Source organism: Micromys minutus (genome assembly GCF_963924665.1).
Source record: "Micromys minutus genome assembly, chromosome: 3".
NCBI lineage: Eukaryota > Metazoa > Chordata > Mammalia > Rodentia > Muridae > Micromys > Micromys minutus.
The window spans coordinates 67,674,183-67,746,271 of NC_137972.1; the positions used below are offsets into that span (position 1 = coordinate 67,674,183).

General features: G+C 44.2%; 1 protein-coding gene across 1 annotated transcript; it reads left to right on the forward strand.

The window, feature by feature from the left end:
• Positions 1 to 7,544: 7,544 nt before the first annotated feature.
• CHSY1 (chondroitin sulfate synthase 1) lies at positions 7,545 to 58,898 on the forward strand (the record flags this gene model as incomplete). The annotated part of the gene is made up of 3 exons (XM_080913931.1): positions 7,545 to 7,861; positions 21,578 to 22,073; positions 57,280 to 58,898. 3 exons carry the CDS (start codon positions 7,545 to 7,547, stop codon positions 58,867 to 58,869), a joined length of 2,403 nt encoding a protein of 800 aa, XP_080770057.1. The 3' UTR covers positions 58,870 to 58,898.
• Positions 58,899 to 72,089: the final 13,191 nt, after the last annotated feature.

The following is a 72,089-nucleotide window of genomic DNA, read 5'->3' on the forward strand; positions in this document are numbered from 1 at the left end:
TGTCATGAAATAAATGTAACAGAAGGGGGCGCTGTTGCTCCAAATTCCCTCGCTGTTTAGGGTCATACTTTTTTTTTTTTTTTAAATGAACAATGTACTAACTAAGCGCATTAGGGAAGCCTTTTTCTTCTACCTGTTTAAGGGTAAAAAGATAAATCTCTAGTACTATGTACAGCCTAAGAACAGAGTGAAGGGAGGTGCTGAGTGTGAACCGAGTAGAGAGATTCTGAATGGAGGTTGAGCAGCCTTCACCCAAATGCCCACATGCAAGAGATTCTGATTTCAGAGTGGTTTTTGTTGTTGTTGTTGTTGTCGTTGAACTTTCGCTTGTGTATAATGGGAAATATTTGACTCGAGACTAAATTCACTTATATTTCATGGACACTTCATTTACTTAGTCCAAAAGCAATTCTAGGCACTCTTAAATAATTTCTCAACAGGACGAAGCATCATGCTATGGAGTCTTTCATTTGTGGCATCTGTCAGCAGTTAGAGTTGCAGATTTTGGAACTTTAGGGATTGAGATTTTCCCGACCAGGGATGCCCGCTCTGAATATAGGTCCTTTAATAATTTATGGAGATTCTCAGTACAGTTTCCCTAGTACTGGGAACTGCTGTATGTCGGATTCTTTCCGACCATGATCTATTAAGGAAACTACAAAGCAAAAATGCAATTTACTGTTTGCAGTTTCAACTTTAGCAGACTGTTGAGAGGCGAGAAACCAACCAGACATGCAAAAGCGTTTTCGGCAATCCCCGCTTCCAGTCCAAGCTCTAGCTGGCTGTGGCTGGTCAGGGCCCTCAATGACTTCGTTCCTCTGGGTCTCAGTTTCCACTCACGAACGATAGAGACTTGAATAGACTGGAAGGTAGAAGCCATTGTCTTCACGAGCTGCACTGTCAATATTTGAAGGCATTAACTTTGCTGATGTACGTAGAGTATCGTTTTGTGGTTGTGAAATCCCCACATAATTAAAAGCCAGACCAAGATGAAAAGCAGCTCCCGGGAAATGTCACTCACGAACGCCCTTCCTTTCAGACCACTCGCTCATCCCCTCCCCGCCCCCACCCTCATCAAATCTCATTTGCGTACATCCTTCCAGTCTGACCGCTCGCTTGCCCGCCCCCTCGGGTCTTCACTTTTATTTCTTGCATTTTGTAATAAAGACGCTAAGGAAATGCTTTCTGTTCCTGCTGTGTGCGTCTCATGTCGGATTCTTTCCGACTTAGACTGGAGAGAGTCCTTTACTCTGCGTTACAGCTGTAGGACACAGATGGTCCCAATTTAAGAAAACTTGAGTTTTGGTGAGCAAGCCAGAGGGGTCAAGGACACCACAAGAAGACCTAGAGTCAACCAACCAGGGTCCATAGGGCCTCACAGAGACTAAACCACCAACCAAAGAGGCTGGTGGAGGCTGGACCTAGACCCATTACCTACTTGTAGCAAATATGCTACTTAGTCTTCACGTGGGTCCCCTAACAATCGGAGTGGAGGCGGGGCTATCTCTGACTCTATTGCCTGCCATTGGATCCCCTTCCCTGCCGGGACTGCCTGGTTGGTTGGGCTTCAGTGGGAGAGGAGGTGCCTAGTCCTGCTGGGACTGGATATCCTAGGGTGGGATGGGGTGGTACTGGGGTGGGGGCTTCACCTTCTCTGCAGAAGAGAAAGGGCAATGGGGAGGGAATTTGTAATGGTGGGAATGGGAGGAGAGAAGGGAGGGGGCTGTGATGAGGATTAAAAAGTGATAGATAAACACATTATTGGGGGAGAAAAACAAAGTGTGGCTTCTGTTTTTTTTTTTTTTTTCTCTAGCATAGGGCAAAAGTAAAATGCGTTCAGTAGAAACTGCACTTTGAATTTTGTTCTTTCCCTAGGCTGGTGATCTGTGAGTCTGTGATTCAGTCTTCTCTCCTGATGCTAGACTGCACCCCCACCCCATCAGCCACATAATTCCTAGGGGAGACAATCCGCTTTTGATGGGTTCTGTACTGAGGTGTCTTAGTACTTTAGGTGTATCCCACAACTTTCCCACTTAGAACAGTCCCAACTTACAATGGGATATCAGACTATAACCCCATCAAACAGAGCTGCAACTGCCTTTCATTCATAGTCTCATAAGTGGATATTTGGGTTGGCCCGCTCACCCTCAGATACCATGGAGCCGGGAATAACCTGTCCAAGTGGCACTTTGTCCTGGTGTGGATGAGGGAGAATTCTTGGACATGAGATTGCTACATCTAAAGCTAACTCAGAGGCCATGCTAGTGTGAGGCCCAGTTAGGATCCCCAGAAACCACATAAAAATGGAGCAAATGTGGCAGCTGCGTGTAATCCCAGAAAAGACAGAGAAAGAGGATCCTTGTGGCAAGTGGGCTCCACGAGTTGTATTCGAGAGCTCTGCTTCTGTTGAGAAACTCTGCCATGATAAATAAAGTGGGGAATAACCAAAGAAAACACCCAACATCAACGTTAGCCTATACGAAAGCCTGCCCATGGGCCCCCTCAAAGGGGTACACATACCTACTCACACCGCAGGCAAAAGAAGTAAATAAATCCCATAGCCATTATTGACAATGAAAAACTCGGCCTCAAAATGAGTTATGTGGTTTGCTTTTCCCCAGCAAAATGTGTCTTGCCCTCTTCCTGACACTTCTCAGAAAGGCCTTCATTGTCAACAGTCAGCACCTATCAGGTAAGCGATAAGGCAAGATGACCCAGCACTGTTGACAGGGTGTGGAACGTGGGCGGATCATTTAGCAGCAAGGTTGCACTGTAAACGTTTTTTCCTTATCTTCAAAATTACACTTTAGCTGTTTGTAGATCCAAATGTCTTCTGCCTCAATTAGTAGCTTAAGCGTTCTTCTGCAGCTCGCCAGACCTCCGCTAAAACAAAGGGGGTTTGAGCTACACTTCCGGAGTGGCGCCGTGAATCACCCGAACCTGAACCTTCACGTGGCCATGCTCCGGGTCAGCTCACCAAGCACTGGCTCGATTCACCAGCTGACAAGCACGCCACTCAGCGGTGGGATGCAGAAGGGAGGGGTGTCCTCCTGTGGGTGGGACCACTGCTCAAACTGTGCAGTTGTGGAAACTTTGGCCTCGCTTTAAAGATTACGGGCATTTAACCGATGTTTAGTTATACGTCTTTGCTAAAGGAGGATCAAGCCTTTTGACTAGATCAAACCTTGTGAAGGCATCTCCTAAAAACCACTGAGGCTGTCTCCCGGGTGTCTGTGCAGTACCGTTCACTGGTTATTCTGCTTCTTCTGGCTGCCTGCCAGTCCTGTGGTGAGTCTCTCAGCTATCTGTCTCTGAGTTACACGTGCACGCGTGCTTGTGTGAGAAACACCATGTCTCGCAAAGACTGCATCTAGAGCTCATAAGTAGACCAAGGATCCATGAGGCACCTGTAATGGCTAATCTTGGTTGTCAACTTGACTAAGTCTGGAACCACTGGAAACCAAGAATCAGGGAGAACCTATGGGCGATTTTTTTTTCTTTCTTGTTTGGATAGTTAGAGATGGGAAAGACCCGCGCTAAATTTGGACCTCACCTTCTGCTAGCAGCCCACACAAATGAAGAAAAGTTTTGCTTTGGCCCTCACTCTTCTTATGAAGCTCACCTACCCTGCTGATAAGGCGTTCCTTTCCTGATACTAGAGCCTACTACTCTAAGACTCCAGCAGAGACCAGAGAGTAGCTGAGACACCCAGCTTCTTGAACAGAACAACTACCAGATTCCTGGACCTTGGGAGACAGCCATTGTTGTACTGGCTGGACTGCAGCCCGTAGCCAACGCTCATAACCCCCTCCTAACATATGTGGAGTCCATTCCTTCCTCTCTTCCTCTAGAGAACCCTGGCTAATGAAGCTCTAAGGGTATTCTAGACAACAGATGTTGTCAGACAGCTGTAACATAATTGACAATTGATTGTCATTTCCTGCCTCAGACAGGAAATGCTCCAAATAGAGGGAAATATTGAGAAAAAATTGGGGGGTATTGGAAATTGAACCCGAGGCCATGTGTGTGATAGACAAACATTTGGCTATACTTGAAACCCTCCCTTTCCTTTTTCCTTTCTTTTCCTTCCCTTCTCTTCCCTTCCCTTCCCTTCCCTTATTTAAGTTTGAAACAGAATCTCAGTAACTTTCCCAGGCCTTGGTAGGACAGTCACTCCTGGTTAGAAAAATGACTAAGGTAACAAGAACCTTGCTTTCGAGTTTAATAGAAACGTTAGTAATGAAGCCAAGTCCCACTGGACTATTCAGGGTTAAGAGGTTATATCAACCTGCCCGTTAGTTGTTTACTGCAGGCAGCAGACAGAACCTTCTGAAAGAACAAAAAGAAGCATTTCTGAACTTAAAAATAATTTTTTTTTTTAAAAAAAAAGATGACTACTTTTCCCAAGGACCTCTGTTTGATGCTTGAGTCCAGGTGCTGTGTCTTTAAAGAAGCCTGCGCAGGGAACTCTGTCGGTTATTAGAGGCAGGCTGCCAACCAACAACTGAGGTATTTACCAAAGGCTTCCAAGAAATTGTAGCAAATCATACACGATGTTAAGCCTGTTTCAGAGGCCATCGAACGTGTTAGCAGCGGAAAAAAGTGTCGCGTGAGCGAGCAAAGCTGCAATTTGTGAGAACATGGAACGAAGGCAGGGACTGGTCTTAATTACGTCATAAAGAATTGCAAACGTGCAAACAGACAAGTAGGTGACCTGCCGCTGCTGAATTCGTTTTGAAGCACCAGCCTAGAACTGCTACCACAGAGCCCTTTGGGTGCTGCAGAGGAAACACCCACACAGAAACAAGGGACTGTCAGAGCTCTGGGCTTGGCCAAGTAGCACTCAAGCGTAGAACTCACAACCCATTCCAGGCTGTGCATGCATCCAGTTCAGGTGGGATGTGTGTAATCAAACATCTCTACAAGAAGGGGCTAGCAAGATGGCTTAGCGGGTAAAGGTGCTTGCCCCAAGCCTGACTTAAGTTCACTTGTCAGGCTCCACACAGTGGAAAGAGAGGACCAACCCCTGAAAGTTGTCCTCTGGCCGCCTCGTGTGTATCAGCGCGAACATGGACACGCACAGACACACGCTGAACAAATGTAAGAGCTTTAACTCTCCGAGGAGCAACTCTAGCTCATAGCTTCTCCATCCGCCAGTTGTTGACTTGGTACCTGAGGGACTTCTAGGAAGCAGGGGACTAGGAACAAGATGTTCAACATTCTCAGCATATTCCCGACACACACTCTTGTCTTTTCATTGGACGTAGGTTTAGAAAATATAGACACGTCTGAAGCAGGCTCGAAGATACTGAAAGCATTGACTATGCCACCAAGTTGAACGTCTGTGTCTTGCCAGACTTGTGCTTTATGTAAATCAGTGTGAATTGTGGGGGCAGCTGCTGAATTTGGGGGCTCTGGTGATGTCTTGGTGTTTGTGGTTATGGCCTTACTGGAACCTTTCTCCATGGTTTCTCAGCCTGTAATTCAAGGTGAGGTGTTCTGTGTTTCCCAGAGACCACTGCTGGAATCCAGTCTTCACTGCACAATGAATACTTTATTCTTAGATGTGGAGTCAGGGGAAGGAGGTGATGAACTAGTTTTGAAATAAAATCACAAGTGTCAACGAAAGTGGTGCTATCCAAAGTATAAACAAGAGTGACCACCGTTCAGTGGGAGAGAGGAACTGTGCCTCACACAGCTTTGTGGCTCAAACTGGAGTATTCCAGTTGTTTTATTAATCATGAAAAAGAGATACAAGAATATCAGCCTCCTCCCCCGCCTCTTGTTCCTCCTCCTCCTCCCCCTCCCCCTCCTCCTCCTCCTTTTGAACTTCTCAGGCTCTGGGACCATACTTCAGAGGGTAGAGTACTGGCCTAGTGTATAGAGAGCCAGTGGTTGACCCCCAGCACCCTTTAAACAGGCATGGTACCACATAGACCTAGAATTCAGGCCACGCTAGCTCCATAAGCAAGAGGTTCTGGAGTTCAAAGTAACCTGCAGCCTCAGCACCTAGGCTTCATCAGACAAAGGACCTCTCAGGCCCAGGTGGCTACTTCTGCTGTTATAACCCTAACACATTGGTGTTATGGCCTTACTGGAACCTTTCTCTATGGTTTCTCAGCATAAATTTCTCAGCAATTTTATTTCTCAGAAATAAAATTGGTATTTACAAACATTTGTTGTGTAGGCACCCTAGTTGAAGGGCTTTTCCAAGCAAATATTGGGGAAACCTGGTGTCCAACTTAAACATCCATTCAGCAAGCCTAGCCTACTTGGAGACCTCCAAGCAAGTGAGAGGTCAATCCTATTTCACAAAACTAGGTGTACGGCTCCCGAGGAACCCTGTCCCCCCCTACCTCCTCAGCATGTACACAATGCACACCCGTTTTATAAATCTACTCTTGAAAATACTGACAGACTTAGGTGAGGGGTACTAACCAGCTCCCTGCTCACTGGGACTAAATACAGATATTTATCATCTAGTGGTAATTCCTCCACCCATCTCTTAAAAACTAATATGCTGGGCTTGGGTGGCGCTCACCTTTAAGCCCAGAGTTTGAGAAGCAGAGGGTGAGACCTGAGAGTCACCGAGTTCGAGGCCAGCCCTGGCTACTTAGCGAATTCACGCTCCGCTCCCATCCCGCAAAGCCCCAAGGTGAACTGTGGCTGTGTGGCTCCAGCTCCGCCCGCAGCCTACAAAGCTGCTGTGTGGACCCGGCTGCCCTGGCCACCGAGTCCTGAGCTCGGCCGGGGGAGGGTAGGGCGTGGCGGGTCTAGGCACATCTGGGGAGCCGGTCAACTCAGTCCACGTGCGATGCGGGGCCGCGGGCTAGCAGCGCTGGCGACGGGGGCGTGGCCGCGGGTACCGGGCGACAGGGGCTGGAGTCCCGCCCTCCGGGCTCCCCTCCGTGCTATAACCCCCACCCCTTCTGCCCGGCCGCAGACTGCGGGGCGGGTGCTTTTTTTTTTTTTTTTTTTTTTTTTTGTTTTTTTTTTTTTTGGTTAAACTTTGGCCACGTGAACTGCCCCCCATTCACTTTTGCGCCAATCACGAGGCGCGGACGGATCCCGAGAGGGGCCACGGCGCGCCGCCGGCGGGCCGCTTTTTAACGCGCGGTGCGTGACGTGAGGGGGCTCCTTTGCAATGGCGCGCTAAGCCGGAGGATGTGCAGCTGCAGAGGCGGCGCAGGGCACAGAGAGGGCGGGCGCAGCGCGAGCCGAGCCGAGCCAGCCGGGGGACGCGAGCCGTGGGAGCCGCTGTCGCCTCGCGCCGGAGTCGCCGGCCGCACGCGCGGGGCATGGTCCCCTCTTAAAGGCGCAGGCCGCGGCTGTGCGGGCGGGCGCGTGGAACAAAGCGCCGGCGCGGGGCCTGCGGGCGGCTCGGGAGCCGCGATGGGCGCGGCGGGCCCGCGGCGGCCGCGGCGCTGCCCGGGCCGGGCCTGGCGGCGCTAGGGCGGGCTGGCCTCCGCGGGCGGGGGCGGCGGGCTGAGGGCGCGCGGAGCCTGCGGCGGGGACAGCGGCCCGGCGGGCGGAGGGGCGCGGGCATGGCCGCGCGCGGCCGGCGCGCCTGGCTCAGCATGCTGCTCGGGCTCGTGCTGGGCTTCGTGCTGGCCTCGCGGCTCGTCCTGCCCCGCGCCTCGGAGCTGAAGCGAGTGGGCCCGCGGAGGCGCCCCAGTCCGGAGGGATGCCGGCCAGGGCAGGCGGCTTCGCAGCCCGACGGGGCACGGGGTGATGTGCGCGGGGCGCAGCTCTGGCCGCAGGACTCGGCCTCGGAGGGCGTCCCGCGCGACAGGAACTTTCTCTTCGTGGGAGTCATGACCGCCCAGAAATACCTGCAGACCCGCGCCGTGGCCGTCTACAGGTGAGTCCCCTTTTCGTGGATACCGTCGCCTGCATCCGGCATCCTGGAGGGCGGGTGGAGACTGGTTCCCCGGAGGCTCCTAGCGGGTAGCTGCCAGCGGCTCAGCGCCAAGGCAGCAGGGGTTAGATGAGGATGGTGAGCATCTCTCAAGGGCAAGGCTTTGGGATTAGATGAGTACGCTGGCCTCAGTGTGTGCCTCTCAAACCGATCTCCAGGGAGACACGTAAGCTTTCTGTGTTCAAGACTTCTTTGTTAAAAGGAAAGGGTCTCCCCCACAATGAGGTGGGGAAAATTCAGTGTTGTACCTGCGATAGTGCAGGCAGAGGTATAATTTTGGGTCTCTAAAATAGGCACTTTGTCATTTCGAAGGGAGAGAGCCTACCTGAATTAACCTGGCTAGGGTTCCTCTGTACAGTCCTTAGGATTTTCACCGTCACTCCTGTTAGTGAGAGTGACCACTCCGCTTTTGAGCGCTCTGGTTTGTTAAGTAGAAAAAAGACCCTCAAGGGAAAACAGTTGGTGTGGTAGATTCAGTCAGGGGAAGACTGCAGTCTGGTGTCCCCCCAGCTCAGTCTCAGAGGTGTATTCATGGAAGGAAGTAACTGGGCCCTAGTAGGCTAGCTGAGTCGGAGAAGTGGCAGCGATCTTGTTCAGGATTAACAAAGGGATTAGCCAAAGCTGCCTTTAGAAAGGAGGTGGCTTTGGAAAGGAGGGCATGGCTAGAACTGTATTTGCACCGGAGTGAATCTGAAATACAAGAGGGGTAGACCCAAGTGAAGGAAGGGGCTCGGTGGACATGTGTGTGTGTGTGTGTGTGTGTGTGTGTGTGGAGTACAGAAACCTTTACTGTACGGGTGAAGTTTGGCATTCTTCCAGGCACAGAGTCGGTGGCAGGGATGGTTTCAGAGCACGGATGTTCTGGGGCTGAGGTTTTTTTTTTTTTTTTTTTCTTTTTTCTTTTTTCTTTTTTTTTGAGCAGGACTACACTTGTTGCTGTTTGTTTTAAATTTATAACCAGTGCTTTTATAACTTTGGCTTTTAGATCAGGTTTCTGGTCTTAACTTTTCAGGTAGCAGATGGTATAAGAAAAGAAGCATAGTTGGATTTCTCTTTTCTTTAATTGAGGGATTGAGAAAAAAGGCGAAAAATCAACGATCCCCTTGACCACCATCCCTGCTGCTAATGCCAAGAGGCTGCATCCCACCAAGGACAGTTCTGCGTGGCCAGAGGCCACAGGGGGTGGCTGTATGCGTGGACTAATGGAGTAGTTTGAGAACCAGTAGGCCAGAGTTTTCTCTCTGATGTTCTGTGACTTAATATCTTGGTCAAAAATTGAGGACCAGATGTGGTTGCACAGGTCTGTAATCCCAACACGTAGGAGGCAGAGCAGGTGGATCTCTGAGTTCCAAGCCAGCCTGGTCTACATAGAGTTCCAGGCCAGATCTGACTAACACTGAGACCCTTCTCAAAAATAAAGTGAAACAAAAAACCAAAACACCTACAAACAAAACAAGAAAGGACCCCTCCCTCCAGGTGTCTCGGTAGGTAAAGGTGATTGCTGCAAAACCTGACAACCTGAGTTTGGTCCTCAGAAAGATTCCACTTGGTAGGAGAGGGTCATGAGGTACATTTGCACCGCTACACAATGGACAGTAGGTACATGCAAATAAAATAAATGCCTTTTCAGCAATAAGATTAAATTGAGGAAGAGACCACTGAATTGTGTTGTGGTGACAGATCACATGAAGTAGTTGTCCCTCCACGTACATGTTCATAGAATCCACACACGGCAGTAGGGATCTCCGTGCCAGCCATACCAAGAGTGTACACTAGTTTTACAGTTGGCTGTGTTTCCCAAAGCCCTTTTTGTCAGGTTAAGTGTGTGGCATCCTTTTTGACCTCTTTGATGTTAGGATTTTCTCATTGTATTCTTTTAGGCAGTGGGGACTTACTCCTTATCTGTGATCTGAAGAAAGCAGAGCACTGGAGAGCTGCTCCCTGCTAGGCAGGGTTCCTGCCTCTCAGCCTGTCAGCCCTGCAGTTAGATTGGCTAGCCTTAGGGAAAATTCAGGGAAGGCCTGAATTGGGAGAGGGAGGTTAGGAGGTTGTAAGTTACAGTGTACTGGGTTTGTATAAAAGCACACTGTAGTTTACAGTGTACTGGGTTTGTATAAAAGCACACTGTAGCTGTCTTCAGACACATCAGAAGAGGGCATTGGATCCCATTACAGATGGTTGTGAGACACCATGTGGTTGCTGGGATTTGAACTCAGGACCTCTGGAAGAGCAGTCAATGCTCTTAACCGCTGAGTCATCTCTCCAGGCCTGTAGTTAGATTCTCGAATATTGTAGCATAAGAAGTGGAGCCTGAGTTTGTGTGCCACATGCTTGGCTCATTCTTCATCATATGAAAAACTCCCAGCAATCAAGAAGTAGAGGCAGGCAGGTTAGAAGTTCAAGACCCCTCCACCCTGCCCCTAGGCTACATGAGACTTAGTCTTTAAAGAAACAAACACCTCCTTTAGTTTGTTGTCCTCATTATCTTCCTCCTCCTCCAGTTTAATAAAACGATTGTTCGGCTTACAGATGAAGGAGATGCCAACACTTTCATAACGGCATTGTGATATAAGATTGATACTGTCAGAATTTATATTTTGGGACTAGTAACTAGCAACCTTTTCCTTCCGGGGACTGCAATCCAGGAGGGAGCTAAGAGGCCCTTGAAAAATCTAGGAAGGTATTATTGTCTGGACTAAAGTTACCATGGTGTGATGCTTTAACGGTAGAACAACTCCATTTGTATATGCTCTTGCTTTGTAGACCTGCTGTACACTTGAAGTGAGGCTGGCCCCATCAAGAGACAGCTGAGCAGTGGTAGCTATAGGAGGCACAAAACAGTTTTAAAAGTAGGCAGAATGAAACTCAGAACTGTACAGATAGAGACCAGCTGGAGCCAACTTTTGTAGGCCCCGTGTAGCCACCTAGCTGTTAAGCTCACAGGAGTGATCCTGGCCTTTCAAACATTTAGGTGCACTTTCAGCCCTTTCTAAAACAGGTAACCTGCATGGCCGTTGTGGATCCAAAACCTGAGTCTGAGGGCTCAGCAAGTCAAATGCTTGTTCTGCTAGTTGTAGTAAAAGGGACAGGCTCTAAAAAGGGTTTGGGCTAGTGATGGGAGAAAATAGAACAGGGGCTGGGCAGGGTGGTGTCCTGTCTGTATGAGCTTGCGATGAAGGCTGTAGAGAAAGGCATTTGTAACCCCGGGGTCAAACAGTGACTGGCTGTGTGACTGTCACTGATAGACATATTGACAAAGGGAAAGCTGGATGCTGGGAGACAGAAGCCAGCTTGGAAAGGAACCCCAAGAAGGCCCTAAAAGAAGAAGCTAGGTCTGACTGTTCAGACTCATGGACTTATCTTCTCAATGGGTGGAAAGACCACTTGAGGCTTTGAGCAGAAAGGAAAATGGGTGGCTGAGATGCTGTAATATAGAAAATAATTCATGGAGGCAAAGCTGTGTATTTTTACTTCAAACTATCATGATTCACATGCGGTAATTAGTGCTAATTATCACCGGGTTGACTGGGTGTCTGAGTTACTAACTGTAGTTCATATTTTCTTGATTTTTCCCCCTTAGTTTTTAAAAATATATAGAAGCTAAATAGTCAAATAATTTAACTTGTCTTTTCCATTATTATTAATTTATTTTAATGGGTGTCTGCCTGCATGTATATCTGTATACTAATGTGTGTGCCGGTACCTAAAGGGGCCAGAGGAGGGCCTCAGATTCTCTGAGACTAGAGTTAGAGATAGTTGTGGGTGCTGGGAATCAAATCCAGGTCTTTGAGAAGAGCAGCTAGTGAGGTTGTGGTCCAGGTTGATCTTGAATTCTTAATTATCCTCCTGCCTCTCACCCTCCTGAGTGCTGGTATTGCAAACAGAAGTCTACTTCCTGTGCCTGACTTTAGATTTCCCTCCTTGAAGTATTGTCTTCAAATGGTACTGTCCTGAGAAAGTTCTCTTGAGCATAGTGGGTTTATCACTAGACAACAAACACCCTCAGCTCTTCTTTGTTTTCAAATGAGACCAGGTTCCATTAAGTTGTCTAAGCTGGCCTTGAATTTGCCTTAGATTCCAAGTAGCTAGAATTACAGCGTTTTTTTTTCACCAGACCTCCCGTGGGGAGGAGGGGTCTGCTCTGAGAAGGGAAAGGCAGACCAGGCACAAGGGGTGGCTCTCAACTGTTCCAGCCTCTAAGGCATCTGGGCTCAGACACCTTCAAAAAGAGATCCTGTTCAGTTGCTGAGGATGACCTTCAGGTTGAATCTCCTGCCTCAGACTCTTGGGTCTTCAGATCACAGACCTGTTTGCTAGCATACCCAGCTTTTTTCCCCCATCTGTTTTTAATGCTCAGAACATTGAACTTCAGTTAGAGATAATGATTAGTAAAGTGCTTGCAAGGTACGAGGACGTGTGTTCTAGCCTGGGACCCAGGGATGGAGGGGGGAAGGGGGAAGGCAAGCGGGGCAGGGGAGGGAGAAGCAGGGCAGAGGACCCTATAGGATTCCTGGAGCTTACTGGACAGCCAACTTAGCCTAAGTGGTCAAGTTCCAGGCCAATGAGAAACTCTGTTTCAAGAAGTGGACAGACAGCTTTCTTGAAGATGATACCTGAGACTGTTTCCAGTCTCGTGCAACACACACACACACACACACACACACACACACACACACACACACACACACACACACACTGAAAAACATTGAGCTACCCTAACACCTCACAGTTATTTGGATCTTACTGCCTGAGGCCTGAAGATGGGTGACAGTGTTTTCCTTACTTTCCTGTTACTTCCTGGAGGTGTGATTGGTTGCCTGCTTCTGACCAGGAATGACTTGCTTTAGCATGTGAGGGTGTGGGAAGAAAAGGCGAGAACAGGACTCTAGATAGCTCTATCAGTCAGTGACCTTTCCTGATGCTTCGAAAGGAGGCTGACTGTTCCTCTTGCCAGCCTTAATGAGCCGCTTCTCCGTAACATGTCAGTAATTTCCTTATTTCTTGAGCTAAGTGAACTTGAAGCAGGTCAGTTGCTCTCTTCCATGCAGTTTGTTTAAGCAAATACTAATCTGGAAGGTGTTTACATGTACAGATCCAAATAATCAACTTTTAAGTGTGCTTTGGAGCGCAACGAATTTCAAGTTATGAATTCCGTGTAGAAAGACACTGCTGAGAAGTGTGGTCTGGAAATGAGTGTGATTGATTTTTCTCTGTCAGAGTCGGGAGTCTGCGTTGTGAGTACTCGTAGGATCGGTGCAGCCGCCAGCAGGATCCACACAGTTTTCGCTGTTAGTGAACGATGACTAATCCTGGGCTGCAGCCCTACAGAGCCTAGTTTAGATGAAGAACTAAAGATCGTTGACTAACAAGAGCCCACAAGGTACCCATAGAAGTGTGCCAAGCAAGGGCATCAAGCAAGCCCACCCTCTCTCCTCTTCTGAGCCTCGAGTAGTTTGTGAGACAGTGACGGAAAGGAGAGCCATGAGCTATTGTCCAAAACTGAGTAGCTGGAGGGAGTGTAGGGTAGGAGGTGACAGGGCTAGGGTTCCAGCACAGTGGGGGAGAGGCCAGCAGGAGCTGTGATATGTTAATAGCACCATGGGTAGAGGGAAGGCCTGGTGGATGCTGGCTTCTATCTGACCACTAGAAATCCTCTGTAGTCCATTAGTCCATGTACTTAATGGGTTGAGCCCACTTCTGAACATTTGGACTGTCTTTCAGGAACCTGAGTTTTGTTTGTAGAACTGTCAGTGGTACCTCAGCATGACAGCAGTTGATGGGATCTGTGGTTGGAAGTTCTGCTGAGGGTCTTGCTATTTGGAGGCTGGTTGTATTAAGCTTTGTTGAGTTTGTTTTTGATGGCAGTGTCTGTCCACACGTAAGTATGCAGGATCTGTGATAGTAAAATCCCATAGGAGGGTTTGAGTCAAGTTTTTTTGGCTTAAGAGTTAAACCCAGTCACAATCTGGCAGACAAAGGGCAGGTGGAATTGGATGAAGTGTGTGTGAGGCTGCCCTCCTTATCTGAGAGGACTGTTTCCTGAGTCTTATCAGGGCTCCAGTCCTCATGAACTAAAAGGAGATAACAGGGACAAGTGCCAGGGAGAAGACAGGCTAGCCTGGGAGGCCCCAGAGGGGCACCTGTTTGTCCACTTGGCTCGTACTCAGGGGCTGTCTGTCCTCTCTGGCCCTGAGTTTCCTGTGATACCCACAGTTTCCTGTGGTAATGACACTTGAGAGTCCTCCACCTGGCAGGAGAGAGGGGCTGTAAGCCAGCCTGTGATTGTTGAGTGGCTGGCAGCAGCGGGTGAACAGGCTGATTCCGGGGAGCATCTTACAGCATCAGGACACTGATGTACAAGAGCAAGCCCGGGATGGTTTTATTGTTTGCATAACTTCCTGATACATTTTTTTTGCCTAAGAGTTGAAAAGTTACATTTTGTTTATATATACTATATACTCATTCTACCTCCAGCAAACAAACAAACAAAAACACTTATTTGGGGTTGATAAGAACTGTAGCTCAGGAAAATACAAGAACTTTCAGTATGTAGCAGCAGTACAGAGTTGCTCAGAGAGCTCTGTGGTTCTCGTTTGGAGACTGGAGAAGGTCACCAAACACCTCTTATTTATACTCTGCATTTTAAGTCTTATGTTTCAAAAAAAAGTGTGTTGTGGTCTCCTGGTCAGTGTTCTTCTGCTGGTTGTGAACCCTGGGAGTGCCTTCTGAACTACTGTCCAGACCATTGCTGAGGTGGGAAATTATAAGAAAAGCCCCCCCCCCCTTTTAGAACAAGGTTTCAAGTAACAATACAGCCTAATGGGTCTTCCTGCCTCAGTCTCCCAAGTGCTTGGATTGTAAAGCAAAGATCAGCTTTTATACTTGCTTTCCCAGTAAGTCTGTGCTTAAGGATCAGCAGTAAGAGTTCAACTTGACCTTTAAAAGTAATTTCCCCTCTGTTCTCTGTTCTGTTTCTCACCTATTCTCACAACAGCTTGAGATTACTCATGTTTAACTTAAGCACAGTGAGTCAGCTGACTTGAGAGGAAACCATGCGCCCATAGGGATGCCAAGGACGTTTAAAGTAGGGTCCTACACTGAGAGAAAAACAGCCCTTGTCAGCGGCTGAGTCTTCATAGGCCCTGCTCTGACTGACAGTGTGGACAGCAGCATCTTCCTTCGGTGCACTACTTTGTGAGGGGACCAGTTAAGACTGCTGCCCCTCAGCCTCCTTCCCACAGGGTCCTCCCTGAGTGGGCCTGGAGGAGGATGTTCTCCTTCGAGTCTGGAGTAGGCCTTACATGTAACCCTGAACAACAGGACAGTCTTGTGACTTCCCCTTTTGCCTCCTAGACAGCTTATAGCAGAAAGTGGGCCACTGTTAGCACACATGGGTGACACAGTAGTCTTAGGTCTGAACACAGGAGCTTGCTCAAGCTGAAGGTACCTCCTGACAGTGCTAAGGCTGTCCCTTTTTGCCCTGGCAGAGAACAGGGCAGAGCACCCATTCATCAAGATTTTGCTCTTTCTGCTTTGGTCTGGGTCACCCCTCCCCCTTCCTTTCTCTGCCCTTATTCTCTTGCTCACTTTTCTCCTCATGCATGCATTTTGGTTACCTGATCTTAAATCTTTTCCCTAACAGCAAGTATTATACACATTCACTTCCTAGTGTCTATCAATTCTACAAACGTTTGTCTTCCTGCTTAGGCTCCAGCCACTTAGCCACATGCTTGAGAAGCCACACCCTCCATGCTTTTAGCTCTTAAGCTTAGCTCTCTGTAACCAGCAGACAGCATGTGTAAGAGTGGTTTGTGGACTAGAAAGTCTTCCCGCCTTTCTCATTAGGAACATTAGCCTAACTATGAAAATGTAGGAACTGTAAAAGGAGAAACTCGATTTTTTTTTTTAATTTGGATAAGATTATTCAAAATAATTTTATCTCTGTTTTTCTTGTTATTCAAAGCTTCCCCTGGGGAATTTTTTCCCCCTTGGTAAATATATCTATTGTAGAAGGCGTAGAAAATACGAAGACAAATGTTTTAATTTCAAAATATTTTTTATCTTAAAATTTTAATTTTTGAGATTATGATTACATTTGCTTCTCTAAATCTTCCCATGTATGCCCTTCTATTTCAAGTTTATAACCTCTTTATTCTTTAATCGTTTTCTTTGTGTGTGTGTTCCTAAATGCATACATACCTGTGCAGTCTTTGTGATGTTGCTTGTATGAGTGTGGTTTCAGGACTGCTCATTTGGTGCTGGATAACTAGTTGGTATGCTCTTCCCTGGGGAAGACAGTTTCTCCTACTCCCAGCATCCTCAGTTGCCTGCAGTTCTTTGTGTAGGACTGAGCCTCACTCCCCACATCCATGTTAACATGGCTTTGTCGTCCTTGTTCAGGTCATGCCTAGGTAGCCATGTTGGTAAGACTTTATTTTAGATGTGTGTGTTTTGCCCGCATGTGTACCACATGCATGCCTAGTGCCCAAAGAAGCCAGTAGAGGGCAAATGTTCTTTATGGTTGAGCCACCTCTTGAGCTCTCAAATTAAGTATTTTCAAAATCCCAACCTAGAAACAACCACAGCGAATACTTTGGGGTAGGGCTGTACATTATTTTTTAACATTTAGTAAGCCAGGGTGTCTATGTACAGTCTTCCCTGAATTCGTAGTTTTTGTGGGATAGATAGGGCATAGAGTCCAGGCCCTTGAACTTGCTACATCCTTAGCCCTCTTTTGCTTGCTTTGTAAACTTAGCATATATGGCTGCGTACCCAGGACAATGTATTGTAGATGTAGTTTTTCTTGCAGTGACCAGAAGTGAAGCCTGATACAAGGCCCTAACTCAACACGGGCATTTCTTGGCCAATCTGCCAGCTGTCCAGCTGCATTTTTTTTTTTTTTTTTTTTTTTAGTGTGGTTTAATTTGGTACAGGGACAGCATTTAGAAATTTGGGGAAATAGATTTCCTTGACACGCTCACATTTCAGCTGTCATATCTGGGCTGTAGAAAGAGTTGGGTATCAGACCATTGAAAATTGAGCTTTCTGGCAAGGACCTTTGCAAATGTTCTGTCATTTCCATTGAGAGCCCTGGGCAGCGAATGTGTTGATGGCCAAGTAGACATTTGCTTATGAAAATCATGTAACTTGACCTGTTTTCATCACAGAAGGAGGGTAAGCTTACTTGGTCAGCAATATTGCCTTCAATTTGAAATTATAAATATGTTCCCTTCCTCCTCCTCCCCCCCTCCCCAGAACAATGAATTGAGTTATGTTCCACTTTGTGGAACCCTAATTGAAAAGATCACAATTTCCTAAGATTGGAGGGTTTACAAAGAATTCATGAGAAGATTTTCCTCAAACCACCCTTCAATTAGAATAGAAAAGACAACAAGAGGCTTGCCCTGGGTTACCTAAAAAGTACTGGATAATAATTGGGCAGGGCTACCAAAAACACAGAGGAGCTTTTAAGGAAGGTTTGAGGTTGGATTGTCTGTTTTTAAAATTAATTGCTTTCTCTTCTTGAACAAATTACAGCATTTCAAGTCACAGTTGGGACATCAATTGCATCTGTGTTAGCAATGTTTTCTGCATGCATTCTGCCCGGGGCACTGGCAAACGGCACTGGCAAAAATGAATTCTGATCTTCAGGCAAATAGGAAAGAGCCTAGTGTTTTGAGTGAAAACATTTAAAATTTAAACTCTTATTAGAATTCTACCCTAAAATAATGTCTGAAATTAAGAGTTAAACACAATTCAAATACAGTTCATGGCTCGAGGGTTTTTAGGCTGAGCACTTTCCACACGACCAGTCCATCTCTACAGTGCATACACTTCCCGTCTCCTCTTCTTTCCCCACTTACTTTGCAAGCCTCTGCCTTCTCTAAGTCGGACTGAGGCAGCATTGGACTGGAGTCAGGTCACTTCCAAAGCCCATGCACTGTAGAATGTTCTATACTAGGTTGTTTCTTTGAAGACAGGAATTGCCTTAGCTGCTCCTTCTCCCCACTAGCATCCTCCTGCTCCGGTATTTTTGTGATTTAGGGAATGGTTGCTATAGTGTTACTTAGAACTTAGTCTGTTGTAGTAATCACATGTTAGAAGCACAATGACTTATGTATACTCACAGGCAAGAGTTAAGTTGCTTTCATTCTCACCTTTTAAGATTCCCTCCTCAGATGCTAGACATTATTTAGCTTTGAGTTACATTTCAGAAGCACCTCAAGTTATAGTATATTTGAATGCATGGAGCCTCTGACTTTTCCCTCTGAATAATTGTTTTCTTTTTGTGCTTTGAGTAAATTGGTTTTCTTCATGTACAAATTGTAGGAAGTATGGCTGGGCTGGTGGACAGTTCTGTGAAGCTCATCTGGAAGTGATTTGTGTCCTTTGACAAACATGACATACAGCATCTGTAAGTCACCTGCTGTATAGGACGAGGCATTTCTCATCCCACGTGATCATTGACCTCTGTTATGTGACAAGAATTGAGATTATTAACATTTTCAAAGGATTACTGTGACTGAAAGAAAGCAAGAAAGCCCACACATTACGTGTACTGACAGCAGAATTCAGGCTCCTTGGCTTAAAAGGGTTGGGTACACTGGCTTCCTGTGGTTAGGGTGTTGGGAGTGTTTGCTCCTGCAGTTGTGACCATATCAGAGTTAACGCTAGGTTGTCAGTCTGTATGTTGTAGAGCTGGTTCCTCCTCACAATAACAGTCTGTCTCTCCTCTAGTTACTCTACCTGTTTGCTCTATTTTGCTTTGTGAAAGAGTCTTACCTTGTTGCCTACCCATGCTGATCTCAAACTCATGGTCTCAAATTGTCCTGTTCTACCTCTGCTCTATAGCCCTGTGCTACCATACATCTCTCTCTTATTTATTTTACGAGCATACGTGAGTCTCTGCACACACACACACACATACATGGATAATGAATATGTGCATACATGCATCACCCGTGCTGGTGTTCTCAGAGACTAGATGATTCCTTGAAACGAGTTATAAGCAGGAGTGAGTTGCCTTATGTGGGTACCGGGACCCCAACCCTCATCCTCTGCAAGATAGCAAATATGCTTAACCACAGAGCCATTTCTCCAGCTCCTTGTTTTGTTTTGTTTTGTTTTAAAAGAGCATATCATCTGTGGAAATGAATCACAGTACCTGGAATAGAGTCTGTAGTGTGGCGGCTGCACGGCACAGAGGATACAAATCTGTCTAAACTAGTCCATAGGCATCGGGAGAACATTCGCTGCAGTGCAGCTTCCAGTTGGCAGTGTTTGCTGTTGTTAAATGAAGCACTGAGGCACCTCATACTTCATACCCTGGATGTGAGAAAATAGGAAATATTCAATTCGTGGACTTCCTGAGAGAAATCTGAACAATACTTTATGCAACTGAGTATTTTTTCGACGTGAACAGATAATTTAGTTATTTTTATTTCTTATATTTTGATTAGGAAGATAACTGAAAAGTAGTTTTGTTTTTGAAGTATCTCATTCAAAGTTACAAGAGTCATTTTAGAATTTCGGTTTTGCGAGATGAAAACTGTAGAGCTGGACGGTGGCGACGGCCATGCGGCGCCGCGTGCCGGGCCCGGGACCTGCGGTGTTGGAGGGACTCGGACAGTGGCTCCTGGGCTAGGTTGGCTACAGTTAAGTTTTGCTAGAAGCGCAGTGTCTGACACTCGCAAGGCCCCTGTACTGTAGGGAGAGTGACAGTTATGTCTGCCATACCTCTAGCTCCTTCAGTTCCTTCTCCTGTGTACGTCTTCCCCAGAGAGCTGCATCCTTTTCTTTCTTTTTTCTTTTTCTTTTCTTTTCTTTTCTTTTCTTTTCTTTTCTTTTTTGAGGCAGGACTGCCCTAAGTAGCCCAAACTGACCTTTGGCCTCAGTCTCATGAGCACTGAGAATATGCATGTACACTGTACCTAGCTCAGAATACCTTTAAAGATACTTTTCTCCTAGTACTCACCATTAAACGTTGTGTAGATTTAGCTGGTCCAAGTTATCTTTTCACTGTAGAAATACAGTTGTACTGGTTAAATTAGATTTTACAGAGAAATGCCACTTGGAGCCTGTGTGTACGGGCAGAGTGTGGGTAGGAGGACAGGCAGAGACAGTAAGACTAGTAATTGGGCCTCTGGCCTTGCACATCCCGAGCAAGCACTCTACCATTAGCCTATATCTACAGTTCATGATTTTGTTTTCTTCTCCCTGCCCACATTCATCAGGGTCTCACTGTGTAGACTTGACTGGCCTGGAACTCACAGAAGAGCCACCTACTTCTGCCTCCATAGTGCTGGGACTAAAGGTTGTGCACCACCATGTTGGACCTTGATTTTCTTAATATTAAATTTACTACAAATTGAGCATCTCTAATGTGGGAATTAAAATGCTCTGAAATACAAGTATAGTATGAAATACAGAGTACAGTATTCAATTCTACCAGTGACAGATTCAAAGCATTTGGATTTTTGGAATTTTTGGATTAGGGGTATTTGACTGATATAGCCACATTTTTTAAAATATAAAAAACATACAATTTTAAAGTGCATAAAGGATATTCAGCCTGTATTTGATTTGTTGTCATCTTTATATTGGAAATAATCTATATAAATGAATGGTTACAGCTAAATTACTTAAGTTCTTAGCAGTAGCCTGAAGCAAAGGAAAGGACATTATGATGGCTTTAAATTAGTTGTTCTCAACTGGATACTTTGTTTCCATTTAGTTGGTCACTGATCTTTTCTGTTTTAAACTTCAGACCTTTACCTATAGTTTATTTCAATTCAAATCACTACCTGGGAATTTCAGAGTGTACAACCCTTTTCTCCTACTGGGTTCAATTTGATACCTCCCAAGGCATAGCATAGAAGCTGACCATGGTTGGCTCTACCTTTGGTTCTGCCGAGTTTTCCTCAGTCTCTCGAATAGCACTCTGTCCTGTTCTGTACCCTTGCTCAGCCGTAGCATCCTGGACACTTACCCCTGCCTCAGGGAAGCACTGTTAGTGTGGGTCTCCTTTGCCTGTGTGCTCCTGTCTTTCAGAAAGCTGATAGCATCCACACCTGTGACCATCCTGACACTGCCTGTCTCCGACTGTGTTTTAGTTCACTGTTGCATCTGTCTTGCTTGGTGCTTGAGGAACTTTGCAACAAGCTTTGTTGACTGGAAAATTTGATTTTGTCATATATTTATTTATTATGTTTTATTTACTTTGTGGGAGCATGTGGGTGTATGCATGCCATGGCGCAGATGCAGAGGTCTGAGGACAACTTGGAGGAGTCAGTTCTCTCTTTCAACCATGTGGCCTCTTGGGACTCAGGTTGGTGATGAGGCTTGGCAGCTTGTTCCTTCACTGGCTTAGCCATCTTACAGAGCTGAGGAGTTGTCAGTAGAAACTGATGAAAGTTGACTAACTAGGCTTTGCTATATCAGTTTGGTTTTTAGCTGTAAGGAGAATTTAAGCTTTATCCTTCCTTCATTTTGGGTTTTTATGAAAATGAATCTGGGTTTTGTAATACTCAATGACTCCTCCATTAAAGAAGGTAAGCAGACCAAATGTTTAATTAAGCATTCACATAATAATTCAAAATGAGCAGATAAATATATTTCTGAAAATAACTGTCATCTAATCTGTATTTATTTTAATTACAGAACATGGTCCAAGACAATTCCTGGGAAGGTTGAGTTCTTCTCTAGTGAGGGATCAGATACATCTATACCCATTCCAGTAGTGCCACTGAGGGGTGTGGATGACTCCTACCCACCCCAGAAGAAGTCCTTCATGATGCTCAAGTACATGCACGACCACTACTTGGACAAATACGAATGGTTTATGAGAGCAGATGATGATGTTTACATCAAGGGAGATCGTCTGGAGAGTTTTCTGAGGAGTTTGAATAGCAGCGAGCCCCTCTTTCTTGGGCAGACGGGACTGGGCACCACAGAAGAAATGGGGAAACTGGCCCTTGAGCCTGGAGAGAACTTCTGCATGGGGGGACCTGGTGTGATTCTGAGCCGGGAAGTGCTTCGGAGAATGGCACCTCACATTGGCAAGTGTCTCCGGGAAATGTACACCACCCATGAGGATGTAGAGGTGGGGAGATGTGTCCGAAGATTCGCAGGTGTGCAGTGTGTCTGGTCATATGAGGTAAGAGCAGAGCTTATGTGGGAAAAACTGTCATTTTCCCCCTATGATAAACTAATAGGAAACTAGCAATATCAGCCTCGTTGTTAAATGTTAACAGGCTTAAAACTGGTATAAGTTATTTGTACATGTTTTAGCTTTAGGTTTTAGTTTTTAATTCTCATTACCTTGACTTCTCCTGGCCTTTTAGACTGCTAGGACTTTAGAGTATGCCTTTGGACTTCTGATATCTTTTAAAATAAATAATGGCACTTTGGGCTTGACGGCAGCATAAGATTTACTGATGGTCACAGTGACCTTTCTCCACGAAACCCAGAATCATCTGTTGATTCCACAGACCTTCTGCGGGAGCATAGGCTTCATCCTTGTTTCCATCGCCTGGGCTCGCACTGTCATCTGGTCAGGGTGACCTACACAGACCAGAAGCTTCCATGTTCTGAACTTATAAAATGGTCTGTGATGAGAAAAGGCCAGGAGCTGTGTTTGGCTAGGCTTGCAGCCCAGCGGTACAGCGTGTGCTATGGCGTATGCTTAGCGTCCCCGAGCGCATCCCTAGCACCAGGAAGAAGTGATGGCTATAAACCTTGACTTTTTATAAGTTTATGCTGTGGTTGTTCCTTTCACACTAGGTGACAGGCAGCTCTGAGTGAGCACGTGAAAGCTCTAAGGAGGTCTACTTGCAGGTTTTTATCTGCTCTGCAGTAAGAGGGTGTGAGTTAATGTTGGGCTCTTCTGGTCTATTGGCACATGTATGTCTCTTGTGGATAATTTCAGGATCAAATAATGGTAGCATGAAATGGATTGTTGTGTTTAGTTTAGTCAGCTATTGGTGGTTGTGAAAGTGGAAGGAGCTGCTAGGCCTTTCGCCCTCCTGTGTGAGCCTCAGCTCTGTCTTAAGGGAAACATGCTCGGGCTCTTGTTTGCTTCCCCTGGCCTACAGCTTGCTTTTAAATGCTCTCCAAATGTTTCTTCTGCTTACATTTTTAATGTACAGGAATGGTCTTCATGTAATTTTAAATTTTAAATTAACTAAGGTGCATTTTAAATTCTAAATATGACCTGAAGGAGCCCTTTAATCCCCATGAGCCTTACTCTCTCTCTGCCTGCCTCCATTGTCTGGTGGTTGCTCACCAGACCTGGGAGATCTGTTTTATCATGAAAATTTGCCCTGAAGAAAGCTGTCTTAGTTATTGTTCTATTTCTTCTATGAAGAGATACCACGACCAGTTTATAACAGAAAGCATTTAACTGAGCACTTGCTCACAGTTTCAGAGGGTGAATAATCCATGAGCAAAATGGTGGGGAGCCACCCAGGCATGGCTTTGGAGCAGTATCTGAGAGCATCCTGATTGCAGGCAGTATGTGGACAGACAAACTGGGTCTCATAGCTGATCCCCAATGCCATTTCTCCTCCTATAAGGCCACATTTTAACTCACAACCAAGTAATCAAACATGGCCTATGGGGGAGGCATTCTTATTTAAGTCAGCACAAAAGCCATTTAAGGGTTTCATGCTGTGTTAAGTAGATTACAACTAGCAGCATTTCTGCATTTTCCCCATCCTTAATTAAATAGTTATGATCATAACATACTTCTCTGTGGTGAAAATGTATAATGCTTTGTATATTTTGGAATGCTTTGTTTTGCTGGCATTCCAGAGGACAAGTTTGCTTTTTGCTTGTTGTTTTGAGGGTCTCCTTAGTTGCTGAGGCTGATGGTGATCTTGCTCTGTAGCTAAGACTGGCCTCAAAATGTTGATCTTTCTGCCCCCACAGTGCAGGCATTACATGTATAAACCATCATACCCAACACTTTTGTATGTGGGTAGAAGTCAGGGTCTCACTCTGTAGTGTAAGCTGGCCTGGAACTCTCTGATTGAGGCATTGTCTACCATTCCCACACAGCTCAGGCTTTTTTTTTTTTTTTTTGATACTTAAAAAAAATAATTGTGTTTTGATATAGCAGTCATCAATATCTTATAGGTACGACTGGATAGAGTCAGTGTCTTGAGGTAGATAGAGCAAGAACTTTGAACTTTGCTTTAACATGAGTGCTAAATTATAAGTGTAAAGTGGGCTCTAGAGCTCCAGGACTTGAAAGACTGAGGGGTGATTTCTTATTCATCATGAAGTAATCTGACATGGGTTGGAATACCTGTGATCGATATTGTGGACACTTCAACTTTTGTAAATAGTCTTATTGGCTCAGAGGATCTGATAGGCCTCTCGGTGGTGTCTTCCTCTTTGCCTAGGGTCAGTAGCAGCAGCCTGAGCAGCCACAGGCGGCTCTCCCCAGGAATGTAGGGCAGGCAGTCAGGAATGTCCCTACTGCTTTGCAGTTCTTTAAATGCCTTATGATGACACTCATTTTCCTAGATTTTATTGGCTGGTCCTCCCCAGGCTTGTGCCAGAGGTTCCTCCCTTCAGCTATGCTGAGAGTTCTCTTTTCTGTGAGTTGCCTGTTCATAGTTTTGGCCCATGTTTTGAATGTCTGTCTTAGAATTTTGTTCAAGTGCTTTGTTTTCAACATAGTATCTTCTGGACTGTGTGCTTTGTCATTTTGCCTTCACTGAATTATAGAATTTTTGAAAATTGACCATTTGTGAGTCTAACTCTAATATAACCTTTCTTTAATGGTTTGTGCTTTTTTTTTTTTTTTTAAATAATGTGTGTGGATGTTACCTTCATTTCTGGCTGTGTTCATAATGTATATTCATTGTCCATGGAGGCCAGAGAGAGGGTTGGATCCCCTAGAAAAGGAGCTGCCATCTGGGTGCAGGAACTGAACCTGTGTCATCCTGAAGAGCAAGCAGCCAAAGTTCTCAGTGACTTTTTAGTATTTTAAGAAATTGTTCCTTCTTTAGGTCACACAGATTTTATCCTGCATTTTTCTGCTTGTTTGAAAAGTTTTCCATCTTCATTCTCATTTTAAGAAATACACACAACAATCGTTTACCATTCAATCAGCCTGTCTGATACCTGCACCCCTCCCCCATCACTAAGAGAGTCTATGTTCAACAGTCAGGCAGGATTAATCCTTAAATTTCCTGTAAGATAATTATGTTAAGCTTTGAGTCTTGGAAGATATTTATTTTGCTTTATTATAAACCTAGCCAGAGGAGTAATTTTTAAAAAACTTGCCTTGAAGTAGAAATAATTCCTTAGGTAATAGCTGTGTAATTAAGATGACTCATGAGGAATAGTTGTCAAAGCCAAAACTCAGATTTATTTCTAAGCTTATTTTTTGATTATTGCTGGAACTTATTAATAAATGCCTTTTAAGCACATACTTTTAAATGATTTTAATTTCACAGAGAAGTTAAAGCAGAGTCAGAACTGGTCTAGAAGCCTAAATTCTGGTTAGGTCTGGTGTCTTTCACATGGAATAAAAGCTATTACACAGGCTGGAGAGATGGCTCAGTGGTTAAGACCACTGACTACTCATCGAGAGGTCCTGAGTTCAATTCTCCATGATCAATGGTTGCTCAAAGCCATTTGTAAAGGGGATCTGATGCCCTCTTCTGGTGTGGATGAAGACAGCTACAGTGTACTCATATACATAAAACAAATCTTTAAAAAAAAAATAAAAGCTATTATTTCAAATTACTCAAGAGTTTGTGAGACATGGTATTGAAGTGCTGGAAAAGGTGATTTTGTATGTGTTTGGGTTTTTTTTTTTTTTAAATACAGTGTTTCCTGTGTAGCCCTAACTGCCCTGAGCTCTATAGACTAGGCGGGCCTTAAACTCAGAGATCTGTCTGCCTCTGCCTCCCAAGTGCTGGGATTAAAGGCTTGAGCCACCAGCACCAGTCAGCTGTCCCTCATTAAAAATTTTATTAAATCTTTGTGAATCAGTTTGCACTCACTTGTCTCCCTGTCCCTTTGTATCTTCCCTCCATCCTTCCAATTTTTCCCCCTCCATCCCCTCCAAAAACCCTGAAAATATCTTGCCGTGGAATCTGTAGTGTATTACGATGTGTCAGACAGTATACTCTTTTGCCCAAACATCTTTACTTGTAGATTTCCATTGCAATGAGTCAGCCATGATAGTCTCATATTCTGCTACACTATCAATGTTGGATCTTTACCAGAACTCCTCTAAGATATCCTGTTGTTGCTCTGCATTGTGGAGATCTTGCAGCTTTGGATCTGCAAGACCTTCCCTTTACATTTCCAGCAGTTCTTCAGTGTAGTACATTTTAGGGTGAGCCCTGGAACAGGAACCTAGATGGTAGCTGAGTAAGTCAACCCACCAGCTTTCCTGCACCCACACTACCAGGGCAAGCTCCCCAGCACTGCCCTGACTAGATTTGCAAATGCAGGTTCCCATGGAAGCCCGCAGAGAGTATTGGATCCACCAAGAACTGGGGTTATAGGCAGTTGGGAGCTACTTAGTGTGGGTACAAGGAGCTGAAGTTCAGTCCTCTACAAGTCTATTAAATGCTCTTAACCATTTCTAGTTCTGGAGTGCAGTTTTGAATGAGATGCATCCCTTTGTCTCACCTCTCAGAGGACTTCTAAGGCTGCTCATTTTGACTATGGTCATAGACAAGGCTAGAGTAGATCTGGAAAATGAGTCAGATATAGGATAAGTTCCAAGACCATATAGCCCACTGTGTGTGTGTGTGTGTGTGTGTGTGTGTATGTATGTATGTATGTATGTATATATATATTCCTCTTGTACAGTGTTCTCTGGATTACTTCAGGCATTTAGTTAAAACTCAGAGTCCTGAAAATGCTACTTCTAGGCATTCCCACCAGTGTTCTTTGCACTTTTATGGAGGAGAACATGCTTTTGATTTGTTTACGCTTTTCTTTCATTGATACCACCTAAGATCAGACTTTTATTGGGTGACCAGTTCATAGCTTAAAGTGTTTTTCCACTTAGATACATTATTCTAAATATGTCTTTATACTTTAAGAAGTCAAACAAGTTGGAAAAATTTGGAAGACTTCTGAGCAGTAAGTTACAACATGTTCATTAAAACAATAAAATTTGTACCTCCTTCTTTAGTAGTGCACAGTTCTAGTGACATTGGTGAAGAAAACATTCCTGCTATTATTAGATCATAGGAATAAAGAAAACATAGCCCCTTGTTGGAATGAGAATGGTCTTAATAGCTCATGTTTGACTACTTGTTCCCCAGCTGCAGAACTGTTTGGGAAGGACTGAGGGTAGGGCCTTGTTGAAGGAGGTGTGGCACTCTTTGCCTCAAACCTGAAGTTCAAGATGTAAGAGCCCTGTTATTCTTTCTGCCATACCTTTGTTGTCATCATGGACTCTAGCCCTCTGAAATCATAGCCCCAATTAAATGCTTTCTTTCAGACGTTGCCTTGGTCACGAAATTTTAACACAGCAGAAGAAAAGTAAATGTAAGACAATCCTACTCTCCTACTCTAGAAGAAATAGGCTGGAGAACAAAGAAAGATAAAACAAGGTGTGTGGCCTTAAGACAGCACAATGATTAGCATGAGAAGTAATGGATGGCAAGAATAAAGTTGACAGTGCACCCGAAGGTGGCAAAGGCAGTGTCGCTGGGATTAGGGAAATTGGGTAAAATTGCTTAAGCCTTAGAAGAATGTTGTAATTGATATGTCTCAATCTTGTGTGACAGAAATATTTGTTTAACCAGAATGTTGTGTGTGTCTATATATTTCAGGTACTGGAGTTGTCTGTAGCTCTCATACCAGGTTGTAGTTTATCAAAAGTAGATTTTACAAGATTTGCTTGAATAACTTGAGAGGAACAGTAGCCACTCCAAACCTAGACCTGGTGTCTCAGTGGGTGGTATTTCCCTGTCTACCACAGTACAGGCTTCTGTGACAATTTTTTACCCACTGAACTTTCAGGAGTTGTCATTCATTTAGACTCAGAGGATGTTTCTTAGGAGGTAGTGATGTTCCAGAACCATGTAGAACTTAGTATTGTTAATTTACATTTCCACTTGTCCTGGGTAGCAGAGTTTGTTTTTCCCAGTAAGTATAGACTGTAGTTGGGTGGGGAAAGCCAGACTAGGTGCCAAATGCTCCCCCTGGACTGTGCGTTATAAAGTTAATACTATTTATGTTCCTTTCTTCTCTGTGAGTCGCGTCAACACTCATGAATTGTATGACCAAATACAAATGAGTGGGATGAAGGACAGCACTGTCACTGTCACTTTTAGTGACAGTGTGAGAACAGCAGTTGCAGGCGATAACAAACACAAAGGTTTGACAGGATTGTTTTTCTTTGTTGGTACTCTCAGGGCGGGCCTTAAATTCCCAGTTCTGCCTCTGCTTTGTGAGAGCTGCTATTGCAGGCATGGACCACTTACAAAGTTAAAACTAAATGTTTGTTTACACAGTGTAGCTAGGAATCCCTCAGCTTTTCAGACTAGCTACTAAGTAACTTAAAGCTTATTTATGGAACTAGTTACATGTTTCAGCAATTAAAAAGTGAAACTTACTGTGAGTCAGCATCTACCAGCAGAGTCTCAGGGGGTGACATGTCCACCTTAAATTCTCTCTAATATGATGGAGTGTGAGGAGCACATCTGTCAGTCCAGACCAGTCAAGACTAAACCAGACTCCATGGTATAGAACTTCCTCTAAGACACCTGATCGGTGTTTTTTCCGATATCAAGGTCTTGAGACATAAGGATCATGCTCAATGTGGGCCTCTGAAGTGGAAGAGAAAGGGGTGTGGAGGAGAAAGCTGCTGGGTTGTGGACAGAGTCTACTGCTTTGGGACTAGTTTTTTGTGGGACAAATTTCCTCATTTGATGCGTTTGTGTCATAGTTAAGTAGGATGTGAAACAGGGCAGGAGGTGCTACTCTCAGCATTTACAACTCTTATTAGAAATAGTTTCAGTACAGTTTTATTACATTACACTTGTTACATTTTATTACATTTATTACATTGTGTGCCTGTGTGTGCCAGACATGGTGTCTGTGTAGAGGTCAAGGATCACCCATGGAGTTGGTTCTCTCCTTCTACCACGTGTCCCAGATACGGAGCTTAGGCAATCAGACTTGGTGGCAAGTGCCTTAACCCAGAGAACTGTCTCACTGGCCCCTCTATAATTATTTCTAAACTAACAAAAGGTAGAACCAGAAGTGGTGGAGTTTCAGTTCATTCTCAGCTATATAGTAAGTAAGAGGACAGCCTAGACTGCTACATGAATCTGACTCCAAAAGTGGGGTGGGGCAGTTAGAACGCAGAGCCTTCCAACTGAAAATGAAGGGCTGTTGTGGATGTGGTGTCCTGTAGACTGTTGTGTGCTCTGGGAAACTGGGCAAAGCAACACAGAACTGGGTTCTCTGAGTGGACAGTGTGCAGGATGAGATTTGTAGCTAGCTGACTTCTAGGAACTTGAGGACAGATATGCCTTTGTTCTAGAGGCTGCAGACTTCTAGCTTCATAAAGAGCTTATCATTGAGCAAGATTACAATGTGCCATGTCATGACTGTAAAAAAAAAAAAAAAAAAAAAGTGTAACGGGACCATTACAGCCAAATTTTTTCCTGGGGAGCAAGAATCTTTCAGCATTCACAGAGCAACTGAATGTTAATCCTCTGCTGACATCAGGGTTGGGCAACCTTACAGGCCTCTGCTACTGTGGGGTAAAGACACTTCTGCAAAGTTATTTCTTTGATGTCTAACATTTATTTCCTAAGCCAAAAGCAAACAAACAAAACCCAAAAAACAAGAATTGGGGGTTGGTGTCTTAGCTCAATGATAGAGCACTTACCAGACAAGCATAGGGTCCTATGTTCTGTCCCTAGATTCCTTCCCCTTAAAAGAGAAGGCTTAGTATTACTTCTAACAATGTCATTTAAAGCAGTAGTAGGCTTGCTGGTTTGGTAGATATTTATAATGGATACTTTAATAATTCAGGTTTCTGCTTACTCAGTTAGAGCACAGTGCCTGTGGAAATGAACAGACACAGGTAATAAATATGCTTAGCTGTTTAAATGGTTTAAAAACCAATGTGCCTGTCTGCTTGACATGGAGACCACAGCACTGTGAAGGCATAGCCTCACAACCATTGTCTGCCAAACGCTAGAAAACAAGAGAACGAGAAGAAACAAACAGAAGACAATGTAAGAGGGAGGCTTAGAGGACCTGAAGAGAGTTTATGGGGGTGGGGGGTGTCCCTCTTTAACAACAACAAAAAAAAAAAACAAGACTATATGGCTCTAAATTGTCATTATAGTGGCTCACATCTACCTGTAACTGCTGTTCCAGGGAATACGATAGATACCCTTTTTTGAACTCCATGGACACTATGCTTGAGTGTGGTGTGCAAACATACAAAAGAAAACACCCACACATATAAAATGAAAGAAATAAAAATTTAAAATATTATTAGGCATGGTGACATCCACCTATGCTAGCTAAGAGGCAGGAAAATCACAGTTCAAGGTGTACCTGATAACACACTAAAGTCCTGTCTTTGGGAGGGGGCATCATAAGTAAATAAAACCTACCACACAGTTCTTGGCTCTGGGTGATAATCTCTAGCCATCTGTGCCACAGTTGTCCTCAGGCTCTGCCAGGATTTCATTCTCAGGTCTGTTCCTCACACTAGTACGTGTGCACCATATCCAGGGATACATTCCCTTAAAAACATGTACACTGCAAGTAGCCAGACACTGAGTGTGCAGCATTGCCAATCTCAAACCAGCAAATGTGAACCAAAGACTCTGTCTTTGGAATGTCCCAGGTGTTCCCTGATAGGCTATGGCTTACTGCTCAACAGATTGCTGAAGTCACTTGGTAACAATGGCAGGGGATCAGTAGAACTTCTAAATGACCCTTAACCAGCAAAATAGAAGTCACTGTGACATTGCAGAGGTAACAATGAAATTGGTTCAGTTAGGCTTTTGTAGTAAGGCATTTTTTACATGGGTAATGGCTTTTGTTTTTATTTCAATTTTAAGTTACATTTATCTAGTTATTGTATGTATTTGTACATGCTATAGTACACCTGTAGACTCAGAGGACAACTATCATGAGTTGGTTCTCCCTACCATATTGTTCCCAGGGATCAAACTTGTATCTTTAGACTTGGCAGCAAGTACCTTTAACCACTGAGCCATCTCACTGGCCCTAGGCAGATTGTTTAATTAATAGAGAAGTTGCATTGAACTGTTCTGCTATATAATGATCATGTTCTTTTCTATGTAATGTTGTATTTAAAATCTTTTTCATTGTATCTCTTCCCAGTATTTATTTGACAGTCATCAATAAAGTTTTAGATAAAGGGAGAGTTTTAATCTTCCAATACTTTTGGAATGCTCTCAGGTTTAAGCTAATGTCTAGTGATGAGACCCTATGGGTCTCTGTCAGTCTACAGTGCCTTGTCAGGATAGTGTGATGGGCTTCATCGAGTTGATGGCAGCATGAAAACACACGGGCTGGTCAGCCTCATCCAGCGCCTCAAGACATTCTCCACATCCTGGAGTTGCTCCAAGAGTTGTGATGCCTAGATGCACACATCTGGGAGGGCTCCTTGATTCTTAATGCAGGAGCTCATCGGCTATTGAAGTAGCTCAGAGAAGGGGGACACTGTCCACGTCACAGCAGAGTTTGTTTGACATTTAGTATTGATCATAGACAGGCGTGTTGTTAAAAACGTGGCCTGTCTTATTCTTGTTGAAAATATCATCCTTTTCTGTAATGTCAAGAGAAATCCATTGAATATCATTTTGACATTACAGTATGTATAGCCAGTTGAATAGCATCCACCCAGAGATAGCAAGTCTTAGTAAGCACCACCTCATTTGGAAAAGTGCTTTTGCGGATCCCTTTATTAAACTGAGGATCTTGGGATAAGGAAACAGTCCTGGATTGTCCTGGAGGAAGACACACCAACAGGAAGGCTGTGTGAGATCCGCACACATGGGAATGGTGCAGCCATTAGAAGCTCAGTGCAAGCCAGTAGGCCCCTGACAGAGCATGGCCTTGCCAGGTATTTCTGAGTGCCACCTTTCTAGCACTCAGAAAGGTGGGAAAATCTTCCCTCGACCCATGTGTTTCTATGTGTGTGATATGCTTGCATATTGGCGCCTGGAAGCCAAAAGTTGGCTTTGGGGTTTACTCTTTAATTGTTCTCCACCTTGTTTGTTTGTGTGCTTGCTTGCTTTGGACAGATCCTCACTGAATTCCGAGCTCTTGAGTTTATATAGACAAACTTGAATTCATATAGACATAGATATCTAGGTACCTATCTCCCACTGCTATCCTTAAGCACTGTGGTTACAGAATTACACCCAAACAAATAGCTTTTTTGTGGGTTCCAAGCTAGCTTGGAACTCAGAGAAATCCACCTGTCTCGGCCTCCCAGGTACTGAGATTAAGGGCATGCACCACCACAGGATGTTCTGGCAGTCTTAAGATGCAGAAGTAGTATATTATCCAAAAGAGGAGCCTTCAAGAACACAAGAACAGAGAAGCTCTATCACCCTTCATGAAGCTATGGGGCCAAGGGCAGCTCTTGCTAAGGTCACCATCTCTCATAACAGGACCACTGCTTTGCAACTGTGTGGTGTGACTTGCCTGACACAGCGAGTGCTGCCCTTCTTACTGGTTTGTTAAATGCAGAGGTGGTTACAGTGTAGTCCCCAGGACAGGTTCAGCATCATCTTGTCTCAGGGCCCCCCTTGGCCTGTGTGGAAAACCAGGGCCACTGTGTCCTCAGACATAAGCATGTATCAGAGTCATTTAGGGCTTCTGGGGTTTGTTTGTTTGGAGACAGATTTACTAAGTAGCCCAAACTGACCTCAGCCCCACAGTACTCTTGTTTGCCCCAGTCTTCCAAGGACTGGCATCACAAGTTTGTGTCACAATGACACAGGATGGAGAGGTTCTCTTCCTCCCATCTTTCCTCTCCTGGCCCTGGCTTAGAACCCAGGGTCCAACTGTAGAGTGTGTACTGTCTGTTTTCTGATGTGTCTTCATTAGGTCCCTCTTGTTTTGTCTTAGGCTTCCTTGTTTTTGATGGCCTTGACAGTCACATATTGTATAACATTTTCTCATCTGGGACTTTTCTGGTATTGTCCTCATAGACTGGGATTTGGGGTGTTTAAGGAGACCATGGAGACAGAACGCTGTTCTCCTCACCTTGTGTCCAGGGTGTGCTGCCAGCTCCGTTGTCACCATTGCTGATGACCTGGTTCTGTGCTATCGCAGGCCTTACTACAGAGTTGCCTTCACTCCTGATTTTCTCCCAAGCCCTTGGAAAAGGGAGTCATTCTATCCTGAAAAGCAGGGGGTTATTGTGCAGCCTATTTGAGATTGAGATGCTGACATATTTTAGAATTCTGTGTATTTTGTTTTGTATTTTTGACAGGGTCTCTTGCTTTGTAGCTTGGGCTGACCTGGAATTCACTGTCTAGCCCAGGCTATCCCAAGCTGCATGGTAATTCTTGTGCCTTGGCTTCCCGAGCATTTGAGCTGCCAGGGCAGGATATCACTCTGTCCTCTCCACGTCAGGAGTATGCATTTCTGTCATGGTACTACTATATTTCCGCTGAAATACACTGCTGTCACTTAGCCTTTGAGAGTTTTTCCAGGTGAGCATGTCTTGCCTTTTCTCACTTTCAGGCACTAGAAGATGTTCTTGCCTCTTGTCCACACTTTTTATCTTGTTTAGAACCTTCAATGTCTTAGGAGCCCAGGCTCTTACTGTTGGGTGACACAATTGGAATGTAAGATCTTGTATTAGGGAGCCTGGGCCTCAGATGCTACAGTGAGGACGTGTGTGAATGCCAAGCCATGTGTACACATGGCTATAAACATTTCTATCTGTGACCCACTGAGGTGAGCATAAATCAGTATCACTGTCCCAAGCTCTGTTCTCTACCACACAGATGACTGCAGCTTAATTGCCGACTTCCCACCCCTCAGAATCCTGCTTTTACCACCTCACGTTATCTAGAGTATTCCTGATTAGTGGGTTTGGAAGTATTGCCTGAGTCCCTGTGCGAAGTGGCTGCACATGCTGTGCGCAGTGCTGGTGTGGCTTCACCTGCCTTGATTTGCAAAGCTATGGCAGTCAGCACCAACAGTCTTCTTTCCTGTTCTTGTTTTTCTTGGTGCTAAGTATAGAACCCAGGCTAATAGTTGTGTAATTTTTTTTTTATATATTATTTCTGTTTAATTCAGGCTGGGGTATTTTTTATCTGATATCATGTTTCTTGCTGTTGGTGGTGTAGACTGGTGGCACTCCCCACTTTTGTGTCTTAACAATACCAATTGTGGACAGGTTTATGCCCGAGTATAATGAGGATACAGAAAGTTATTCAATGGATATGCTTTGAAGTCGGGTTCAGTCCCCCTGGCCCCATTCTTTTCATAGTGGTTCATGTGCCTAAGGGCATGTGGAATTTTAATAGGACACAACATTAATGGATGTGTAAAAATTTTGAAGACAAGTCTAAACAGCTCAGATGATAGCATTCCACATTGTATACTTAGGTGGTTGTTAGCAAGCTGGAGAGGGTTGGGAAGAGTATGTGAATTGTTCGTTCATTTGTTGCTCATGGGATCATTTATGTCTCCTGTGTGGTAGTGGCACTTTTAGCCAGAATGCTGGAGTGAGTAAATGTGTACATTCTTGCCGTTATTAAATTTATCCGAGACATAATTTCTGTGATTCATGCACAAAAATACATAACTTTCAAAGGGTTGTTTGTTTCTTTTAGGAACATGCACTTATTTTGAAAAATCTGCAGTCAGTGATTCTTGTACCTACTCTGTACACACCTGGGGGTGGGGTGAGCAGCAGACATGGTCTCTGCCTGTGTCTGCGGTGCTCCAGGAAGACAAAAGAGCAGGAAGCATGAACGTGTGAGTGGGCACTTCTCCCAGGTTGGATAGGCATCAGAGGCTGAGGGGGACCTAGCAGGCTCAGGTAGGATGGACAATTCCTGGGGAAGGAGCTCAGCAGTTAACTGAAGGTTGACTAAATGGAGGGCAGTTGAGTATCAGTCAGAGCCTTGGACACAGCATCTGCTCACTTGCTTTAATTTGTTCATTTCCCTCAGCAAGTACTGCCTTTATGCCTCACCTCCAGACACTCCCTTCATAACAAAAGTGTAAGTGGTATAGGAAATACATCTGTGCAGAAGACGGTTGGTTTTAGAATATTTTTGTCATAAAATACAAAGTGCAGGTATAAAGCATTCTTGTAATTTAGGCAGGCTCAGAAGATCATGGGTGCGTAAGACAGAACCTCACCAGAAGAGCTTGTCCCACAGAGGAAAGGTGTGCACAGTAAGTAGTATGTTAAGGAGAACACATAAAGCTAGGAGACAAAAGTAGGATGGGTGGGGCACTCCATGTACACAGTGATCGTCACTCGGAAGGACATCAGATTATGCATGCAGTGATAATCATATATGATGTGACCATGTGCAAGGGAAAAGAAAAAAATTCAAAATCAAAAGAGGCTAGGGGGGTAGTTCAGTTAGAGGGCCCAGCTAGCATGGATGAAGTCCATGCAACACACAACCAGATAAATGGTGAATTTCTAAAATCTACCATCTGGACATGAGGCAGGAGTGGTGGAGATTCAGACTCATCCTTGTCTACATGGTGAGTTTGAGGCCAGCCTGGGCTGTGTGAGACTCTTTATCAAGAAACGGGGACCAGCAAAATGGCTCAGGGGCAGGAGCACTTGCTGCCAAACCTGATGGACTGAGTTCAGTCTTGGTACCCTAATGGTAGAAGGATAGAATCAATTTCCAAACGTTGTTGTCTGATTTACACAGGCAGACTCTTGTGTGTGTACACGTATGCACACACATGCTGCACATACTATATAAATGTAATTAAAACACTTAAGAGTCAAAGGGCATTAAGTCAGAAGCATGTGATAAGAATCCTGAAATCTATAATTCAAAATTAACTTTGAATATCAAATTTAAAATTAGGATTTGTTCTTTAAGATTAAGGGGAATACTGTACCAAGGTAGCTGGGTGAAAGGATTATTTAATACCCGTAAAATTCTGTGTGCTTAACACTTCAGTTTCCTTTTTATATGGCCTTTCAAACATCAGTGTGCTCTTCTTAACTTTGTAAGCTCATATTGATAGTATACTAGATAGAAAACCTCGTAGGAGTTTAAACTCTGAGACTTAGTCTTACTTGGTACTTTGAGGTATCGATTGCCAAGGTGAACAGACACATTACAGATGATTTACTCAATTGACAAATCACTTATTTTGTTTAAGATGGCAGATGAAAACGTGAAGGACTTAAGTGAGAGTAACACATATCTTAATCACTGCCTCCCAGAAAAGGACACACAGGTGCATGCTGATGACACTGTAGTAAAGTAAGTAACCTTGATTTGGTTTTGCACAGGTCCTGGTTAGCAGGTGGTCAGTATACTTCAGGCAGGGCTGGCGGATGGGTGAAATGGGCTGTGCCCAGTGATGTGAGGTTGATGCATCTCTAACAGATGTGTGGTGAAGCTGAGGCTGGCAGTTGGGAGTCAGGAGGACAATGTACCTGACGACTGCCTGGCACATTTCAGTGCTGGCTTTTTATGCCATATTAATTCTCTATGTGAAGAATTCTGGTGTCACTTTGCCTCATGTTCTCAATAGTGTTTCCATTCTATTGCTTAATGGGTACACGTGCGTGCGCGCACACACACACACACAGACACACACACACACACACACACACACACACACACATAGGTCCACTGGTTTTAAATGTTGATGCGATTACACCCTTTTGCTCATACACCACACACATTAACTAGCGAGTACTACTGTGTGTGTTGCAGTCGAACCGGGCCTTTCGGCAGTCTGGGATATGACTGACCTGCCCTGGAAACTCCACAGGAAGTGCACATTCTCTTACCTCTCTTTCCCCTTCTCTCTGACCTTGACGCAACCATGTCTTATTCTTACATAGCAACTCACCTTGCATTGGTTGGTTTGGCTTAGTAATTTTTCCTTATGAAACATTAATTTTGTATAATTTCCAGTCTCATAAATATCAATATTTAACCCTTTTTCTTTAAAATAGACAAGGCCTCATAGCACACACATAGGTACTTCTTTTTAACTGCTTTTAAAATCTGTATAAGTCTTTATTTCCTTAAAATGAATGGAATTTTAAATGCCCCAGGTGTTATGTCTCATGTCACATCTGATCTGAAACAGGTCCTTGGGTCGATTTTTATGACTGACACTCTCAGATCATAGACTAAAGGATTAGTCACTCTGGGCTTATTTCCTGTGAGTAGGTCCACACTGTCATGTGGGTGAAGAATTACAGATGTGGCCCTGCCTTGAGCTCTGTGTATGTGGGTCTGGCCAGCTCCTCAGTTGGAGAGTTACTTTTCTTAACATTAATGGAAAACTAGTAAGCATCCTTGTGGCGAGCTCCTTTGTCTCTGTAAATACCCTTCAGACCTTGCTCTGTGATATTGGCTAAGTGGCCCTGTAATCCAGCCATCCCTTCTGCTGGTATTAGTTGTAAGTAAAGGTGTCTTGTTCCTGACTATTCTCCTGGGTTTGTACCTGTAGATTCTTGTGTTCCTGTTTGCTTCATGGGCTATGCGCTCTTTCTTTTGCTCTGTCTTCCTGTGAAATCCTGCTGGGTTTGTAGTGCTTCCTGGTTGGCTTTTGTCCTTCTTGAGCAGCTTCTTGCTTTCTTCTGTAATAACTTGTTCCAAAATTATTTCTTGTACCCTAGTCCTACAATTGAGACCCTTGTAGAAACCCTATAGAAACTAAGGTGTGGGCTTCAACTATATTCATTCCTTTAAGGTATTGCTGTTCGCAGCCTGTTTACTGGACTGAACCAGAGAAAATTTGAGTTCTTACAAATTTGAGTAGATCCATGTCCATCTCTTGGTTCATGCTGTTACCCCAAACTCATTTCAACTGTAAGGGTTCTAATTATCTCTTTCCATATCTGGAACTCCTTTCTTTGACAGTTGAGGACCCATTATTGACTGCATCCTGTGTGAGAGAAAAATCTCCTATTGCCTCCACATTACTACCATGAGTCCTGGGCCCTCACAGCTGTGCTGATGGCTCTGCTAGGTCCTTCCCCTGCCAGTCCCAGTACCCAGAGAAACCTTTCCACTGGCATCTGACCCCCTGCTGGGCTCTTGAGCCTGTCTTCTCCAACCTTGCACCCCAGCCTGGGGTTCTTTATTTCAGGACTAAGGCTTAGGGAGGGCTTGAAAGAAGCCTGAAGGCGTCTTAGAATTAGCCGTCTGTCTGGTACTAGAGACAGAAGCAGGCCAGGGCCTCACACACACCCAAGATGCACTCTACCACTGACCCCTTAAAACAGGTGTTTAATTTTAGCTTCTTGGCCCTAGAAAATACCTGTTTGTTTTTTTTTTCCACACTAATATAGCCTTCAGTTTAAGAGTAAAAATTTCAAAAAACAGAGCAAAACAATGTAATTTCTATCTTGATAGTAATTTTTTAAGGAGTTTTTTTTAAGTTGGTGTTTATACTAGACATTTGTCTTTTTTAAAAAAAATAGATTTTGGTATTCTTTATGGTTAATGTACTGGGCAAATATTTTTTTAAATATTTATTTTAAAAATTATGTGTATTGGAGGATTGGTACAGGTGCCCATAGATGCTAGAAGAGGGTATTGGACCTTCTGGGCCTGAACTTCAGGTGGTTGTGAACTGCCCCATGTGGGTGCTAGGAACTGAACTCAGATTCTTGACAAGAGCAATAAGCACTCTTAACTGCAGAGCCATCTCCAACCCCACAGCACCTACTGTTTGATAAACTCTCATGTACAGAGAATATGGTAAAGGTGTTTCCAGCTTTAAGAATATGCTCCACTAACACTGAAATGAAATACTGAATAAAATTGCTAGTATTGTTGGCAGTCAGCATCATACACTGTCCTTTGGCAATTCATCCAGTGATTAAAACTAGCTTGATTTGACCAAGAGGTGGAGCATTCAGAGATAACTAACTAGTTCTGCCCTCGGGCGCAGGAGTCCTATTGTACAAGTCCTCCTGTTTTAGCTAGACTTTATTCCACAGATTAGCTACAGAGGAAAAGCCCCGTAGTCCTGTGTTAGGCAGTGAGTACTTTTCTTTTTGTTGGTAAATGTTGTATTAATATTAAAAAAATTGTTGGAAATGGAATCTTTGTGAGAAATATGCAAACTTGTTTCAGATGTCTTCTTAGGAGCTTTCCAATTTCCATGCTCTTTTCTGTTTGGTGTGGTTTGGTTTCTCTTAAGTTAAATTTTGATTTGGAATCAGGCCTCTCCAATGGCATGAGTAAATGGATGTGCCCAGGCTGTAAACTCTACCTGAAGTCTGGGTGTGGGAAGGGTATGTGCACACTCGGTGAGCACCACACACTTACACTTATGTGTATTTATAGGAGTAAATTTGAGGAGAAAAACTTTGTCCTCACTGGACTCTGCTTTAGGCTATGCCCCCAAACCATGGGCATTTACTCACTGCTCTCGGCCGTAAGTAGTAGTTTGGTGTGGGATGGAACCCAGGAAATAGCATGTTTTCTCAGCTGATGAAGTCTGTTTTCTTTCTGTAGCTGTTTCATTCATATGGGACTATGACTTCTGCTTGGGTTCTAGCCCCAATGGTTTACTGTTTGCTTCTTTACAAAACAATTTCTCAGGAAGTGGGCTCAGCAGTAGCCATATCCTTGAGCAGGGGTGGTCCTTAGTATCCTTGTTGCTGAGTCAAGGGATGAGGACTTGGCTCTGGTGGTCAGGAATATCTCAGGCATCCTCCACCTGGTCTCATCGGCTCAGGTTCTTCTTTGAGTGGATCAAGTGACTCTTGAGAAACAAGTCCCTAGGAATTAGCCCTACTGATTTGAAAGCTGTTCCGTTTTTCCTTCCCTGTCTAGTTTGACATTGTGGAAGAGGAACCATCCCTGCTTGCATGGCCTCAGTTACATTTCTGAAACTGCCCCTCTCATCTCAGCCTGTACCAGGGGAGGAAAAAGACCTGGAGTAGGCATGGGTTTGAAATGAAACTTACTTATCAGTGCAAACATTATATGAAGGAAGGAACATGTTTCTAGCTATTGGTACTTGAAATAGAAAATGATACTTTAACAGGAACACAGGAGATGGATCAATATCAAATCATCTCCAAATGGAAGTCCTTTACTCAGAGCCAAGTGTATGTGTTTGTATTCAACCCCAAATGCTGCTGAGAGTGGGCATAGACATCCTATGCTTGTTCTGTTTGATCTCAGCACCCTCAGGTTTGAGTACTGAATCTTTCAAAAGGGACTATAAAAACCTGCTGGATCTGTGTTTTCTCTGCTTCATCTAGAAGTTCTGCACATTTTTTGCAGATTGATAATAACTATGTTGGTATTAAAGGAGAAATACATGAGCAGGCTTTTCCTTACACCACTAAGAGCCATACTGGCTTTACTTGGACACACTAATTTTTCCTTTTGAATCACCAGTGCATGTGGTGGTAATTTGGTGTCTAGAAGGCACGCTAAATTATTGGTTATAATAAATTGATGTCATACCCACAGAATGGCAAGCAAGAGGATGAATTAGGGATAGAAATAGTAACTTTTTTTTTTTTTTTTTTTGTTTAGGAAACCTCAAAGTGCACACTGAAATATTACCATGTTGGTTCCATTTAAAAAAGAATAGGAGGAGAAGGAAAAGAGATTCAAAAGACAAAATTTCAAAGCTGTAAAGTATAGTAAATCTGATTATAGAATAAAAATTTACTGCTTTATCTTTCTGGAAATCTCTTTGCATAGCTGGCTGAGAAAGGGAGGTAAGACTGCATAAAGCTAACTGTAGTGATGTTTCCAAATGGTAGTGTGTCTGTGTGTCTCCATGCCTGTCTCAAATGGTAGTGTGTGTAACTTGTGTGTCTGTGTATCTCCATGTCTGTCTCAAATGGTAGTGTGTGTAACTTGTGTGTCTGTGTCTCCATGTCTGTCTGAGTGAGTTTATATGCACCACATACATGTATGTGTGAGTCTGGAGTTGCAGACCTGTGACTGCCTGAAGTGGGTCCCGAGTCTTGTGCTAGAGCAATAAGGGCTCTTGGCTCCTGAGCCATGACTCCAGCTCCCCAGAGTGTCACTCTTAACTACTCTTTTCTTTGTAAATTTTTAGAATTTTCAGTCACGTAAGTTTAGCAGAAAATGACCCCTCTACCTGCTCTAAGTACCTGGATTGCTGATTCTTAGCACATTAGCTTTTGCTTTTTTTTTTTTTTTTTTTGTGCCTTTTATTTTATTTGTGAACTTTATGTCAGTTTCAGATACAGTACTTGGTTTTGCCCTTAAATACCTCAGTGGTATAAACATAGTACACTAACAAGATTGGGCCATTGACATTGTTCTATTCTTTCACCCAGAGACCGTATTCCCATCTCATCAGTTATCCCAGTAACAGCTAAAGCAGATAGACAAACATAAAGGCTTCTCAGGATTAGAGTCCAGGATTCTATGAAGTGTTTTGTTGGTCTGTCTTGTAAGTGTCCTAGGTCTGGGCCTTGTACTTGCTGTCTTACCTTTATGTTAAGTTATAGGTGAGGCCGAGTGTGGTGGTACCTGCTTACCTAGAATTCTAGCACTTAGGGGTCTCAGGCAGAAACAACACAAGTTCCAGGCCAGCCTGGGTTAACTAGTATAGGCTTTGATTTTTTTCAAAACCTACTTTTAATAAGGGTTTTTAATGTTTTAACCTCTCTTCTAGCTCACTACCCACCAGAGGTAGTGGAAAAGAAAGGTTATCAGGATACAGAGGGGTGTGGACCTGTTTAGAAATAGTTCTTTGGAGCAAATTCAGTCTGTGTTGTCAAGATCTCAGCAGTTCAGTTCCCATAAATCAGCAATGGCAGTTGGATTATTTGCAAACACCGTCAGTCCAGTTCAGTAGTCAGGATGGCAGAAGCACAACCCAGTAGAAACATCTAGGCCTCCACCAAATTGGCAGAAGTCAGCAGGAGCAGCCAGGAGCAGCAGGAATGCCAGAAGTTCTCTGCCTGCCTCTCTCAATGAAGCGAAGATCAGCAAAGACTCGAAACCATTGATGCATTGCAAAGCTAGCTATGCAAGGCCTCCATCAGTGTCCATTGAGTCCTGTTTATGCTCCCTGCAAACATCACATGTCCTCACACAGGCCTTGCCTCACCATGTCAGTCTGCATCAGCAAGGCTGACATCACTGCCAATTGGCTCTAGAAACTGCCAGAACACCACCAGAAGTTTTTCGGTGCATTTCTTTCTATGAGGTCATGACAGCAATGGTAAAGCGTACCAATACCATCCAGTGTTGCCCACCATCTGTTGGGTCCTTCTTAACACTGTGTGTCCTTTGCTTGTGTGCTTTAGCAAAACATCCTTCCACCTGTGTCTGCTTTAGTAAAACACCATCAAAGAAGCCATAACTTTCCAATGCAACCAGCAAGACCTTGTTTCTACCTGTCTCTACTCTCATCCCCCAAAGGTTTTGGAAACGTATTTATAGAATGCTCCTAAATTTGGGTTTTGTTGCCCCAAGTTGAATGATGTTCTATTCTCAGAACATTACAAAAGGAATGCATGATTGCATTTCTGTCTGTGTAGTAGTAATAATGGAGCACTTGCCAGGGTTCTCCACTGTATTGTGACTTTCTCTGTGATTATTAATCTTGCATACTTTGAGACCCTGAGGTATAGTTTCTTTTCTCACTGTCATGGAATTTTATCATTCATTGATAATTATTTACTTTCTTGGAATTAGCTTGAGTGTCTTATTAACTTGTGAAGGGATTATGTCAAAGTTGAGCAGTGTATCTCTTATCATGTGTGACAATGTACAGTGATGTAGCCTCAACTGACATCAGGTGGCCCAAAGGGATTAGGCACATATCCTGTCAGGGTTGGGTTGGAATACTGAGTGCAATCTGGGTGCTTGCTCTGTCATTGGATAAGCCCTTCTCCCCTATTTCAGGGGCTGTGCCTTCTGGAAGCTAGCACATTCTACTTAAAAATAGTTCAGAATAGAATTGATCTGTGGTTGTTCTCTTGTTTCATTCACTTCAGAAGCTGTTATTGACTCTTATTGTTACATTTAAAGTTTTCAAATAAGTACTTTCTGAAGTTTAATGTGTCACACATCGAAATCAGTGGTTTGTTCCACAGGGCCAGTGATGCTGAGAGGTGAAAAGAACTTGGAGAAGTAGAGGTTTACTGGGAAGTCCCTGGGCTGACCTCCTTCCCAGCTTTGAGGGTCACTCCTGCTGTTGTCCAACCCTCTGCCATGATATGGGCAGGCAGGGGTCCTCTCCCAAGATAGTGTGCCATTAGACTTTCAGCCTTCAAGCTTGTGAATTCATAGTGCTTTGATAAGTGTCCAGCTGAAGTACTTCCTAATAGTAATAAAGAAGGGCTGAGGAGAATGCTAGTAGTTTTTATCCCAGAAACCAGTGATACTTTAGTAGTATAAATGAATGTAGGAGTGAGGAATCTAAAAGGCTGAACAAAAGGCTGAATATTCTTACATAAAAATGATGTGTTTGACAAGATACATTTAACCTAATTGTAAACATTGAACCTGATTATATTGTACGATGTATATATCAAAACACCTTGATATATATCTACTGTTTTGTATATTCATTTAGAAATTAACTTAAATGAAAAAATATATGGACTCTATTCTTTTTAAAGCCCAAAGACAATAGTATGTATTTGCCCAAAATTATATACCTTTATAGCTGGTTTGTGATAGGTTTTTATTTTGTTTTTAAAGCTACCCAATGTAATTTATCTTAATTAATATTTTTTCTTGCTTAGTTTTTAATAGTACTTTTAAATTTTATTTTAAATAATATTAAATTTTAAATTATTCAAACTTTTTTGTGTGGCTTTTTAGCTAGGGTCTTGCCTTATTAAAAGTACCTACAAACTAGTCTTTTAGATCTACCATTTTAAAATAAAAAATTCCTAAACTTGGAGTCCTGTCTCTCTTCTACACTGATGTGTGCTGCTAGTGGTCAGCTTAGATCTGTGTCAGCCCCCCCAGGACAGTGATCACCCCAGGACAGTCTCACACCCATTACCTTACATACTTTGCCACTTCCTCCCTGGCATGCTGGGCAGTGTGAACATGTCACTGGCACCTTCTGGGGTTCCCAGAGCTCATGGTGAGCTGTTCAGTTGCATGAGCTCAGACTGAAAGTAGCTGGAGTATGTCAGAAGTCTCAGGGCTGACCTTCTCAGCTATGGGATGTATATTGAATCCTTCCCTGGCTGGCTTGCTTTGGCTTGATGTTGCTCCAAATTCTACTTGTAGGAGGACATAGAAGGAACTTACCAAACTGCTTGGTTACAGTTCCGGAAAGGTGGCTGGTGACACAGTGCTTTGTTTTTCCTTTTGTGTCTGGTTCACCTGGCTTCTTTATGGTTACATAGGTTAAAGTTACAACAGGACCCGAGGAAGCCCCTCTCACCCAGTGCTCCCAAAGCTTCCAGGAACACCTGCCTGCATTTCTTCCTCTCAGCTCTGCCAGCCTCCTGTCATCTCTGTACCAGATGACTCAGCTGCAGCCACAGCCTTTGCTAAGACTGAGCTCTTCTGCCTGCTCTGCTCCACCTCCTCAGTGGCCTGCTGGAAAAGGAACCTCATGTCTACCCATCAAGTGAATCAGATTGGCCACCAAGGACACTGAGGACATATGCTAGGGCTACCCCCCAGCCGCCCACCTGTTCTTAGTTACCCTCTTGGGGAACAGAGCATCAGCGTTTGCTGTGCTGTCTAGGCTGGCCCTGAACTCCAGGCTCACCTGGTCTTCCTGCCTTAGCCCTTACATAGCTAACTACCCGTGACTTCAAATGAGCACCACCATGTACAGTTTATGCACCTCCTTACTCTATTCTCAAACTTCACCCTAATCCATAGGGTTGAGATGACTCTTCTTGCCAGAGCACCTTCATGTTCATGGGGCGGGGCTGTGGGGGGGCACAGAGGCACATGTGACTGTTTGTCTCACTACTAGCCTCATTACTTTTTTTTTTTTTTAATTCCATGGGGTCACATAAGGATATGTTTGTGCAAGTATATATGCTCCGCGTGTTTGCCCATACCTCTCTACCCTTCCTCTTTCATCATTTTCTTTATAGAACTCAATTTTTGCCAGGAATTTACATGGTTTGGATGATCAAATTTTTCTAGGCTTCTGTACAAAAGAATACTCAACTAGTTTCAGAAGAAGCTAAAGCTGGGGCAGAGAGGACAAAAGAAGTCTCTGCAAGCTCCACAGGGACTCAGTTCGTGAGCCTTGGGCTGTGGACACAGGCCGACCCTGCTTCGTGTGTACATGATGTTGAAACAGCCTATGGTTACCTAGTGGCAGTCTCCTTATTGAGGTCCTCAGTTCCCCAGAGCTCCACTACCTTCCCCAGATGGGAACAATGTAAATAATAGGAAACCTGGGACTGACATGCAGTTACAGAAATATGTGATAGGCCTGTAATCGTGCGTTTTTTATGAGATGTTATTCTGAAGTGTTGCTTAAATAATGGTCAATATGGCATTACGAAAGAAGGGGCAGACCACTATAAGATGCATCCAAGAAATGCAGTAGAAATAGGGAATTGCTATATTGAATACAGGCTGGGTCCCCAAGGATTTCTGGTTGGCAAGGCTGTTTCCCAGGACGTGGGGGTGTGGTCTGGGTTCTCAGCTCTCTCCTGCCATGTTCCCTTGTTGGGAATGGGTGCCAAGGTCGCTGTGCTGAGACTCTGGCCCAGGAGAGGAACAGGACCCAGGGGTTCAGAGGTAGGAGACATGTCATTTCTACTCCACTGGGGGAAGAGTTGGGACACCTCACTGAACATAAAGTCTTGCTTGGAGGACAGACCAAGAGGTCACAGTCTGCAAATATTTTAAGCAGCCTGTGCTCTCTTTTGTAGATTGGAGTTTTGTTCCCTAGGTTGCAAAGGCAGATCACTTAGATCTCACGATTTATGGCAGTGTACCAAGGTCAGGTGCTTAGCACAGTTGAACAGTGCAGTTTAACTGGCTTTCAGGTTTAAAAGCTCTTACTTTTGGAACAGACTTCTAGCATTTCCATTCCAGCAGGTTGGCTGTTGGCAGCTGGTCATTAAATATATTCTGTATGTAGTTTTGGTTTTGTGTGTTACAATTTAACATAAATTTATAATTTGACATTCTATAAATGACATAATTTGGGGTTATTCTTATATATTTGATGTAAATTTTTCTGTTCCGGAAAGTCATTCTGACTGTAATAACAGATGTGATATCTTAGGAATTCTCTCAGAGTATAAGCCAGTGCATCAGTCCAGATGGGATGCTCCGCACAGGGCGTCTCCCTTTAAATTTCTGTCCTGTGGCTTCAGCTTTCCCTTGTAACAGGAGTTTGGGGATGCATTTGTGGTGAAGCCTGTATTTGGAAGGGTTGGAAGTGCTTTATTGTTAATCACAGCACCCTGATCTCAAAAGAAAGAAGGCATTTAAATGGGTCCTGCAGTTAGATCTTGCCAACTTGCACACTTTTTTGGGAAGAATCAACATAAAAATTAGCTTCAGAGTATTTATATAGGTACGCACTTAGATAAATCAAAGAAACAACTAAAGCTAAATATGCTTTGTGCGTTTTCATCTAAGGAAGTTACCTGCGCTCACTGTTAGCTGGTAGGGTTGCATACACCCAGTGTGTGTGACGAGGACACTTGGAGAGAACTTAAGGCATGTGTTCACGTTTGGATCACGGCTCTCCTGCTTGTTCAGCTCACTGTGGCACAGCTCCTTGTCATGGATCTTGGTGTAGAGTGCTGCTGTTCCTCACTTGGTGGTATGGCTTTGATCACTTATTTTGTCATTAATTGGATCTTAAAGTACTAATAGTGGTTATTTCTAAACAGTAATTCTGGTTAGTTTTGGTATTTCTGGAGTCAATATTTGCTTTTTGCCTCTCAAGGTTTTTCTGGTTTCTGTTGGTAAGCATGAATTGACCATTGCTTACCCCTGTGGGTACCACCCTCATATGCTGCACACAGATATGCAATTTTTAAAAAATCTATTAAAATATAATTTTTTTTTTTTTTTTTTTTTTTTTTTTTTTTTTTGGTTCATGAGTGTGGGAGACCTTCCCATCTTCTAGTGTCTTCCTTGGTTTCTTTCTTTAGTTCATTGAAGAGGTCTAACATCCTAGATTTGCTTTTTTCTAAGGTCTATAAATTCCTCCTTTTTTGAAAAAAGTTTTTTCCAGTTTGCTGGAATGTAAGTTTTTAAAGATGTATCCTAATGCATTTCTGAGTTTCTTTAATATCTTTTATTAGGTCTCTGTTTCTTCTTCTAATTTGATTAATATGGATCTTCCCTCTCTTAGTTTGGTTGCCAGTTTACTAATCCTGTGTATCTTTTCAAAGACCAACTCTGTTTCTTTGATTTTTTTTTAAATTGTTTTTTCTTTTTCATTAATTTCTGCTGTAATTTTGATTATTTCTTTCCATATACTTATTTGAGTTTGGCCTGTTTTTCTTTTTCCAAGGCCTTATTATATCTCCCCATTTTACATGAGCATAGCACTATTTGATACCTGACCATTAATGGGACATGAGAAAATGAGTGTGAGGAGGCTCAGAAAGATACATTTTCCTTTTTAGTCAGGGTTTACTGCTGTGAGCAGACACCGTGACCAAGGCAACTCTTAGAAAGGCAAACATTTCACTGGAGCTGGATTACAGTTTCAGAGGTTCAATCCATCATCATCGTGGCAGGAAGAGTGGCAGCATATAGGCAGGCCTGGTACTGGAGAAACCAGGTTTTTTTATGCCTTTATCTGAAGGAAGCCAGGAAGAGGCTCTCTTTCACACTGGGCAGAGCTTAAGGCTAAGATATTTCCAAGCCCCACCTCCACAGTGACACACTTCCTCTAACAAAGCTACACCTCCTCCAGTGAGGCTGCACCTCCCAATAGAGCCATTTCCCATGAGCCAAGCCATTCCACCTTCAAATGTAAGTTATTCCCACAGTGTTCATGAATAGCCTATTTTAAAAATGCTTGCTTTGTATTTACATCTACTTTATTTTTTACTTACTCATCTCTATCATATCTTTTTTTTTTTTGAAGCAAGGTCTCTGTAGCTCGAGTTGGCCTGGAATTCAGTGTGTAACCCAAGCTAGCTTCAAGCACATGGTCGTGATATGCCTAACCATGCTAACTGTTGTGATTAGAGATGTGAGTCACCACTTAGTTCTACTTGTTATAGTTATACATAATTGATTCTGACTAATGAAATTAAGATGCCATGAAAATGGAACTGTTCTCTGTGCTCTTACCCTGCCTCTGCCACCATTTTCCATGAGAAAGACTGCTCTGGTGTTTGACTGATTCTTTGCCAGCAATCTCTATGCTTTCTCTCTTCTGTGACTTTTTCACTGCTTTGTAACTCATGGTTCTAGTGTAGCTTTTTATTTAGCCAGCCCTGCCCTCGAGGTTAGTTATTGTTTGATTAGGGAAATTAAGGTGATCAGAAGTAGAATGTCGTAACTAAACACTGATAGGTTCCGAAGTGTAGTTGGTTTTCCTGTTTCAATATTGGTAAGTACTTATTAAACATTAAAGATTTATTTATTTTTACTTCATGTGTGTTAGCGCTTCCCTTTGTGTGCGTGTCACACACACTTACGGAGGTCAGAAGACAATGTGCAGGAGTCAGTTCTCTCTTGCATCACGTGAGTTCTGGAGTTCAGACTCACAGCAAGCATTTTACCCACTAAGCTATCTCACCATCTCTGAAATGATCTTAAGGAATTTTAAAATAGTATTGTAAGTGATGTAACTTTCTATGCGTGCATGCTAAGAATCATATGTAATGTAACATCCTACACATGCATGCTAAGAATCACATGTGATATAACTTCTTGCGCATGACTGCTAAGAATCATATGTCATATAACTTCCTGCACATGCCTGCTAAGAATCATATGTGATGTAACATCCTACACATGCATGCTAAAAATCACATGTGATACAACTTTCTACACATGCATGCTTAGAATTATATAATGTGACTTTTTACATGTGCATGCTAAAAATCATATGAGGTAACGTTCTGTACTTGCATGCTAAGAATCATGTGGTTTATAGCTGTAGACATAGAAATACTGCTTATAGGGCCACATTCCAGGGCTGGATGTGGCTCTTTTGCCGTTGACACCAGGCATACATGTGAGACACAAGCACATGGAGGTGTTCACATACAGAGTAACCTTGTCTTAAAACCCGCCTTTCACTCACGGGGTCTCATTTTGTTTGTGTAACGACAATTTAGAAGACAGTTTATGAGATACAGCTTATGAAATCTGTTCAGAAGCAAACCCTGGGACAGAAGTCTATAAGACTCTTTCAGAAGTGTATAGCAATGAAGTGGTGGCTTTTAACTGCTCCTGTTTATCCTTCCACCCCTCATAGCTCTCAGTGTTCCTCTCCCCACCGCACACATGCACACAGAGTGGAGACTGGGATTTAATTGAATGTCGGGATAGAGGTAGGGTTAGAAAGTGGGATGTGCAGGGACCTGGAGATAGCCAGGATGTCAGTGCTTCCATTGCAGTGAGGGGCTGGGGCATTGGCTGGGGCGTCAGACTTCACTGTGCTTGGTGCAGCTTCATCTCAGTCCACAGTACCAAGTGTAGACAGGGATATAAGGCCAAAAGTGGGTAGCTAGATAGTTGTTTTGGCCATGTAACTAATCTGGAAGGTAGAACTCAAACTGGATAATGATACTGTCTCTCAGGTGAAATACCCACTTAAAATGTGTGTGTACAAAGAAGATGAACAAAATCAACATACGTAATTAATTGAGAGATGGGCTTACTGTAAATTAACTTTTGCGGTTTCTTCCTTTTGGTTAGAAACACAAGGCACAGTCCATGGATTGTTAATAAAACTTAAGTTACCCATTTGCTTTCTTTCAGTTGTTTTGTGCATGTGAAAAGCTAGTTCCAGCGTATTTGTTGAAATTCTCTTTTCCTTTGTGTGTGGCCCTCTTGTTTGCCCTTTGTTGGTTGCCTGCATCTTTTGTTTCTTAATACACACACACACACACACACACACACACACACACACACACACACACAGAGAGAGAGAGAGAGAGAGAGAGAGAGAGAGAGAGAGAGAGAGAGAAAGAGAGAGAGAGAGAGAGAGAGAAAGAGAGAGAGAGAGAGTCATATATTTGAAGTTCAGATATAATTATGCCATTTTCTCCTTCCCTTTCTTCTACCAACCCTTCCCACACATTCTCACTTATACACCTAAATATACAAGCACAACCTATTTAGTCCATATGATGTTACTTGTACACATGTGATTTCAGAGTTGGTATTGGATAACCAATTTGAAGGCCTTTATCTGGAATAGATTATTTCTCCCTCTCTACATTTTTTAGTTGCTTGTAGTTTTCATGTAGGGCTGAACCCTCGTGTGATTTGCCCTGGCATATCATCATGTGTGTTGGTACTGTTCTTATTTATGCATCCATGATGATGAGACTTCATGCGTGTAACTTCTGACATTGCTATGAAATGCAGTCTCAGTAAGCTTCCTGTTCCTCCGACTCTTAGACTATTTCCATCTGACTGAGCTGTAGGTGCAGGACCAGTGCTGTCGATATATCAGTTGGGCTGCACAGCTGTCGTCATTTGGACTGGTTTTGTTTTTCTGTGATGGTTTCTATCTGTTGTAAAGAGGGATTTCCATAACGAGTGGTGGGGACGACACTTACCTGTGGCTATCAGGACGAATATTTAGAATGTAGTCAGGGATTATTCTGGTTTAGTAAAATGGTAGCTATAAGTTTTCTTCCAAGAGCCATAACTTCACTAGCCTTAGGTACGTAGTTAGGTTTCCAGTACCAAACATGATTCCCCACTTGTTGAGTGTGCCTGAAATCTAATCAGAGAACTGTTAGTTACTACTACAGTAAACTGCCTCGCTGTTCATTATTTTAATTTATAGACTCATAACTGGATGTGACTGTTGGTTTCTTTCCTCCCTTAGAAGCTTGCATGGTGCCCTCTAATACCTCCAGATCCCATATCCAAAGCACATGGTATCTTGAGCAATCTGGTCTTAGCTTACATCTCTGGGTACAATCCAGGGCAGCGTATTAGCTTATTTGAGGGGAGTCTTTTGGACAGCCCTGACTAAGAGCTCAAAAGAGGGGTTTTCATGCTTGTTGTTGAAGTTTTGTTACATAGTAAATGGCTCCTAGGGCAAGCATTGTCAGCCCAGATGGAAACATTATTTAAACTCTATGTGCCCCCACCTGTACCCACCTATGAAGGGTAGAGACACTCATCAAATGATGTAAGCTTTTACTGATAGTTCTGCTTTTAGTGCATGAAATTGGAAAGGGGGTTTTTGAGGTAAAAGCTGGGGCTCTTGCAGTTCCCACAAGCTATTCAGGCATTTATTCCAGTATGCCAGTTAAAGAGACAAGGCGAAGAGATGTAGTGTGACCATGCTGGTGAAAAGGAACAGATGAAGGAGTTCAGAGACCCAAAGTCTGTCTTTGGCATACTGACACTTTCCTAGACTTAAGTAGAGGAAGAAGAGGGTAAACACTGGATGCCACATCTGCATAGGACTTTTCATTAGAGGATAGTTCTGTACATAATTCATTCTACACAGCATGGCCATGATTGGTAGTTAATAGTAATGGTGGGGCAGGGAAGAGAATGGCAAATGCATTTCCTCTGACAAGGAGTCTGACATGAAGCCAGAAGGGTGTAGTTTCCTCTCGGGGAAGGAAGAGTACCCATGGGACCCGGTGAGGAGAGAAGGGTACTGGAGGATGAATGTGAGCAATGTACTGCATTCTAACATGCTAGGTGAGCCCAGGTGAGCCCAGCAGTGTCTACACGGCCAATATAAAAATTAATAAAAGGGATGATGTTTGAGAGCTCGGGTGACTAACAGATGGGGCTCTGTGAAGTTTTCTGACTGTAGGGTTATCTCAATGGTATCATGTGATTGCTTAAACCCAGGGACCGCTACTCACAGAACCTTTTGTTTCACAGTCCAGTGCTTTGCCTGCTTCATTGCACAAAAGACTGAGTCCTCCAGCAGCCTGTGCTTGACTTTGCCAAGCTCAATTCTCAGTGACTTTGAAATGGCCACTCTGCTAAATAGTCAGATTTCAGAATTGGAATTAACCAGTTAGGCTCAGAAACATAGTTGAATATTTTACCATTACAAGCCCAGTTTAATTCTCATGAAAAATTTGGTTTTATGAATGAAGTCTTTAAAATGCAAAACTACATACTCCTTGAATTTAATTGCATGAAAATTGGCAACACTGACACAAAACTAATTAGGGGAGAACTAAGAGGGATATGTAGGACAACCGTATGTCCCAAGAGCCTGAAACAGCTCTGTGTGTGCTGGAGGTCTGACAGTTGTTAACATATGCCTGCTTTCAAAGTTTAACTTTGAGGTATGAATTATCTGGAGTTGCTGCCATGTAAGAATATTGATTTAAATATCTAAAGTGTGGGAGTGGCTATTTAAGTTATTATTGTTAAATTAGTATTGTTTTGAAACCATTTTTTTAGAACAAAAGAATAAGAAAGTTTTGCATAGTGGAACTCTAATCCAGACACGAAAGTGTCCATCTGGAACAGAGATAGCATACTGGTGTACTGTATTTAATGAGGCGCAGCAATGTAAACAGCTCACAGGAAGAACAAGGGCCTAGTGAGCATGTTGGCATTTGTTGCAGAGGACATGGGATACTTGCTAATGAAAACTCTAACAGGCATTTGTTAGGGAAGATTAGATGTGGGTAGTTGATGGCTGTTCCCAGCTGTACTGGGAGTTCCTGGGAATCACATGACCTTGGACTCACTCCTCTGGTTTGCAGCCGAATGGCACAGGGTTCTGAGATAGCTTCGAGCAGGGAGATGCCGCTGCTGGAGCCACCTTTTGCACTTAAGTAAGGGCTCACCGAATTGGCTACTGTCTGGACTGGCCTTGCTAGCCAGCTTGCTCTAGAGTCCTTAGCTCTGCCTCCTGCATACTGATTGTTGGCGATCTACACTCCAGCCCTTGTGTTTATGCAAGATCTCGCCTCAGAGCCCTCTATTGTTCATTTTGAAGGTAACATACCTCTAAATTTTTTCTTTGTTAAGTTTGACAAACATTTGATGGCCCCTTCCCAATCTCACACTCTGAGAATTAGAAGGAACGTGTGTGTGTGTTGCCTACCTCTCAACCCAACCCATCCTGGAAGAGGCTCTGTACAGGCTTCAGGCAGCTGTTTGGTAGGCTGATTGACTGAGTGTGCCAGCCAAGCCCATGCAGGCAGATCTTGGCATAGCTGTTAGACAGTTAGGAGGCCCATGCCCTCACGTGGTGCATCTGCTCCCTGTTTATTTCATCTCTGTCAGCCTTTCAGAAATCAAGGAACTTCCTGAAACTTAAGATTATTCTAGAAGTATCTTATGTTTCCCTCAGTGTATGGATGGATACTTTTTTTGTGTAAAAGTTTTGTTTGCTCACAATTGCAATAAAAATACAGAAGAAATCCCTCCTCCAGCACAGGGGTTACTAACCACTGTGAGTGTAGACTGTTGTCATTGTCATTGTTGTTGCTGCTGATCACTTTCTCCACAACCCCACTTATTTTTATCTTGTAATGAACTTACTTGTACTAAAGATAGATACAACACAATATTTCCAGTCAAACTTTTGAAGTTTATTTAGCAGGATCCTACAGCAACTTTAAAATTTTCTCACCATTTTAAAGTTTCCACAGCCCGTTAGTGAATACTTTCCCCATATTGCTATCATTACTAGGTACTAAATAAATCCTATCTAAACTCTAGAAACTGAGAAAGTATGGCAAAATATAGCCTTTAAGACACTTTAGAAATGTGTTATCCTTGCAAGTCTGTAAGAAATAATTGGCCATACAGAGAAAACCAGGCACTCATGGGAATGTACTGCAAAGAAGGTGTCTGTTGGCATCCACCTTCCCACATGTAGGATATTGTCCAGATAGAATAAAATCAAATTATGTTAAGAATTGTAAGTACTACAATAAAGACAGTCTAGAAGGACATGGTTTTTTTTTTTTTTTTTTTTAAGTGCTTATGCTCTTAGGTTTGAAAATATATCGTGGTTAGAGGAGTCCAACCTTATTTGTATACACTATTTGCCATATTTAATGTATCACATTAGCCTTTATCAGTAATTTAACATTGTAATCATTCAACAACTTCTCAATATCTTGAGATACTTAAAGGTTTAATTTGTTGGATATATATTAAACATCTTAAAACATGGCAGACTCTAGCTTGGGCTCTGGAGATGAAGTCAATAAATGTCAGAACCTTCTAGTACCCAAGACTCCCTTGCCTAGTCATGCTGGATTGGGCCCCTTTGTTTTTTGGATTAAGTGTTACTGTCTTCTCTCATGTTAGAGAGGCATATTCTTCAAAATATTCTAGGAAAAGAAAGTTTCGAGATAAATATGAACCTGCATTATCTGACAATTTTTTTTCTTTATCCTTTCCTGGTGGATAGTTTAGCTGGGAACGAAAATGTTCATTGAGGATGATTTTCACTTTTCCTGATTTTGAAAACATTGTTCTAGTAGTAGTATCTACATCCACTATCATTCTAGTTTCTGATTATTTGAACATGTATGTCTTCTCATATTTGGATTAAAAAAGTTCTTAAACTCTGGGGGAGGGGCAGTGTGGTGTAATACTCTTGTGGACGTCAGAAGACAGTTTTATGGAGTTGGTTCTCTCCTGCCTTGACATGGGATCCAGAGGTCAGACTCGGGTCATCAGGCTCACCTGGCACGTATTTCACATTGGCCACCTCACCAGATCCCTCTTGATGTTTTTAGTTGTTTTGTCCTTGGCATCCTAAACTTGCATTCCTTATACCAAGTGCTTAGGGCCTGACCAGATGAATTCTGGTCCTGGAATTCTGAGTCCATCTCCATGTTATCTCTCTTGAGTGATTGTGTCATTATCCCAGGTTTCTTGGAAGATTCTTCATTATCTTGAACACTGTTCCCCTTTTATCTAAGTTTACTTTCAAGGTAATTTCTCTGCTCTCCCTTTCTGTATTAAACTTCTCAGGATGGACTTAAGTTGTAGTTTTTCCTTTATTTGCTGCATTGTTTTTCTGTCTATCCCAGTGGAGTCTATTTCTAGCCTCCCGGTAGTCCTTAGCTGACGGTCCTCTTTTTAAAGAGCGAATCCTGGGGCTGGAGAGATGATCAGTGGCTAAGAGCACTGGCTGCTCTTCCAGATATCCTGAGTTCAATTCCCAGCAACTGCATAGTGGCTCACAGTCATGTAAAATGAGATCCAGTACCTCTGGCATGTGGGGGTATATATAGATAGAACACACACACACACACACACACACACACACACACAAACACACTACTTTTTTAAGTAAATCGCTAGCTTTCCTCTGTAGTGATCCAGTATTCTGGTTAACACTTTTGTTGGTGACCTCTGGATTATGAGACTATTTTAGTGACTAAGAAAGAATCAGGCTCTCTGAGGGATGATGAATGGGGGTTTGTGCTAGATGGCAGGGCTAATTGAGGAGTGGGATCCTACTGCAGTTCGAGGCTCATTATACTCCACTGTCAGCCTCATACCTTACTCCTCCGTAGGCGCTCAGTTACTTTTTTATGGTTTTGGTTGTGAGCTTGGCCTATAATGACTGCTCTCTCTTCAGCCCTCAGTTAATTTTTAGCGATAGTAAGCTGAAGTTACATGATTTAGAATCAAGAAGTGACTACAGACAAGAGGCAAAATAGTCTGTAGATAATCAATTACTTTCAGAAGTAAGTATTATTGCAAGTGAGGTTCATCATATTTAGTATTGAAATCTATTTCTGTTTTCTGCCAATCCTAATTTAGTTACAGTTCTTGGTGGATACTCCCTGGTGCATTTTTAACAAAAGTGTGCTACCACCCCCGCATAGATGACAGAGCAGCTTGGAATGTCTCCATGTAGATTCTGGAGTCTCCAGCTTCTCTTCTACTCTCTGCCTTCATGGTTCCTGACTGATACAGAGTGTTCCCGTGTCCCACAGCAGGCTTTGCTCTGCCCTCCTTCACTCGGTCTTGTTTCCTCAGGAAGTAGGACATCTCTTAGGTACAGCGTCCTCTCTTGACCCATTTCTTCACGTTGTAAGTTCATTACTTTCATTCTCTTTGATTTCCTTTCATAGAGATATCTGAGAAGAAAAGAGGGCAAATCATGCAAGCTCTGTCAGAGGGAGGGCTGAGATCCTCTGGCAGTTAGAGGAGCTGCACATGCTTCCGACTGGTCACATTTAATTTAGAAAGCCAAATCAACGCTTTGGGTATTTTTATACTTGGAGATAGCATCTTTCAATAATTTTGATATTTCCTCAATTTGTTGTTTGAGTTTGAAAATGATAAGTAGGTGAAATGGCAGTACTGCATGTATTGCAGCAAGTGTGTGTCAGTGCTTCCTGCTTTGGCGCTGTGTCTATGAATATGAAATAAGGAGTTTTAGCACCTGTAAAGAAATTTTCTAAATTCCAGTCGTCATTTTGAATTCTGGAGTCTGTCACTGTGGCGCTGCCCCGCATTTGGAAAGTGAGCAGTAAGGGAGCTGCTGCCAAGTTGAGGAGGTCATCTCTTCCTAGCAGCTGGACACGTCTGCGTTTCCCGTTGCCAGTTGCTCCTCAGGCCCAGCCATGTGCTAGAAAGGAATGGGATCAGGCAGTATGCATTATGTCTCCGAACTCACTATGTAGACCAGGCTGACTTTGAACTTACAGAGATCCATCTTCCCCTGCCTTCCAGGTGCTGGGCTTAAAGGTATGTGATAAGAAGCTTTTGTTGTTATTCAGAACAGCAGCAAAATACTTCAGCTGCAGAGCTTTGCTCTACAGACCCAGGGCTGCAGGCCTTAATAATTTTGGGCTGGGTCCTTAGCCCTTGGGGCCATTCATTGGCTAATGTCTTGTTGAGATGTTACCTTAAGCCATTCCTATCCATTAAGTTCTGATCTCACGTGGTTGCCACTGACTGAGTGAGTCTAGGCCTTCTGTGTGATGTCACTGTCTAGAAAAGCTTTTCAGTTTCAGATTTTGTGTTTAGGGTTAGCAGCTGTTAGAGGAGATGTAAGGATGGAGTGACAGTTATGCAATTCTAAACCAGTTTCTCTTCTTTCCTTCACAGATGCAGCAGCTTTTTTATGAGAATTATGAACAGAACAAGAAAGGGTACATTAGAGATCTCCATAGCAGTAAAATCCACCGAGCGATCACCTTACACCCCAACAAAAACCCACCCTACCAGTACAGGCTACACAGTTACCTGCTCAGCCGTAAGATTGCTGAGCTGCGCCATCGCACGATCCAGCTCCACCGGGAAATCGTCCTGATGAGCAAGTACAGCAACACAGAGATCCACAAGGAAGACCTGCAGCTGGGCATCCCACCCTCCTTTATGCGCTTTCAAGCCCACCAGCGAGAGGAGATCCTGGAGTGGGAGTTTCTGACTGGGAAATACTTATATTCGGCCACTGATGGCCAGCCTCCCCGGAGAGGGATGGACTCGGCACAGAGGGAGGCCTTGGATGACATCGTCATGCAAGTGATGGAGATGATCAACGCCAACGCCAAGACCCGGGGCCGCATCATCGACTTCAAGGAGATCCAGTATGGCTACAGACGTGTGAACCCCATGTATGGGGCAGAGTACATTCTGGACTTGCTGCTCCTGTACAAGAAGCACAAGGGGAAGAAGATGACAGTCCCTGTGAGGAGGCACGCATACCTGCAGCAGACCTTCAGCAAGGTCCAGTTCGTGGAGCACGAGGAGCTGGATGCACAGGAGCTGGCCGACAGAATCAACCAGGACTCTGGGTCCCTGTCATTCCTCTCCAATTCCTTGAAGAAGCTCGTTCCCTTCCAGCTTCCTGGATCCAGGATGGAGCACAAAGAGCCCAAAGAAAAGAAGATAAACATTCTGATCCCTTTGTCTGGACGCTTCGACATGTTTGTGAGGTTCATGGGTAACTTTGAGAAGACGTGTCTCATCCCAAATCTGAACGTGAAGCTGGTCATTCTGCTCTTCAACTCCGACTCTAACCCCGACAAGGCCAAGCAGGTCGAACTGGTGCGCGATTACCGGGTCAAGTACCCAAAAGCTGACATGCAGGTTTTGCCTGTGTCGGGAGGGTTTTCAAGAGCACTGGCCCTAGAAGTAGGCTCTTCCCAGTTTAATAATGAGTCTTTGCTCTTCTTCTGTGATGTGGACCTGGTGTTTACAGCGGAATTCCTACAGAGGTGCCGAGCCAACACAGTGCTGGGGCAGCAGATTTATTTCCCAATCATCTTTAGCCAGTATGATCCAAAGATTGTTTATAGTGGGAAGGTTCCCAGTGACAACCATTTTGCCTTTACTCAGAAAACCGGCTTCTGGAGAAACTATGGGTTTGGCATTACCTGTATTTATAAGGGAGATCTTGTCAGAGTAGGTGGCTTTGATGTCTCCATCCAAGGCTGGGGGCTGGAGGACGTGGACCTCTTTAACAAGGTTGTCCAGGCAGGGTTGAAGACATTCAGGAGCCAGGAGGTTGGAGTCGTTCACATCCACCACCCTGTCTACTGCGACCCTAATCTGGATCCCAGACAGTATAAAATGTGCTTGGGGTCGAAAGCATCAACATTTGGGTCCACGCAGCAGCTGGCTGAGCTGTGGCTAGAAAAGAATGACCCCAGTTACAGCAGAGGTGGCAGCAACGGCTCTGCCAGGACAGCCTGACTCCTGCCCCGCTGAGAAGGACATTTTTAATTGCCTAATTTATTTTTAAAAATTTTTTGTATAATCAGTTTTTGAAGTCCATACAAGGATATATTTTCCAAGTGGTTTTCTTACACAGGACTCCTTTAAGATTGAGCTTTTTGAACAAAAATGTGATCAATGTTTGCCTTTGAACACACCTTGCTGAACATTATGTAGCACTGGCTTCACCCTGACTTGAAGCGTGCCCGACGAACAAAACCTCTATATAAGAATTCTTTTGGTTTCTGGTTTTTACATTTCTTTCCTAGACAGCTCCCCTTTCTCTGTAGTCCTAAAGCAGAAAACTCGAACATTCCTAAGAAGTATTATCATCGTGATAAGAACACTGTACTCCTGGTCGATGTTCTGTTGAGACTGTTAACCTGTCTTGGTAAATATTCTGTTGTGACTGTTAACCTGTTGCCTTTGCACAAATTCTACCTTTTCCCTTTTTTTTCCAACAGTTTTTTTTTTTTTTTTTTTGTTTATTTTCTTGTTTGTTTGTTTTCTAAAGCCATCTTGAGTTCCAGTCACAAAGTAAGGAGCCAGGATAGCAGACAGGATAGTGGTGTGCCTCCAAGTGGGGAGCGGGGGAAAGCAGCCGAGCTGACCCCACTGTCACCCATGGCCTAAACGGACCTGGCACCGACGTCCAGGAAGGACTTGGCATCTCCTCTGCCTGGCCCTTCTCTCTCGAGGGCACAGTATTATCTAGGGTGACAACGAATGGCTGTTAGCAGTGTAACGAATGCACGCAAACAGACAAACACTAATGGAAATGTGCGGGAAGCTGGGCTTTGTCCTCTGTCCTGTGTTGTGGGTGGAGATGACTGCCTCGTGTTTTAATTACTGGGTTTTCTATCTTGTTATCTGAAATACCTTTAATTTATTTAATACCCGTTGTTTAGATCCCTGCCATTTTGAGTACTTGTCAGTTACTAGTATTTATGTGGACCATGAGTGTGGTTAGAATGTTTTATTTGCAGTAAACTGATCTCCAAAGATTTCCTTTGAAAACTTTTCCTCATCCTTAATTTTTACATTCCCATCTTACTAAAGATTAAGTGTTCTTTGATAATTTTGGTGCTCATGTGTTTTGGGGACAAAGGTGAAATGAGTCTGTTACACCAGAGCGTTTGTTTTCAACTCACAGATCCAATGTGCCTTAATAATTAGTTTTCATCTAGAGCTCAAACAGTGGATAGGTTTGCCATTTTTAATATACATCATTGGAGATCTGCTCATTTGTAAATAGCCTGTTGCATATGCGAACAAATAAACCAGTGGACAGTATTTTTCTATTGTACTTTGCACACCCGTTTTGTCTCGTTATTTGTGTGTCAGCTGAAGACTTGATTACATTCAGAGGGAAACGGTGAAGCACAGACTTCTGCCTTCACAGTTCCTGAGTCAGCACGTCTGTGGCTGCAGGAGTGACATGGAACAGACGTCTCAAGGAGGAGCTGCTGACTCCCGTGTAAAGGCCAGCGGCCTTCAGGTCAGGCCCAGGCCCCTGCCTGGCTCCTGGCTACAAATACGCTTTCATCAGCCCAGGGATCACCTATTAAACATTATCCCACGTAAAACCACCAACACTAACGGCTTGGGGTTTTAGGATCAATCTAGCCAGAGAAAAACTTGCACATCCGTTGCCATAGAATTCAGAAGTCACAAAGTGACCTCTGGTGCTATTAGCAAGGTTCTGTAGGTGACAGTTACATCCTGAGGGAGGCATCTGCAGTATGATGACACTTAAGTCCAGCATAATGACTTCATGCTCACAGAACTGCTCTAGACGACCCAGTTGCCATTTAGTCCATGAAGGTTGTTGGGTTTCTCGTATGCTCATGGAAGAAACCAGAGCCATCTTTACCCTCCAGTGAGGAAAGCTTGATGAGATTGCACATGTCTCTGCACTGGGGTTCTGACACCACGCTGTGTGCCTTGGGGCAAGGGACATGCAGAGCAGAGAGAGTGACACCTGGTTAAACTTGCTCCTTCCTCACTCCACCCTCTACCACACTTCTTGGTCACGTTGGTCTCCCCTCCTCCCCAGCTATCTCTAAGAATGCTGTTGGCCCCTTTCCCGGATCCCTGTGTCCGCTAAAACCCATGAAATCTGTTCTTGTCCCACCACTTCGTGTTCTCCAGTGTCCTCCTTCCAGAGGTGTTCTCAGTAATTCCTCTTGTCCCAGGCCCTCATTGTGGACACTGCCTGGTGACCTACTCAGCCACACCAGCTCTGTCTCAGCACTGTAGGCTGGTAGGCTCTGCCACGCTGACATGTATTTTTCTTCCGAAGCTGAAATACCCCAGTGTCTACACAGATGCTGCCTTAGACCCTTCTACCCCTAGTGAATGTGACTAGTTGGACTTAATCATTCTCCCTTGTCATTTCTCCCTCATTAGAGCTGTGTTACCTTAATTTTAATAAAACGTATCAAACTAGAATGACCATGTACACTAGGCCCATTTTAAAGTGTTTGGAAACATTTTGAAAGCTAAGAATGTGGATGGACTTAAGGTGCAGGGAAGAGATCATTGTACAGAAGGTAATGCACATGAACTCTCCCCATCCTCCCACCAGTCCAAGACTTCCCATGGTGGACCACCATATTTGGATCATCTTGGTGAAGAAAGTTGTGTATGTGTATATGCAATGAAAAAATTGTATCCTATAACGTGGAGACCCTGGCAGGAATGTCTGTTGGGCTCTTGGAGTATTTAAGGGCAGAGCAGAGTTTTATGGCCCTCTGCTACCTGGAGACGTTTGGGCTGGCAGGGGCTGGCAAGGGTGAGTGGTGGGCTAGGGTGGTCACAGAGCACCAGTGCAGGCGGTAACCGGCACGTCATTTTCGGAAGGAAGTCACATTTGCTTGACCTCATAACTCGGGCCAGGGAAAGGCTGGTCCTGAGCCTTGAGCCACAATGCCCTGGGATCCTCATGTTTCAAAAGGAAGATGAAAGGTATACAGTATCATGAAACCCCCACTCTGGGCTGTAGGCACAGGCAGACCTGTACTGGGAGAGAAGCTGGAACTGTACCTTTTCACCTAAGTCTGAAAGGAAGGGGAAGTAGAAAATGTTCATCAGCCTACCAATCAAGTTCCAACCCTCTGGGCAAGTCTGTCTGCGCCTTTTTCCTGCCCAGTCCTTGTCCACATTCTGTTTTACCAAATTTTCCAAGTCCAGCTCCCAGCACAGCCCAGGAGTAGGTCTGAAGTTTCTTTCCCGGTTGCAAAGACTCAGGGACTTTGCTAAAGCTCCTCCTTTCACTGTTTATCATGGTCAGGCTTTTCCTCCTTCCCTGGAAGGACCAGTCAGGGGTCTGGTGGTCTCTGTAGGCAGCTCTATTCACTATATGTGCTCGCAGTCAGGGGACACATCTCATCTGGGGAGGGAATGTTTATATTAAACAAACCTGCAAGCTTTCAGATGCATCACCCTGCTACAGTGTCCCTTGTCTTTCAGGACAACTGAAAATGAGACTCTTAGCTGAGTTCTGCTCCGGTCCCCAGAGCCTTAGGGATCCCAGGTGTCAGCCCTCCCCACCCTGAACAGCACAAGCTTTGGGGATTAGGCTTCCTTACTACTGGTTCAAAGACCTGTAATCTAGGTTGCAAAGGAGCTTATGTGCCACGCGACCAGAGCCAGCTGGGGCAGTGCTAAGGTGGCTGCACAAGGCTGCCATCCACCTAGGTGAGTCCCATGGTACTTTGTAAGCCCTTAAAAGAAGTCAATCTCTGTTCTCCATGGAGATGTCTACTCTGCATTTGCTTAGTCTGACTTGTAGATGTACTGAAGATATGAAAGTCAGGATCTAACGGAGCAAACCACAGTGATCTGTGCTTTAGTTATTTCCAATAGGGAATAAATAAAATAAATAATGCATTTATTTTCCCACACTGTAGGGTTTGGTTGGTTGTTCGTGTTGAATTTTTTTGAAGGGATGTAAGGAATGGGTCTAAGTCTTCAGAAACCACAGGTCCAACCAGAGCAGAACCCAGCTTATTATTAGCGGGGTTAAACTTAAAGCCGTTGCTGGGTGTCTTAGTTCACTGTTAATGACAATGCAGTTACAGTCCTCGCTGATCTAGATGAAACCCCAATGTTTCCCTTTAAAGAATATTCTAGCCATACTTCCTTTGAGATAGGAAGAGTAGTCATGCTAGATTGCTTCAGTGAGCAGATTAAATGATTGATAAGCTATCTAATGGGACAGATAAGAAGCCAAGTAGTCTGGGATAAGCTGTTCTCTGAATCAGTCCAGCATAGCTGAGTTCACGAGGCTTCAGGCAGCCACCTTCTGTGACTCCTCATAGCCCTTTGCCTTCTTGAAGCCTTGGTTGCTCGAAGTACCTTCACTTTTGGGCAAAGAAAATCCTTCATGTTGGACTTCAAAGTGACATTTAACCTCGTTTGTTCTGAATGGGATGTGGCTCTTCAGCAAAAGCTAGATTCTTTTCTTGTAACTTGAAGAGAGTCCGGGTTCCCATGCCCCCAAAGCATCCTCCACACCCCACACTGAAGCTAGAAATAAGCATTTTTCTGAAAGTAAGCTTTGAAAGAGTCTCAGTATTGTAAAGGAATTATTTCAATCCGCCATTGGATTAAAAATACAGAGAAATTTCATCTACTAGACATTTTTATTGCAATGTTACACAACAGTAGCAGGTATTGCAAGTTAGAGGCGATTTAAAGCTACAGGAAGAATATGTGTAAGTTATGTGTGGATTCTACAGCACCTTCTATAAAAGGGTTGGGTATCACAGATTGTGGCAGGGGCCCTAGAACCAATCCTTGGGTAACTGGAGTTTGGCCATCAAGACAACATGCAGTCAACTGGGAGTTCATTTGGTCAGCAGTGACATTTTGTACCTGCTAGCATTTATAATAACCCTTTTAACAAGATGAGACAGACGGGATGGCTCAATGGTTAGGAGTGTGCACCTGCATTCTGTTCCCAGCATCCACATAGGGTGACTCAAAACTGCCTGTAATTCCAATCCCAGGAGATCTGGCAGTCTCCTGCGGTCTGCAGGCACCTGCACTTATAGGCACATGTGCCCTCGCAGACAGCACATCTAAAAATAAATCTTTTTAAAACATTTTTGAATTACAACCAAATGAGATACTGGGGCTCCGTGACTGACTGTGTGTAAGCCTGGCTTTGATCCCCTGCACCGTGCAAGCACAAAATAAGCATAAATAAACCTGAACAGCAAAATCGTGTCTGAGAATTACTGTGGGGAGTCAGAGGCCGGTATGATATTGGCTACACCGTCCTGGGAAGAGAGCAACTCTAGAACTCATCCCCATGGCCACAGAACGTGAGTCATGGTAAACTGAGGAAAGAGCAGACATATGGTGAGTCAGGCGAGCTCCGGATACATGGCCTTTCAGGGAACGCAGTCCACTCTTAGCCTCGCCTGGGGACAGATGAGAACCAGAAGCTGCCAGCTCACGATAGGGGTTTCCAACTTGCTGACGTGGCAGTAGTGCAGGATAATGTAACCTCTGGAAACCAGGTATGATTTTTTTTTCCTGGTAGGAAAGTGCTTATTTGCAGGTGCACAGGAGTGAACCTTGATTGACAACCAGGGACCTACTTAACCTGTGCTCTAGGCTAGTTTTGAAGACCATTTTATAAAAATGACATTTAATAGGTTACGATTATTTAAATTGCTGCACATGCCTTTAATCCTAGCACTCTGGAGGCAGAGGTGGGTGGATCTCTGTAAGTTCGAGGCCAATCTGGTCTACAGAGAAAGTTATGGACAGCCAGGGCTACACAGAAAAACCCTGTCTCAAAAAACAAAACAGGAAAATCGATGTTGGCTTTGAGGTTCCTGGAAGACTCAGGACATCACTAAGTTGGAAGACAGTATTTAGCTATGGGTTAGTTCCAGCGATAAAGGCTCTACAGATGGAACTTTATCAGGAGAGTGGGCAAAAGTCTTGGGGGAGGGGAGGGCAGCACTTTCCCACCTCAGCATCAGTGCACTGGGAATTTCCTTAGGGCCCTTGGGCTGCAGGGAACTGACCATAATCATATACGTCCTGTGACTTTCCAAGGACCAGAGTTGGATGTGGCAACCATCTCTGGGAAATGAGTTTACATCATGGCTCGTGGGTCTTTAAAATTAGATTTAGAGGTGGGTCTTTACCCCCTGAGAGGCTGTGCCCTCAAGCCTTCTGAGTGCCAGCCATTTCTCTGAGATGGTTTGTCAGAACAGTCACTGTCTGGGCCACATCCTTGGGCGGATGTGACTGGTAGATTTCATCAGTGTGGAGGGACTGGAAAGCTCTGTCCGGCCCCAGCTGGTTTCCTGTGGGTCTGCCAGAAGTTGCTGTGCAGCCTTAGGAGCTGTTCCTGCCCAGAAGTTTCTTCCAAGCTGCCAGGCCAGCCCTGGTTCTGTTAGTTCAGAGGCTGTAGGTGCGTGCACACTGTCTCTATACTCCCTTCATGTGAGTGCTGGTCAGTGTGGCTCTTCTCTTCAAGCCACAACTAATTGTTCCACTGTTCAATTAAACCCTGAGCCCTCTCCTCACCTCCCAGAAGGAGTGCCCCTTAGCAAGTGTCCTTCCAGGCCGCCTCTCAGTTTCAAATGAGGAGAAAACTATCCATGAACACCAAGACTTGGAATCACATACAATTCCATAGGTTAGGTATAAAAAATGCCACAGATTGTCCTGAAAAGCAATCTTCTGAGAGGATGTGAGGTCACCAGCTTGCAAGAGGGATGCTCTGCAAGCTGAATCCACTCATAGATTGTGACATTAGGAATACAATCTCTACTTGGGACAAACAACCTCGAATCTAGGAACAGTGCCAGTCTGTGGCTCCTGGGTGACCCCGAGAACCAGATGCAAACTTGCTACCCTGCTTCCCTGCATCTCAGCCAGCATCACTGTTTCTGTGGAAAGGGAGAGATCCTGGCTCAGCGGTACATCCTGAAATATCAAGACCAAGTGAGGGACAGCGGGTCTTCATACTGTGAGGTGTATTCCAGTAGCTCACTTTACAGACAGACCTGTGGTTATATAGACCCATGAGAATGTGCAGGGAAGGATGTCTACACAAAGGACTGACTGTTGAGACATTTGCTTAGGAGATGCAGGCTCAGAGCCAAGCAGAACTGAGTTGGGGGTCAGCAGTGGTCTGAGACCAGCTCAGACTGGAAAAGGAGCCTCATTTCCAGCTCTGCCTGTAACATCCCAATGAGAATCAGAAATCATTCACACTCCAGGAAATGGCCAGTGCTTCAAAGCAGGCTTAATTTCTTTCTTTTTTTTTTTCCTAAGTTGGGTTTGCCGCACAGTGCTGGTTTGAGTCAACTCCATAGACCTCAGGCCCTTCCTGCAGCTATGTGATCTTGGGCAGGTTTCCTGTGCCAGCGTTCGGTTTCCTGCTCTGTAGAGCGGGCATGGTTACCCATCTCCTCCCCAGACTGACTCTGGGCGTTCTGTGGATTTATGTCAGTTATAATGCCATGAACCATCACCACCTGTCATGTCCTCTGAAACTACTGCTTGATCTGACCATCCGGTACTTTACCCAGGGGTCCTCGGCAGCCTTTCTATCTTTACCTGTCCACATAACCCAGCCTCATCTCTGCACCCAAGCAGAAATCAGGAGATCTGGCTCTGAATCTGAACTCCAGCCATGTGGCATCTGGAGCTCCCCTTCCTCCTGCTGGGCACACCTGCACACTTGGCCAGTACCAGCCTCGGAACTAGGTTCCTTCATGCTTGTCATAGCCGGTTCGAGGCCAAATCTTCACTTCCCTGTGACCTAGCTAGCATACTGGGCTGGGCAGGAGAAGGATACAGTCATCTTGGAGACCCACGAGGGATGTGTTAAGTCACTGTGCAAAGCTGCGTTAGTCACCCTTTGTGTTGGCTAGAGTGTCTGTCAGAGGAAAGTACAAGCTAAAATGAGATACTCCTATAAAGACAGCTGTGGCTTTCAAGAAAAGAAAGAACCAAACAGCTCTCAGCGAAAGACAAGAGCCACAGAATACCTCTCAGCTAGAATCCTGAAGTGGGTGTTCATGGGGCAGTGACTCAGTTCGCAGCACTCTAGGGCTATTACTTCATTTGTGGCTCTCTTGGCCCCTGTAGGGTCACAGTTTTTGTGGCCTTTACTTCAGATGAGAAATTGAAGCCCAGAGGGTGTGAGAGACGTACCTAAGGTTACAGAGCTTGTAACTGGTAGATCTGTCCAATTAGATCAGCCTCATTCTGGTAGCTGGTGTGTGGTGGCGATGGGGGTGGGGATGGAAATGTTTTATGTGTTTAGCCTGTCAGGAATATAAAATCCTCAGCTTAACGTACTCACCTACTACCAGGAAATGGTGGTCACTGAATGGGGTCAAGTGTTGAAGAGCTAAGGACTCTTAAAATCTCTCATAAGAGATCTTTTACATTCTTCTCCACTTTAAAAATGGTTAAACTTTTAAAGAGCTAGATGTGGTGATGCAAATCTGGAATTCCAGCACTTAAGAAGCTGACTCCAGAGGATTGTGAATTGGTCAGCCTGGGCCACATAGTTCTAGGCTAGCCTGGGCTACATAGTAAAATTTTGCACACCCCCCCCACAGAAATGAAGTTGTATTTTGTAAAGGTTCCATGTCTCCACCGGGTGAGCTACACACTGACCAGACTAGACCACTAAGAAGTGGGGGTCAGGACTCACCCATTCCCGTTATTCTCGATTTGAGGTGCCGTAGGAAAGAATTTGGAGATGCCAGAGCATCTGGCGGTGGGGAAGGCGGTCTCAGGAAGAAGTGGGGCCAGAGCCTGGTTGAGTCTACAAGTTTACTCCTCTCCAAACCTCAACTGACTTCTAAGTTTGTTTGCTTGGGGCAGACTCCAAGGAACCGGGAGAAAGTAATAGCTGGACATTCTGGAGAAGCAAATCAGATTAGCTCCTGCTGCAGGGGAGTCAGAATCTCATTAAGTTAAAGAGCTGGGCTGATGGCTCAGTGGGTGAAGTCTTACCACAGGAACCTCATGGCCTGGGTTCAGGTCTCCAGGACCCACATAAACAGCCTTAGCCTCTCACTGGACGCAAAACAAGACACCTGGGCTCACCGTTGCTGTTCCGCACTGACCCAAGGCCCAATATACAGAATGGAGTGACTCCCCCAACCATAAGGTTATTTCATTGCTACTTCATAACTATAATTCTGCCACTGTTATGTATCATAGTGTGTTTTCCAATGGTGTCACAAGTGAAAGGGCTGCGACCTAGGGGGTTGCTACCCCAAATTGAGAACTGCTGCTTTATGGGCCTCTCTTGCTTCTGCTCGCTGGCACTGTTTTCCCTACTCGGGAAAGGCTTGTCACCTTCCACGTCCCTTCTGTTTCACTGCCCTCAGCATAGCCAGGCACAGGGACAAATGTGGGACCTGGCTTGTACCTCAAGGTGCCAGTCCTAAAGTCGCAGCTGTTCCTCGGTGTCCGAGAACCTAGGGTCAGGACAAATGGCCCCGATGGAGACCACCCTTCTTCAGACTATGCTCTGACTTCTCCCTACCTTAGGAGTCTCCACTTCATCACGTGGGCTTAAGCTAATAAACCGAACTTACCTTTATTCCGTTTGTGTGGTGTGGGAGCTGGGACTCGGGACTTGAGGGCTAGCAAGTGCTTTACCCCGCCCCAGTGCTTCTGAAGTTTAAAGCCAAGCACTTAACCACAGCTGTTCCTCAACTTACAATAAAGCTCTGTGCTGGTAAACCACCCACAGACAGAACACACTCACAGTGAAACATGCATTTCCTAGAGCTGGGACTGTAACCTAGTGGCAGAGCTCTTGTCTAAAGTATAATGCCTAGTGTTCCAATTCCCAAATGTGTGCACACATCCGTGAGCACACACATACGCCATGCTTTTGCTATATCCAACTAGTGAGAATCCTTTGCTCTCAGTAACACAGGGAACGTTTCTATTTGAATGCCTGTGGCTGTTGCCCTGTCACAGCCACACCAATCTCAAGTGTAACATGCCCCCCTACAGTTGGGGACACGGTCTGTGTCATTCCTCTGCATTTATAATGTTGTTTATCTTCCATGTATGGTCTGAGTTTATAATCTGTCTTCTCCTGTGATACCTGTCCCTGGAGGTAATGGCTGCCCCACAGCCAACTGCTGGAGGAGGAGCAGGGCCGGGCCTGGCAAGATGGTCTGGGGGTGGGGAGAGGCACTTACCACCAAGCCTGACATCCTGACCTCAATCCCCCAAACTCGCAAGGTGACAGGGGAGTACCCACGTCCAAAAGTTGTCCTCTGACATAGAGTAGGAACTATGGCTTGTGGGGTTGTGCACACATGTGCACACATTCACACTGAATGAATAAATGTAACAAAAATAGGGTGGGTAAAACTTTTGTTCCAAATGCAATTCTGGCATATTGTCCTGTGGTGTGGTGAGCTTACCTATGTTGGGGGTAGGAAGATGGCGAGTGTTCAGCTCAGAAATGGACCTGTGCATAACTGGATGCTACATGTGACAGAGGTGGCGTGTAAGAAAGACTGAGCCCTGGCTCAGTGGGAGAGGGCTTGCCAAGGATACACGAGACCCTGGGCTTGACACCCAGCACTGCGAAAAATGACACAGGTACCAGGCAGACCTGTGGCAGAGGACTGAGTCTTTAATCCACAGAACCGTAACTATTACATATATAACAGACCTCCCTCCCACAAGCCCCTGATGTATGAGAGTAACATAGACAAATAACTTCCAAAATGTGAGTTAAGAAAGGATTTCTAAAAAACAAAGCAAAGCAACAGCAACAAAAAACTCCTCAGTCAGTTGGTTAAAACACCTTTAATCTTAACACTCAGAAAGCAGAGGCAGGCAGATTTCTGAGAGTTTGAGGCCAGCCTGGTCTACAGTGTGACCAGGAGAGCCAAGGTTACACAAAACTTGTCTCAAAACAAAAACAAAAACAAAAACAAGAAACAAACAAAAAAATCCCCCCAAAAAACCCAAAAGCAAAAATCAAAACAAAAAAACCAAACCCTCCTCAAATGCTAGCTTTTTCCAAAGGAAAAGATTTGTGCCCGAAAGCCCATCAAATCATAAGAAACAAGCCATAATAGGAGGAAGATATTTGTAATATCTGAACCAATAAAGGACTTGTGTGTGTGTGTGTGTGTGTGTGTGTGTTTCTGAATGTGTGTATGAATAAGAATGTGTGTATATGTATGTGGATATGTGGTTATATATAAGTGAATATGTTTGTGTGTTTATGGGTAAGAATGTCTATGTATTAGAATGTGTGTGTGAATATATGAAAATATGTGTATATGAATGTGTGTATGAGAATGCAGGTGTATAAATGTGTATATGTGAATGTGTGTGTATGTGAACATGTGTCTGAGAATGTGTGTGTGTGTGCTGTGTGTATAAGAATGTGTGTGTATGCACTCCTATATGCCAATACTACTAAGCCTGAGAGGGGTGAATTTTGAGCTCAACCCCAGCACTGAGGAAGTACATGAAAGAGCATCTACGTTAATTCTTAAACAGGCGTATGCCACAAAGACCTTGTTGAGGGGCTGAAGAGATGACTGAGCAGTTAAGAGCAGGTTCAACTCCCAGAACCCACAAAGTGGCTCACAACAATCTATAACTCTAATTCCAAGACACCCAACATCCTCTCCTGGCTTCCACAGGCAACGGGCATGTTCATGCTGGACGTACATGCATGCAGGAAAAATACCGATATACATGCAAATAAAGTTTACCAGAGAGAAAAAACACTGAATATCACCACATACCAAGCACTACTCGGGTTTACAGGGAGGTTATCCCCAGACGTGTGGGTGAGAAAGCCAATAGGAAATTCTCACCGCTAAGTAAAACCTGTCTTAGTATGGACATGTTGGAAACCAGTTGGTACTCTGGTCACATGACAAACACACTCACATGTCTGGGATCTGGTTATTCCACTCTAAAAGCATTGCTCCTGTGGCAATCCCGGCATGTGCGCTAGGAGTCCTATCTAAGATTGATGAAAGAGAGCTGAGGCTCAGCATACAGGAGGCCAGAGTGTGATCCTCAGCTCTGACAGAAAATCAAATTCTTATAACAGCCAAACACTAGAAACAACCCAAAGACCAAGAAACAACAGCAGTGATGTACAAATTCGCGTATGTATGGACCTGCACTGGCTAGCGTGTGCCAACTTGATGCAGGTTAGAGTCATCTGGGAAAATGCTTCTCTCAGATTGCCTACCGGCACGTCTGTTTGTGGGTGTTTTCTTGATTCATGGTGGGTATGGAAGGGCCCAGCCCACTGTGGGCTGTGCCACCACTGGACAGATGGTCCTGGGTTGTATGGACTGACAGGCTGAGCAAGCCATGAGGAGCAAGGCGGTGAGGAATGCTCTCTCTGCTTCAGGGTCTACCTCCAGGTCCGCACCTTGACTTTCTTTATCATAGACTGTTCATTTAGTCTATGAGTCTACATCAGAACAACAGAAGTTTCTCCCAGTCTGGCAGGCTAAAACTCCAAGGTCAAGTCAAGGGCATTGGTTCCTTCTGAGCTGAGGAAGCCCCTCTCCCTGGCTTGAAGATGGCTGTCTTCCCAGTTCCCTCACGTCTTCTTACCACTGGGTGTGTTTGTGTGTATTACCTTGTGTTTGCGTGTATCACCTCCCTGTGTATTAGGACTATTGGCAGATCAACCCAAACCCTTCTCTACTGCAGTGTGACTGCAGCTTTGCTAATCATACCTGATGGCCCTCTTTCTAATAAGGACACACTCTGAAGTAGTAGAGATGGGACTCCAACTTGGGGAATTTGGGAGCCAATAAGCCCAATTTAGTCCCCAACAGCACTGCCCAAGACTTCTCTGGAAAGCCTGAGGTTCTCTGTGGATAGACCGTGGAGTCTTTGATAGCTCCTGTGTCAGCCGGGAGATGCTCTGGATTCAGGGCTCTAAGACCAAACTCTGAGCTGCAGGTGGGCTCTGAATTCATAACCGGATCTGCTGCCAATCTTCTTGATTTTTAAAAAGGATTCATTTTGTTGAAATGTTTGTGTGTCTCAATGAATGTACTTCACATATGTGAGCAGATGCTCCTCCCCCACTGTGTGTTTCTGTGTTAGAGTAAGCCTTAGAAAGCACGGACCCCCTGGAGCTGGAGGTGAAAGGACACTACGCTTGTCCCATGGGTGCTGGAATCAAC